Consider the following 71,250-nt stretch of genomic DNA (forward strand, 5'->3'; position numbering starts at 1 on the left):
GCGGGTTAATGACATCTTAGTCAAAATCAACAGGAAGAATTGGTCGTAGACAGGGCATGTAAAACAAAGGCAACATAACCGCTGGTCCTTAAGGGTAACGAACTGGATTACAAGAGAAGGCAAACGTAGCAGGGGCGGCAGTAAGTTAGGTGGGCGGATGAGATAAAGAAGTTCGTGGGCATACGGTGAACGCAGCTGGTAAAGGACAGGGTTGATTGGAGAGACATGGGAGAGGCCTTTTCCCTGCAGTGGGCGTAGTCAGGCTGATGATGACGATGACGATGATGATAAGACGATCTCAATCAAATCTGCACGATAAGAACTTTGATTCGTTTAACAAATCACTTTTTACCCGTCGTCATCTTTCCATAGCAGCTGTTTCTTTTCCAACATCATTCAAGGAAACATTCTTTTCACAGATGCGCAGGGTTCGAGCTTGGCTTGTATGGTTTTAGTTAAGAGCAATACATATGACGTCTCACAGGACCAAATCTTCGGAAATGCCGATAACAATCAAAGTAGAGTTTTTTAGGCTCGCACGACCGATGTCTTTCTCCGCAACCTGGTAGGTCTTCTGGCGTGTGTTTGGCGAGGATCGAAAATTCATACCTCCTCTAAACCTATAACGCTTCAAAATTTGTGAAGGCATGGACTGCGCTACATTGAGATCTAGTGAAAGCTGATGTTGTTTTATCCTATATTTTTGTCCGTAGATAAATGCCGTTTAGTAAACCTTGATGACTTTCCCTTAAACTCACACTCATCCACTGAATACAAAAATATAGAAGTGAAATTCTCGGGTTAAATATTCAGTGGTTACATGTATCCTGAAAATGTCATGTCTTTCTTTTATTTTTCTACCTAAAGAGATAACACAACGTTATTTCAACTGCTGTCGAAGATTTGCGATTTAAATGAAAACCGACGCCACGGTGCAGTGGCGCCTAAAACTAGTTCAATCAGGATCGGCGCGCGAGGGAGCACGTAGTGTGCTCCACTGCTTGAGTGTTTGCGTTTGTGTAAGATATGCTGGTGTAAAAACATAGCTTAGTGACACTTTTACATGGATGATTTACCGCTAACTTGATTGGATTGGAAAACATTTAATTCGTCATAAAAGCAGAATGCAGACGATCCGTGCTAGGTGGCTATCAGTCCACGGCTGACAGCGACCTGGGTAGCCCATTCAATGACCCTGGTTCGAACTCCCAAGTCTGAGCTGACCAACACGGCCTCCCACTGCTCGAGAGTAGGAACCTGTATTAGAGATTTCGGGGCGGCTCCTCTTTACAATTCCACAGTAGGTGATCACAAGTGGCTAAATAACCACATAATGTACATGCAGGGTCGTATTCAGCGGGGTAGAATTTTAACAACAGGTAAGGTGTCATGAAGGATCGCGTCTGGAGTCGCCTCCAAGTGGTCTCCTGCTCCTTATTAAAGGCTTTGTCTGGAGGAGGGAATATCCTTTTTTCAAGTTTGAAATGATTAGTAATATCGTGAAAAGATCATAGGCCGTCCTTCGAAAAACTCTCAGCAACGGCAGCGTCCCCTGCTCGGCTGACGAATCCTCGAGCTGTTATGTGTGCCGCTTCGTTACCACGGTTCCCCGAGTGAGCCGGCACCCATATCAATTCAATAATTCTGTCTAACTCTTTGGTTTGACCCAATATGCTCATTGCTGCCTGAGAAATTCTGCCCCTCGCATAATTGCGTATGGCAAATTTAGAGTCGCTGAGTATGGTAGTAGCTTCTGTGTTAATGATAGCAAGGGCGATTGTCGCCTCTTCTGCCGTTTCCGAGGATTTCGTTACGGTAGTGCTGGAGACTAAGTTTGCCTTGCGTATCCACCGCCGTTAGTGCGAACGCTTGTTTCTGGGGATATTCTGCGGCATCTACATATACTGCATGTTCATCTTGGTTGTATATGTTGTGTAGAGCTTTTGCCCTAGCCCTTCTTCTCCCCTCGTGGTGAGCAGGATGCGTATTCTTAGCTAGTGGCTTAACTCTTATTACCTTAGCGATGCGTTTAGGTATCTGTGTTTTGGTGCGGTTTCCCATTCTCCGGACGCCAGCTCCGCGGGCGAAATGTCATCCCCCACGACGGTGTAGTTCATAGTTGAGGTCGTGTGAGCGGCCGGCTGGATCGAACAAGCGAGCGCAGGGCCCAGGGCCCTGAGGGCACGGCAGCGTGTAGAGAAGTCCTTGAGGCACACAGAAAAGGGTGTTGACTTGCCAGAACTGCTGCGCGCGGGTACGGGGCAATGCTCCGAAGATTTCCCAAAAACGGCAGCTCAGAGAATGCAGTATCTCCGCCAAAAGTTGGCTGTGAAGCGAGAGCCCATGTAGAATACGTCCACACAGCTCGGTGTATTCGTCTTCCTCCGCTAACTTGATAGTGGAGTTTCTAAGTGTTATGCCGGGGAATTTCTTCGAACTTCTTGCTTACCTCATAGATCGGACGTTGGTCTATAATTAACATTCCTCTGTTGCCGTGACAATACGCGATCAAGCTATGTCATGCAGGATCTCGCTGAGTGTTTAAAATGAACGGAATAACGTGACCTGTGCCGTTGCAAAACTAACAAGTCCTCTAGAGCCCCTTCTGCTCCTTCAGCATTGCGAGTCACGTGATCCCACCTGCGGCACACGATAGAAACCAGCGCCCTTCGCTCCAGTGAGAAGCTAGCGGCCACTACAACCTAATATTTCAAACTGCACCCACTTTCCATCAACACAATATTTCACTAGCATCGACACCGCATGCTTGTTTTAAGAAAACTATAACATCTACTTATAGACTTTTTAATCATTTTATTCGAGTAGCGGCCTGCGATAATTGCGCCCCGTTGGACAAGTGCTATGTACACTTACACATTGGAGCTTAGTTGAATGAACAGGTCTGCATTTCGCAACTTTGGCGCCATAATAGTTAACTTCGCGATGCTATACGTGCCAAATGGCATAAGCTGATTGGACGCCGTGAGTAGGAAGTCGCCGCTGCGGCTGTCGTGTAGTGCGTTTCTTTATTATTTTATGTTTTGCATCACAAATAAGCCGCCAAAACCCGCGAACTATATTTAATCATTGCCACATAGGCACTTGTTGTCCTCACCACTAGTAACCAATGGGCTAATACTCCATACTGAAGTGCAAAAGTATCTGATTAGTGAGAAGCGATTGCTCTAGTTTCTCTGCATCTAAAGGTTCGTTATCTCACTATCCGTATATTTAGCATCTTTCAGAGATTAAGCACGGAGCTTCATATTTCTGCTTGGTGCATACAGACCCAAAAAGCGATTACTTGAGTGGCACCAGCGAGCAGATTGCGATGCAATGAAAAATATCGAAGGCAACAAATTTTGTGGCTAGCGATAGGTGTGCATGATCAAGTCATAAATGACCTTGCGCTGAAGGACAACAAAACAACGATTAGCGGTTATTAAGCAAGTGGTGTTTAAATGCGCCTTTGAGTCTCATCCGAACCTGGCACCGCACCACACAAATCAGCGATGATGTGCTCCCACATTAAGGAGGACACATAGGCTTCAAAAAATAAAACAAAGGCGCGCACTCTTCATTGAGAATGAGGTACTGGTTATAATTCTTTGCTGTGAACATTTTCCTGAACAGGTGGCACTCCTCGTGGCCAATTACGGACGAAATTTTTGTCACATGAGCAGGCTTTGAAGAAAAGGGCCAATCTATGGGCCTTCGTTTCTTTTAATTTGATGCCTTAAGAAGCCAAGCTTACCACACTGGTGCCTTTTCGCACAGGCTGTCATAACCAGTCATACTGACAGCCTCACCTTATGTGCGAAGGTCTTATCACGATCCTGTTATGAAAGAATGTTTAGACAGTGCAGAGTTTCTACTACATTGTGTGACTTTTTTACGCGTTTTTCGGGACCAAGACGTTCTACCATTACCAAATTTTAGACGCAGTAGTGTTTGTCTCCGTCAGGTCAAGAACAGCCGTCGAATGTTCAGTCGAAATAATTCACTTGAGTACCATTGCCCCAGAAGCCTCCTTTGCATAACGTTACTACGTGTATGAGATGATAAAGTTCATTTGTCGTTTAAGAAATGTGCTCCACCTAGATTGGTGGAGGGCACGAGTGAGTAAATATTCTGTCGACGGCCTTTGACCGTTTGTGGCATTGGTCCCGCTTAGAGTCTAGGGGTATAAGCTGCTATATGAAGAATCTGGTGAAAAACGCCGCCACCGTCTGGAAGACTGAAATAACGAGCGTTAGCTGTTTGGCTTGCTAGATGAAGAAAGCGAATAAGAACGCGCCGCTCGTCTCGAGAAACGAATTGTAATAAATACCATTTGACACGGGGCGGATTGCGACCAGGCTCGGCTACGCGTCCACGCACGCCGGCTAGCGGAACGATCGTCGCCTAGCACCATCTATCAGAAAAGTTACGATGCACGTCTACCCATTGTCGAGTTGCTCCCCCTCATGATACGTCCCAAACGGAATTTGCTTCGTGTGAGGGGCCAAGGTGGGCCCAGAATTCCACTTGCGGTGCGATACGGTAACGATTCAATTAGTAATTGCATGTTAAATGTTTACCTATTATTTAATTGGGGTTTTATTTCCATACCACAACCCACAGGGTTTTATTTGCCTTCCAAATTTGGTACACAACTGACCCCGGATGGGTGCCACTTGCAGTATATATAGCGGAACGAATGTATAAATGTATAGGTGTCCTGGAACGGGACAGTTTTCCTACCCGTTTTATACTTATACTCCATAAACTTTATACTTACCTAGTTTCATCTCTATCCACCATATTGGACCGTGACGTCATCATTAGCACGTGGCATTTGTTTTTTCAATGCTATTGTAGATGGAGCTACAAGTCTCAATGCGAGATGCGCGATTTTCTACCTTTAGTCATAAATAGCGCTTTGATCTCAGTGTGGTAGGAGACCTCACAAAATCTCGAAACGCGATGAGTATTTGCTGCCACAGACGGCGCTGTGATCAAGGGTGTAGCATACCCCACGAAACCTGGCAATTGGGTTCATGTGACACGGTTACCTGGAGCACTGCCACGTTCCCTACTATGACATCCTGGCCGCCATCTTTGTTGCCGAGGGCTGTTATGTATTCACCCATGATTTGGGTAAGTTGATGAAAGAAGCAGGAAATTTATTCTTAGTGAGTTGCTCTGGTCCATCGTGACAGCTTCGCTCCTTACAGTGTTGCTTGAAAGCGCTGTGAACCAGACGATAAATCACGGTGTGTTTCAATCATAATTCACCACCTTCTTCAAAATACGAAGAAAGAACCACCCAACAAATACCCAACAGCAGTCTTTAACAACGCATTTCGATCTTTAAAATAGTGGTGGTGTTCTGAAATGTGTATATACCGATGTAAAAGTGGCTGAGTGCGATATAAACATCTCTCTAAATTCACCAAAACAAGGATGCAGACGGTATAGAGTTGCTTTCGTCCGTGCGCAGACTGATGGACCAGTTATAAAATAATCATTGCAGAGAAAATTTTAGCGAAATACAAGCGGTACTTACGGGTTTGCGTTTATTTGTGTTTCTTTTCGAAGTCTGGGATGTTTCACTCTCAATCTTTCTTTGTTAACATATTGTCACGCTGACCTTAAGAAGTGTGACCGGACAAAGAGCCCGGATTCCAAAACCACAAGATGCAAAATTTCTCCTGCGAATGCCTTTGGCCAAGCCCGGTGCTGCGCCGCAAGGCAACAGCGCCTTAACGCTCCCTTGACACGCTAAGATGCTACGCGCCAGGCAGCGGCACCCTATCGAGAAGCATCGGCGAGCGACATGTCCAAACGTGTAGCAAATTGCTAGCCGGCTCCCTTTGCCCCCTGGAAGTCACCGCGCGCGGCAGACTTGAAGTGCTGGCCAGCGCGGTCAGTGGTTGGACCGCTCGGACGGCCGTCAAGTGCTGGCTTTCTATAGACGCTTTACAGCGCGGAAGCATGGGCGCCGCCATATTTGGTCACGTGACCACTCTTCCATTGCTGGCCTTCTGACTCCGCTGCCTGCCTGTGCGGAAGCCTCATCTGCAAGCGCGTTTTACTGCGATAGTACTTACTTTTGCTCGCAAAATGGATGCAGGATGGGTGGATGACACCAAGCTTTGGCCGAAGCTTCAGCGGCCGTGTAAGTGCGCTGTTTTTTTGTATCTTAGGACTCTTTGCTCTTGTTTTTGTGTGAGCCTTCACGCCACATCGCTTTGCTTGGTGACGATGGTATGCTCGCTGTCTGTCTTTTCCCGCTTTTCTAAAGCCAAAAACACTGCTTGGATTTCTGTCCTGGTGTGCTTATGACTGTTTTCGTGCGTGAGTTTGAAGCGAGAACTTCCCAGATTTGATTGCAGCACAAGTTAGTTGCGCAAAGTTGTACTTTTTGTGCAGCTGGCTCGTAACGGCCTCATTCTGCAAAAAATCCCCAACACCTGCGTACCAGTTGCTGACAAATAATGAAAACTAATTATTTGTGTCTGATCGGCCGCGTCAGTCATGCTGCGACCCGCCGCATATGTTTACGATGGCTGAACGGCTGGTATTAGCTCCTGATGTTCGACTTTGCATGAAATCGAACTTTTACTCGTTTGCGGAAAGGGTTTCCGAATTTATGCTTTTTGTAGCCTGCCGCAAGGAGCGCGAGATTCAACGTGCACTCGTTTGCAAACAAGTTAGCACTTGAGAAAAGCTCTTTTGCGTTTAACCTACAGCTGCTGCATGACATCGCGCGATCTACTGCGGTAGCCTTGCGTACGATAAGCGAAGTTTCCAGCGTGGACAGTAAGCCAAAACTGGCAGCCGCTAGTAAAATGCGACGTAAACTATCAGCACAAGTGACAATATTCCTCACTGCATGCTTCTGCGCCAGTCATGTTAGATCAAAAAAGGTTGAAACTGTGGAGACATTTAATAAGCAGTCCTTTTATTTTGGTTTTGCAAAGTCGAACATCAGGAGCTAATACCAGCCGTTCAACCATCGTAAACATATGCGGCGGGTCGCAGCATGACTGACGCGGCCGATCAGGCACATATAATTAGTTTTCATTATTTGTCAGCAACTGAAAGCATAAGTGTATTATGCAGAACCTTACTAGATTTCTTGGCATCCAACTTTCAGCATGGGGACAAAGTTTTATTACCACAAAACTAGCTACATAAATAGCACACATGATGACATACTGTACTGATATCATTCTTTATTTCAGTTGTCTACAACTACATGGTTGAAATGCCTGACACAGATGGCAAACCATCCCTCAACTACAGAGGATTTGCTGAAGGCAGCAACCTGCTTGACAGGGGCCATGTTGGCGTGGCACTGTACCAGCAGAAAAATGGCGTGAAGTGCATCAAGGCAAACATCAGGTCGTCGCAAACAGTGAGCAGGACGTACCAAACACAAATAAATTTTGGACAACCTTTGTCAGCAAGTTGCACATGCAAAGCGGGGCTAAGTGAGCGGTGCAGCCATATTTGTGCACTGCTCATGAAGGTTGTCGAGGCAACATCCAAGGGGCTCACCGGACAGCCATCAACTGACAAAGCGTGTGCATGGAATGCGGCAACAGCGAAGAATGTCACCCCAGCAACAATGGAGGTAGTTTATTGCCATAAGAAAACACAATCGAAGATGCAGCAGTTTTTATCTGAAAATGAGATGCTCCTTCACTTCGAAAAATGCCCTCTCGACGTCAGCAAGCTTCAGAACACCATGCTACACACTGTTCTGAAGCCACGCAGGAAACTACTCGCAGGTGGTGATGAAGATGGCCGTGCATGTAAGAACATTATTTCCTGATGTTGCGCATGGCTGAATCAACTAAGTGAGTCGAGCAGGCATAGAGGCTATCATTACGTGCAAGTAAGATTGCCATCTGGGTTTTGTTGTTGCATAAGTGTACATTTTGTTCATTTAAATGTAGTCAGTTTATATAAAGACATTATGCATAAAGATTTGCTCTTGCAATGTTCAAAACTGCAGAAATGCAAGTGACATGTGCTTGTGGTTGAACCATCCCAATATACTGGCAGTAATGCTTAACTAGTCATTAGCACTACAGCAGAGCGTGCATCTTGACATTGGAACGTGGTATAGCATCAACAAGACCTCTTTCATACTCATTTATGCAATCTCAGCTGTTCACCATGCACTGCTGAATATGATAGTGCATGAACTACAGGACCTCCTATCAAGTTGTGACAGTTTTTTGTGCGATGATCTCACGAGGTTATTCTTAGCACCTGTGCATAGTTCCTAAGTTCTAGGTGCACCGAGAAACAGCTATTGCTGATGCTGCAGCAGACTTGATTTTTTGCAACGGCTTTTGATTGTAAATTACACCTACACATGGCCCTACATTGCATACTGACTGAGTGATTTTCAGGTTTTAGCCACCATAAGCCTGTTTCGAGTATGCACAAGAAGTCGTTAAATTAAGCAGACCCTTCTTGTACTCCACAGTTCTCCAGCAAGAGCATGGCCAGCATGACTGCAAGCGGCTGTGCCAGTTATGCCAAGATTTCTTCGTCGCCAATGTGCTGCTGTCTCCTGAGCAGGCTGCAACACTGGCAAACCACCCTCAGGGAAGTGCAGCATGGCACAAAGAACGTTTCTTGAGGATAACTGCCAGTGAGGCCCGTAGCATTCCCATCAAAGCTGCCCCTGAGAAGTGGGTATCAAAGCACATACACCCAAGCTTCTATGGTAATGCCAGCACACGGTAAGGAGCCAAATATCTCACTGACTACAGCCTTTGGTGTTGTGCCTCAGTTGCTCTGCATGGCATGCTGAAGTTTACACCTTGGATTCGAAAATGCTATGGCAAGTTTTATAGTACAAGAACTATTGCTAAATACTGTTTTGCATGTTTGGTTTGGTTTATTGGGGTTTAACGTCCCAAAGCGACTCAGGCTATGAGGGACGCCGCAGTGAAGGTCTCCGGAAATTTCGACCACCTGGGGTTCTTTAACGTGCACTGACATCGCACAGTACACGGGCCTCTAGAATTTTGCCTCCATCGAAATTTTGCATGTGATGCTGACAATAGAGCGGTTGCAACACTATGCTTTGATTTTGTACAGCAGCACTTTTGCGTATTTGCAGTATGAACTCTCTATTACTGCATTATGCAAGGTGGCAATTTGCAGGCCGAATTTGCCTGCAAAGAATGGAAGTACCACTGTGTGGTTGTAATTTGTGATGTAAATTTCTATTCATTGCTTCCAACAGCAAAGCACAGCCTGACTGCTTGTTCATCGCAAATCGCATGCAAGTTACAAGCCTGAAAGCATGAAATTGGAGGCTGATATTTGTTACGTTGTGAATGCTTGGTTTGTGTATTGCAATATACTAGTCACTGTTGAAGTTACTTTAAGATGAGGGACACTAATTCATTACAACATGAATGTGATTTTTACATGAAGGTATGGAAGAGAGTCAGAAGCAAAAGCCCGTGCCTGGTACAAGAAAACAAAGACCACGGACGTTGTGGAATGTGGCCTTATCATCCGGCCTGCCACTTCATGGCTTGGAGCCAGCCCTGATGGCATAATTCCAGACTCGGACACAGTGCTGGAAATAAAGTGCCCGACACCACTGACTGTGCAAAAGCATGGTAGCCTTGATGCCCTGTTTAAGAGCGGAAAATATGATGTGATTAAGAAGGAGAACAAACTCACACTCAGCAAGGCCGGGAAGAACAGATATTACCTGCAAGTACAGTTGCAGCTGTTCTGCTGTAATTTGGGCACCGAACGAGGCATATATTATCGAGGTGCCCTATGACAAGGAGTTCATAAGTAAGCAAGTGGCACATCTTGAGGACTTCTATTTTTCACACCTGCTGCCAGCAGTTGTTGACAGCAAGCAATGAACACATTTCTATTGGAATAAATTTACAAGATTTGACTAATTGTCTTGTCATTAAGACAATTTGACCCGGTTTATTTGTGCATGCAACATCAGAATTATCAAATACATCTCTGAACATACAACAAAACAAAAGCAGGCATAGAACAAAAACCAACAGGCTCGTACCCTCACCTGGTACTGAACATTTCTCATCATCCCAAAGTGAACACAGGGAGTACAAGCAGTAAATCTTCAAAGAATGACATCTCCAATATGGTATAAACAAAGGTTTCCATCGGGCAAGCCAATGCAGAAACTCCCCAACATAACTTTCCCTTGAATTTAAAAATCCACAATCCACATAAACGTCGCACCTACACTGTACACACAGCCGCAAAGCAAGTGCCCCTAAGTGCACCAGCAAGACAATGAAATAGGCTCAGAACATCAACCTTGGCAGCTCGAACGTGCTTTGCAAGATATTCCAACTTCAGTTCCTCAAGGAGGAAGAGTGCTTTAGAGTTTGCTCTTCCTGGACAAAAGGTAGCGGACCTGAAATTGCTGACAAACACTTTGGTAATCAGACGGCATGAAAAAAAGGCTCCAACGCGAGTTGTTTGTAGCAGCTAAGATAGCTCAGAGCCATCAGTGAAATAGCTAGCAAAATACCTGAATAGCATATCTGACAGATATTCTTAGGGTCATCAACAGCAGCCTGCCAGTACACCAGCATGCTTGAGTTAATTGCATAAGAGTTGTATCTTGGAAGTATTCACCTATGGGGCAGAAACTCTGAAGCTAATGAAAATGCTTAAAATTAAATTGCGAGCAATGTGAGCTATAGATAGAGACAGCAAACAAGTGGGTTGGGTCAGGGAATAAATGCAAGCTAATGATATCCTAGCTGAAACAGAAATTGCCATCAGCAAAGCATGTAATATGGAGAGCTGATAACCAATGGCATCAAGGGTGGCAGAGTCAGATGGGCAGTTACAATCGGCAAGTTTGCTGGGGTAAGGTAGCTACAGCTAGCCCAGGAGATTTAACGATTTAACTGAATGCAATTTTGAGGAGCCTTTCTCTTGCAGTGAACATGGTTACGTTAATCAGTGAACAGAGAACGTGGCAGGTGCATAAAAACAAGAGACGACTAGATGATGTGGCTACTCCACATAAATCTCCATGCCTCATTCAGGTGTGTTGTCTACCACTTCCCGCTGCTTGCCTGGATGCGATGGTGACTGAGCACCAGGTTCTGACGCATCACCATGATCTCTAATCAAATTCGGTTGCAGGTTGCAGAGCCCAGCGATGGCAACAAGTACATCATTTGCGAGGGGTTTTTTTGTGAATATACCAGCAGGGAATTGCTTCAAAATCCTGAAGCATTTGAGACGCCTTATTGATCGCTCAACCTGAATCCGAAGCCTTGCCAGGCGACGCGAACTTACTACATCTGAACGACAAATCTGCGGCCGGCCTTTGGAAAAGCTTGGGAGTGAAACTTTAACAGATGGTGGGAGCAGGTCATCTATGTTAAAGCCACGGTCAGCGAGGACTTCGTCGCCTTGCGTCAGGTGGTCTAAAAAACCACTGTCCAAAGTGATGAAACGATCGCTTGCACGGCCACCATACGGTTTTGACAAAAACATAGTAAACACACTTGGTACAATGACGTGAAGAATTTTGGCCGTATTGTGCGATTTGTAGGAACTGTAAGTTGTATTTCTTCGGTGCAGTTGCCCAGGTCTGTCAATGAAAATTTCGAAACAGTCCACAATGCAAGTTACGGAGTAATTCTCCTCAAAAACATAAGGCAATGTCCTCCTGATTGCTGTTCTTGGCAGCCAGAACACTAAGAACTCTCTGGCAAACTTGGCAAGTTTTGTTACAATGAAGCAGAAAATCCTGCTAATGGCTGCAGTGGATGCACCAAAACGTAAGCTAAGGTCATTAAGCAATAGGCCAAGACGCAGCCGCATCAGTGTAAGTAGGATTTGGTCCTCAAAGGGCATAGTGAAAGGGTTCTTCACAATAGTGGAAAGAGTCCGAACCAGTTCGTCAAATACTACTTTTGACAGACCTGTAAAGAAGCAGAAGTGACTTGGTGCAAGAGTTGAGTATGCACTGAATATAGTCTGGCAAGCACTGTCTGCAGTGACCGGGGCCTGCGAGTGGTTGCATACAAATGGTCATGAGCAGCCGCTGGCTCCACTTGAGTTCCTTTTTCGGTTGTTTCGGTAATCTTGCATCTGCAGCCACAGGCCAAGCAGCCATCAACGAGACTCTCAGCTCCTTCTCTCCTGTACAACGAAGGATGTGGAGGAAAGTGAGACACAATATTTAGCATAGTAGTATGAGCTAACAAGCACACAGAATAAAATTACCATGCCGTGCAACGGTTATACTACAGGGAAATAAATAGAGTGTTCTGGCTGTATAATTGTGGTCTGCATCGTACTCCTGTAACAACTTGCAGAGGTATTGAAAGCTTTAAAGGGACACTGAAAGAAAATTGAAACTGGCCTCTATAGATAAGGTACTGTGTTCTAATCACAAATGCTAAGCGAACACTGAGCTTTTATGAATGGGAAAAAAACTAAATACAGGGATTCCCATCATTGGCTGACAATATTCAGAGTTTTCCTCAGTAGCCCGTGAAACAGTGCTAATGCAGCAAACTGTCAAGCTTACAGCAGACGACGAACCTGTGCAGTGGAATGGCTGAGAAATGTATGTACATGCACTGACTGAAATCAAGTCTGCTCTCATGTGCATTGATTGCTTTTTGTTCAGAATTGCACAGCAGTAAACACCAAGCAACGTGAAAAAGTCTAGTTCCAAACATACATAGCAGTGTGTGGCAACCACCATCTCATGGGAAAAAGAATGCCTATATGAGTGGTTGCAAGAAATTTTACTGTCAACTGAACATGACAATGCTAAAGATGGCAAAACTAGTAAGCAAGCTTACAATCACCATTTCATGATATCAGCAACTTAATTTGTGAACAGATTCTGCTGTTCTTAACCCTTTCACACGCCATTTCTTTTTTTCTACTCAAAAGGAGCACTCCCACCAAAAAGGCATCTTCAAGCATTGACAAAGACAGTTTGTTAGTTCTCAAGGGCAAAATACTAGTAGAGGTGCCATTATGGAAATAGCAACAATAAAAATTATGCGACTTATGAACGATTGTGGGGCTAATTTCTATTTCGGAGGTGCACATTACGCTTGAAATCCAAAAAAAAATTGTCACTAATGGTGGCAAACTATATTTGCACAAAAATGGTAGATGGCATGCTACCCCGCTGACGAAATTGCTGAATATTGTTTACTTCAGTCACTGTATGACATAAAAACATCTTATTTGCGACGTGAAGGATGCAAAATTCACTTGGAACGAAGAAAGCACTGCTAAGTGCAGCACACTCTCAGCTAAAGGTAATATCCATAGCGTACCAAAGGTTTAAACTCTTCATATAACTAGTGAAAGCAAACGTGCATATAAAAGCATGCAAATGAGAACCCATGAAGGATAATTCACACCACTTTACCGTACCTATGTGATACATCCTCTGTTGCAATGTTGATAGGCAGGTGATCATCAGCTGCAGCACTCTCTTCATCTTGCTCGTCTGATAAATGGCGTGACAAAGGTTCAGCTGTTGAACAGGTCTCAGGCTCCAAAGTTGACATCGTGCCGCACCAGCTTCCTTCTTCCCTTGTGGTGAGCAGTCTAAAATATTGCAGAGTATGAAAATACAAAAGAATAAATAAACTGCAGTTTAGAACAAACCTCCGAAAGCCATACCGGTGTTCCAAGGTGCAGTGTTGGGTACGGGTTGTCTTTAGAGGGACGCCCATCAATGAAATGAACTGAGCATACCTGCAAGAAATGTGTATGAAGGCCACTTAAGTTCTGACAACCAGCGCAAGCGGACTACGTCAAACACCACAAATACAAGGAAATATGTGATATGGTCATTCTAACTAAACATGTAATATGGTCATTTCATGCAACTGTCCAGGCATTGCACTTCTCCTTTGTGCTCTTCAAAAATATTGCACCATAATATTTTTACAATGCATATTTGAGAAGTTTTGTTTTCCATAAACCGGGGCACACAACCAAGAAAAAATTTTTCAACCGGCGTTTGCACTCACTCAAAGATAGCCCAACAGCATTCCTCGGATGTGCGATGCCAATATTCATAAACGAAAAAAAGTCCAGCACAATGCCTGGAAAGCTTCTGGCCGTATTATGAAATCGCCTATCTCACGTGCGCAAACACACGTACGTAGTACCTCCCCGTTGTGGCGAAAATGAAATGCAGCCAGCACCGCACGTGCGCGTAAGTATTTCGAAACGAGATGGTAGAGATAAGGTACTTACCATGCAGAGGATCTACGCTTCAAGCGCGAATGCACAGCCGACTCGAAAGGCACCGACTAAACGCGGACATGTATGTACGTACATCATGTACATACATCAGCCCATTTAGCTCGGTCCTAGGTTAGATCATTTTTACAATTAAAACAGCAGGCTCTAAGCCGTACTACCCTACTCTCAGATGAACACTGAATGCAAGGTGACTGAAACGGTACTGGCAAACCAAAACCTTCCGCCAGACCATGCACAGAAATTCATTTGAACAGCGGCTCGAGCTCGCAGGTGACTGCCGGCGTTACAGGTATACCGTCAGCAAACCCGAGCAACCGGTGTTTTCACTTTTATTATGTGTACTCACCCTAGCCGATGAGCCGGGGTTGAAGTCTTTCCTCTGTAGATTCGCAATCCAGTGCTGTCGTACCAACTTGTTCTTCTCTCCTTGCGGAAATCTATGCATTGCAAAAGGCCTAGTGCACGGACAATCTTCGTGAAGTTGAGGCCCGTGCGTTTCGCAAACAGATATATTCCAAACCTTCAAATCTGCGTCGCAGTTCTTACAATCGAACACTGAACACGTTTTGCCTCTGCTTTTCCACATTTTGGCCGCAGAGCATAGCGGATACAGCAGCGAAGTCAGCAGCCCGTAGGCACCACCTGCAGTCGCCTGCTATCCAGAAGGCCACTGATGTCGCGACGGCGGTGGCGCCGCGAGTGTCGACTAGGCGAACTGCGCTCTGTAAACGGTCTATAGACCGTTTGAGTGACAACCGTTTCTTGCGGCTTTACAAGCCCCAACGCTGCCGCCTGAAGAGCACCTCCGATCCGCCGAGCCCGATCTACAGAGACCGACCCACCGTGAGCCGACTGCCGCTCACGAGGGGAGTGAGATGTGTGACGCGTTGGAGTCTCACCGGACGTCGCCATGCGAGAACAGTCGCGTTTGCTGTTAGATCTCGGCCCCCGTGCCGATCTTGTCCTGTATAATGAATTGTACATAGTGTATAAAATCCATTTTGTTATTCTCACCGACGCCTGACTCGAAGTCTTCGCTGCCGACTATAGAAAGCTGGCAACGCTCTGTCACAAAGCGGCTGGCAAGCGCAATGGGACGACCTCGAAGTCACAACATTGGTGGCAGCGGTGGAATTGACCGGCATAAGCTACCTCGGCGCGCTGAGTGTCTGAAGTTTACCTCAAACAGCAGACTTTCTCTGACACAGGTTATAGTAGCTTAGCGAAATATTTGGTGTTGCATTGTGTTTACCTTGTGTGTTGAGAAAGAAAACTGCGCAATTAGTGCCACTTGTATCGCCGCGAATACCGGCTGGCTATGCACCATAGAGGTAGACATCATCATCGCTGGAGTGGATTATTGAAGCTTTGTAAAACTTCATGGGAATGCATTGCAGTTATTCGTAATGAACGAACTGTTACAAAGTGATGCATGTCAGGAAAAAGTAGCAGCTTATGATTTAGCAGGTGGAATATAACAGAGGAGCTAAACTAATAATAATAGTAATTGGTTTTTTGGGGAAAGGAAATAGCGCAATATCTGTCTCATATATAGCGGTAGAACCTGAACCACGCCATAAGGGAAGGAATAAAAGAGGGAGTGAAAGAAAAAAGGAAGAGGTGCCGCAGTCGAGGGATCCGGAATATTTTCGACCGGCTGGGGATCTTTAACGTGCCCTGACATCGCACAGCACACGGGCGCCTTAGCGTTTTGCCTCCATAAAAGCGCATCCGCCGCGGCCGGGTTCGAATCCGGGAACTGCGGTTAAGTAAAGTAACGAAACGTAGTGTTGGGCTTTTCTCGCACAAATTGCGCGTAGGCTTAAGCGTCATGACTGCTGGTGCTCTCATCCTTTCTTCCATTTAAATTGTATATAAGGCACTGCAAATTAATCGCTCTGGTGCTATAAGTACACGGCTGTAGAAAGTGTAATGTCATTCATCTATATTCTGCATCCCTTCTTTAATGAATCAGCTCCAAACACAAGGCAAGCCTTACGTGCTACCCAAAGCAACGTATGGCTGTTGATGACATATTTGTTTCAATGTAGCTAACAATCCCTATCTGTCCCTTTCCCCGTTGTACGCCGTCAAAAGCTGCCACACCACGGTACACTTGGGATGTCACTTAGAATAGTGCTGCAGTGATCAGCCGCGCGTGTATGCACTAAACAAGGTAACGAAGGGCAGGCCCACCGGGAAGGCCAGGAGGCAGTATACCACCATGAAGTGGCGCCGGTTACGCTGCACGAGACGGAAGCTCTCGCTCCAGTGAGTTAGCGCCACGTCCACCAGGCAGATGTGCCATACACGGAAAGGAAGAAAGTGCCAGGGTTAACTTGAAGCCAGAAATGAAGTCTGGGAAGGAACAGAGCCTTTTTAAGAATCCACAGCGTCAGAAACATCGCCGGGACTACTGTGATGTGACACCAACTCTTAAATGTTAGCTAAGAGTAAGGAGGCACATTTCATCATCATCATCACCAGCCTCACCACGCCCACTCTAGGGCAGAGGCCTCTCCCATGTCTCTCCAATTAACCCTCTCCTTTGCCAGCTGCGGCCACTGTATCCCACCAAACTTCTTAGTCTCATCCGCCCGCCCAACTTTCTGCCACCCCTGCTGCGCTTGCCTTCTCTTGGAATCCACTCCAATAAGAAGGAGCGGTTACCTTGCCTGCGCATCACATGCCCTGCCCAAGCAAATTTCTTCCTCTTGGTTTCGACTAGAATGTGATTAACCCGCGTTTGTTCCTTCGCACATTCTACCCGCTTCTGGTCACTTAACGTTACGCCTATTAGTTTTTTTTCCATTGGTCTCTGCGTGGTCCTTAACTTAAGCTTAACCCTTTTCGTTAGCCTCAACGTTTCTGCCCCATAGGTGAGTACCGGTAAGATACAGCCATTGTGTACTCTTAAATTGAGAGATATTGGTAAATATCGTTCACGGATGCACATATCATTCATTTTGTAATTCGATCTTGCCAAACACTGAGTAACTGTGACCATGATGAGGTCATGGGTTCTTTGCAAAATTAAAGCTGCCACTTAAATAACGTTGAAAATTACAGCTTAACAGTAAAGCCTTCAAATTCCTCGCCGTCGTACGCAGAAACACTGGCAATTTTCCCCAAGTAACCAGGAAAATTCTACACGTCAAACGTGCTCTCCGTTTTAGAAAATGCCTGCGCAGAATGGGATCCTCCGCCTGCAGTCAATAAAGATAAGCTCGAAAGAATGCAAATCATCATCTCTGCCTGTTACTTTTTAGGTAAGTCAGCCAAAGACATATTATAGAGTGCTGCATTTTCTAAACAAGTATTAGGCTGGGTATCATTAGAACATATCAGAGCCGTGTTTAGTTTAATACGCTGTCATGGCATTTACTATTCCCGAACTGAAATCCCACGGAAAAAATAGGGTAGGGCGGGGTGAAAGGAGAAAAAAATTTGCAAACTCATCTTGTTCTTGCTCTTTTATTTCAAAACCTGAAAACGTTGTACAGGAGCCTTCCTTGGCATCTTTGTTAATGGTCAGCAAAACTAAGAAGCCTTGAAACATCACAACTATTAATATTGATCAATTATAAAAAAGTCCCATTAGTCTCATTTTGCCCCACCCACGGGGCAAAACGAGACATAACGTGGGGCAAAACGTGACATTTTGTCAAAATCAAACAAAACCAGATCTTGCGCTCGGAGCACTTGAATTACAATGGGGCCCTGCGCACTCTTCGTGAGCCCACTCGTGACACATCGTGCATTGGATCCACACAGAACGAGGCGCTGTGTTGCTCCATAATTCTTTGCGCACGAGGCACTTACAGTGAGATTGGTTGCTTGTTAATCGCTTCGCAGAACGTTTTCCTTCAGTGCGATATCCTGCGATTGAACACTGCCACCAACAGCCCTTTCGTTCGATTCCCCGCTTCGTTTTCTTGAGGCCATACCCGACTCCTTGGGAGGTTTTGCTGCAACTAGCTTTGCCTTGTAAGGCGATGGGGTCAAAACGGCGCTTGTCCCCGACTTCCCTTTCTTTGCTTTTTCTATAGCAGGAACAGGAGAAGGAACTTGAAAGGTCGTGTCACTATTACTGGGCTCTTCATTGTCTTCGGTCGAAGTAGGCGGGGTGCAGTTAGCGCGTGATTCTTGGTGTTGACCGCAAGTCTGATGTCCCGCTGTGCTTGCCAATGGTGCTTCACCGAACATAGGATCATACAGCGGCGCGCGGGAAAGTGGCCAAATTTCACACTTCCGCAATCTATTGGTTATGTTACAGATGTTTCCTGATAGTTCAAAGGCTTTGCTTACCAGCCCACCTACATTCTCCATCGTGATGCGACTCCCAAAGTTGCTCAGCAGCCATTCCTGGCATGCGTTGTTGTAGGCAGCTTGAAGGCTTTCAAAAAGCTTACGTCAAGTGGCTGTGGCTTATGTGTTTGATCCAAGCTGCTTCTTGCAAAGCGCGTATGAACCATGCGTCTCCAGTCGCTTTGCTCGCTGTTGAAGGGCATCCTTAGTCACAGAGAAGGCTTTCGGTGCAGCACGAATAGAATGTTTTCGCTGGAGCACGGTTTTTAGAGCCTTCTTCATATTGGTTGTTGTTATCCTACAATTGGCCTAGCTCCATGCAGCCCTTGTCGTCTTTCGTTTGTACGTGTGGGCAATTCTAGAAAACGATACAAAATAAATCAGAGCTAAAGAATGGACTTTGTGCGAGCAAGACTGCAATTGCTCGCTCTAAGCGACGAACTGTCCCGCTTTGCCCCTTCCATAGACTCTTACTCAATCAATTTTATAGTTATGAAGATTACCACATGACGAACTGCAATTGTTCCCACAGCTAGCCAAGGAGATTCAACAACAACACAAAAACGTACCTTGTCGCAGCAATTCACGGCTACGCTGTTGCACATGTCCAAAGAAACGGGATGTCAGAATTTCGTACCTTCTTGGCGGGACAGCCACGCCACGAAAGTCGCTCCAGAATTTTTTTCCGGAAGTGAGCAAGGCAAGATTGCCGCTGTTTTTAACATACATTTATTTGACACTTAGCGGCACCTAAAGGTAGGTTAAGAAACCTGTTTAGTCTAAAAGATTTCGCGTTAGATATCGCTAGACGAGACATGTCTCATTTTGCCCCAAGTCTCATTTTATTCCGCCCTACCCTACATCTTTTCACCTCCTCATGTGTCTTTATGTATTGATCATGAGAAAAAAGGGTGCGAGTAGAAGTGAAAAACTGAATATTTCAGTTCTTTTTTCCTCAATAAAGTTCGCCAATAGAACCGCTTGCTCTCATCTGTCGTTGCTTGCACAACTACGTAAAAAGAAGTTTATTACTCTAAAACATACAATAAAACAGCACTTTCAACCAGAACAAAAAAATTCCAAGAGCTCACTTGAATACAATATTACACTGACAGCCCAGTTTGGCTCTTCATTAAAAAAAATCATGAATATAGGGGAGAGCCCTCACAACTTAAAATTCAGTATCACAAAAAAAATTACGTTGCTGTCACATGTGCAACAGAGACAATATGAAAACAAAAGGGGGGCAGGCTAGTAGAGTAAAGCACTCATTTCCAGCCTGCCGTTGGTGATTACAAAGAATGGTGTTGAGTTTTGCCCTTCATTAAAGAGTTTGGCGCACTTCTTTTGCTCGTTTTAATCTTTTATGGCTCCATTTCACTGCAGACAAGGGTTTTTGGCTGCGATTAGATGTGATAACATTTTTCTTTTTATTATCAATTCTCGAGCACGTGTGGGTTCCCTCTTGTTAGAATTTTTTTTTTCTCTTTTCATGTCGGTTTTCGTATCACTGCTGGCATAGGTCTCTGCAGGCACCTCATGACAGCCTTGTCCCACTTATTCTGCAGTGCATGCGTATGTTCGCGTCTTGTGTTAGATCCAATGCCATACCAGTGCAGTGATTAGAAGGTGGCCATGTCTCTTTTCGCTAATCTCGAAACTGTTCATCCGAAGCATTGTTTCTTTTTTTTTACGTGTATGTGTCCGCGTTCTGTAGTTTGTATAGTGCTCTTTACTTTTATGTTTGTAATCCCCGTACTGTAATGCCGAATGACGCTGTGGGTGTCAGATAGGCAAATAAATAAATACTCGTTGACGGACGTATGGGTATCATCATCATCAGCCTGACTAGGCACACTACAGCGCAAAGGCCTCTCCCAAATTTCTTCAATCGTGCCGCCGCGGTGGATCAGTGGTTATGGTGCACGGCTGCTGACCCGAAAGACGCGGGTCCGATCCCGTGCGCGGCGGTCGAATTTCGATGCAGGCGAAGTTCTAGAGGTCCGTGTGCTATGCGATGCCCGTGCACGTTAATGAACTCCAGGTGGTCGAAATTTTTACAGCCCTTCACTAGAGCGTCCCTCAGCATGTCTCGATTTGGAATGTTAAATTCGCATTTACAAAACCAAACCAAATCTCTCCAATGAGCCCTCTCCTCTCCCAGCTGCGCCCACTCTATGCTTGCAGACTTCTGAACCTCAAGCGCCCGCATAACATTCTGCTGCCCCTTGCTATGCTTGCTTTCTCTTGGAATTCACTCCTATACCCTTAAGGACCATCGGTTATCTTGCCTTCGATTTATAACTGGCGGTCCTTAAAAGTAACACATATACTGAGCGAGCTTTCGATACTGAGTTTTTTTGATGAAAATCGTGTTTCAAAAATTCCGATCGGCGCAGTCTTATCAGCTTTTTGACTTCGGAAGTTGCATTTCAATTCCCTCAATCAACGCAGCTCACTTTTAACTCACCCCATTCGTACACCACGTCATCCGTTTAAGCCGAATATCGTTCAATGTCGTCGTGCTTGTGTTAACGCTTTAATAAGCCTTCCTTCCGGATTGCGAATGAAAAACGGAATCTGCTGCCCCAAGCATTTACTAATGAACGCAATGCACTCAGGCTTAGGCAATTTTGATGAGCCATATTTTACGGCTGGCAAGTTCTCGGCTCCCTTTAGCGTTTTTTTTCTCCGCATTACACTTGGATAAAAACATTTCGATTATTGATATTTCAAAAATTGCGTTGCGTTGTACTCTATTGAATTTTGCTTTACTTCCATTTCGTGTTAGCTAACCCCTCATCTAGCACCCCGACAAGGGCACTTAAAGGTGCCACAGCTGTCTGTTTTCGTGTATACCGTGATTATTGCATTGAATTCCCAACATGTCAAATTATATTTCGCCGATGTGCTATGGTAAGTATGTTTAAAAAAACATTTTTCGTTTCCTTTGCGAGCAGCTTGCTGCCCTGACAACCGCTGATTGCTGACGTCACAAGGGCATACTCGCCTCGCGTCGTCTGCTCTACGCTGTTCGCTGCGTTATGCGCTTCCACGCACATTAGGCAGTTTTAGTATAGCGTACGCAAAACCTTTGCGTACGCAATAAAATAGCGTATGTAGAATGCGCATGCGCAGAACGCTAAAGGAAGCTTAGCGTTTAGCGTACGCACGCAATTTTCTGGAAATAGCGTATCGTCTTTGCGGGGCTTTGCGGAGGCAACATGGCGGCACCCTGCTTGCCCACTTCGGTTCTAAAATACCTCGTCGTTGCGCAATTCGGCGCTCAACTGGCTGTAAATTGGTTGCATTCGCTTCCGCTTCTTGTTATCTCACTCGCACACAATGTTATATATGATTAGTTGTCGGTAATTTTGAGATAGCAGTCTATTTTCAAGCCTGTAAGCCTAACAACACTCTGTTTACACTGTCGTCATGGCAACGGCCATTTGTGTCAATTTTGTGTGGGTAGAAGTTTCGGTTTCACACACGTGTTGGGACCATGGCCGCCAGCCGCGCGCGTTTTTCGGTGGCGGATGACATAGAGCTCCTGCGCGAGGTTCGCGAATGCAACCCATTCGCGAACCCGCTCAAGTGGGCCGAAATCGCAAGAACTCTGAGCGAGTATTCTGCGAAGGCGTTCACAGCTCGCGCTGTGCGCGAACGAGCTGAGCTGCTGCTGAGCCAGTACGCGGCCAACGATCGTGTGAACCTGCGCAAGTAAGTTATCTCGATTGCATGAAAAGATAGTCGAAAAGTGTAGAGTGCAAAGTTTCAAAGCGTTCTCTTGGTTGACACACAGGTCTGGAACTGAAGAACAGTACAGGGAAAGGGAACAGTTGTTGCAAGAGTTAATATACGTAGCAAGGGAGGGCGGGCATAAAATTAGAGCCCCTCGTCGTGCAAGCTGCTGCTCGACAGCAAGATCCGAACCCTCAGCGTGAGCAAAGCGCATCTCGGGTGTACGGGCTCGGGATTCTGCCGCGGACAGCCTGGTATTGGATGTCACTGATGACAGCATATTGCAATCGTGTAAGTATGCCCCAGTCAAAAAAAAAAACCAATGGGTCCAATTGGAAAATTTCCAGTTGAAACCAATTGGTCGCAAACCAATTGTGTTTTCGCCACCTATTGGGCTCGACCAATTGAGCCCAACTGGTTCTTCCAATTAGAAATAATTGGTCTCCCAACCAGACCAAATAGCCCACCAATTGAATTCAATTGGCATACCTATTCGGCTCATGATTTGAACGGGTCAGCAAAAAAAAGAAAATTAGAGTAGCTTTGGAATCAATTGGTCTTTCTTTTATGACTGCTGCGAGACTGCTGCCAAAATTTTTGAAATTATGAATACACGTCGTTATGAAAATTGAGCGAGACCAACAAGCATATGCATTACACGCATAGTCAAACACTGTATACCAACACTAGTTCTCAACGTATGTCGACAGAACACACTTTTGCAGTCAATTATATACCCCACTCATGAGACTGTCTAGCTGGAGCCAGTGGCGCGTGAAGATTAAGCAAAGTTATCTAATTTAAGAACGCCCGCGGTGATGGTGGAAATGATGCAAATAATTCACGATTAAACAGCTAATATCTATTTTACAAGAACCTATAGGTTCTTGTAAAATAGATATTAGCCTGGTGTTCTGTTTTATAGCCAGTTAAATATACATACAGAATGAAGGACATCATTGACTTACACTTAGATTTTCCAATTGGATCGCCCAGTTGGAACCAATTGGAGCTTCCAGTTGGGAGATCAGCTTCCAATTGGTTTTCTTCGATCCAAGTGGGAGCCCAATTGGTTTCAAATGGTACCAGTTGGGCGATCCAACTGAATGTGCCAAAACCAATTGGAACCTCACAAACCAGTTGGGTAATCCAGTTGGAAACACAGAACCAATTAAAATGCCCAACTGGGACTAGGGAAACCAAATGGAATACCCAGTTGGATTTATGAGCCCAACTGGCTGACCAATTGGGTCTAACTGGTTCCAACTGGACCCATTGGTTTTTTTGACTGGGGCGGTCACCCGCAGAGTCGTTAAATTTACATGACGGCGCTGATTAATGTGTTTGAATTTTTGTTCACCGCTTCAGGCAGCCAAGATGACTCAGCGTCACAGGTTCAGCTGTTTATTTATTTATTTATTTATTTATTTATTTATTTATTTAAAAATACTGCAGCCCCATTCCAGGGGCTATATCAGGAGTGGTTACATATATCATGCGGTACAGTTGCGCGCATAACTGGGTACATGGCAAAATGTGAAACAAACGCTGCATAAAACATCATATAATGCTACGTCTCAGTTTCGGACGCAAAATCAGACACAGAAAAGGCACGTATATTTCCATTTAAAGAGTTCTAACTCTCCACGGTACGCGGAAAAAAACTGTATTTGAAAGCGTTAGTACGGGCAAAAAAGGGTTGGATATTAAGATCGTGATGGCTCCTGGTTAGAGATGGCTTTGAAAACGTGATATGCTTACTCTCTGAGAGGCAATTAGCAGAATGCACTATTGAGTGAAGAAGTTTTAAGGACTCAGTTTTTCCGGCGGGATGCGAGCGGACTTAAGTTTAAGGAAGATATCGCAGATGAGGGTGAAAAATGAAAGTCGTAGCGGCGAAAAATAAATCTTACAGCTTTTCGTTGTACAGATTCTATTTGATCAATTTCACATTGCTTATATGGATTCCAAACATTGGAAGCGTATTCAAGAATAGGGCAAATTAGAGTTTTATACATGACCAATTTCGTCTCTTTAGGAGCATCCCGTACTGTGCGCCTCATGTAACCTACCTTTTTAAGAGCTTTAGCTGTGATATGATCGATGTGTTTTGACCATGACATATTGTGTGAAAAAACAACGCCAAGATATTTATATTCATGTACCCTCTGCAGGGATGAATAATCGTAATTAGAAGGGCATGAATAATTGTAATTAGAAGGGCATAGGCGGTTGGTGAAAGACATGACAACTGTTTTGCTGAAGTTGATTTTCATCTGCCACGTATTGCACCAATCACAGAATATACCAAAAGACTCATTCAGAAGGAAGTGATCACTGACAGAGTTAATAGTGTGGTACAATACACAATCATCGGCGTATAGACGGATCTTTGAGGTTATACTGTCAGGCAAATCATTAATATAAAGTAAAAACAACAAAGGGCCAAGGACAGAGCCTTGGGGAACACCTGAGGTTACGTCAGCTTTCGAAGAATCGACGGAATTGAAGCGAACAGACTGGGAGCGGTGCTAGAGGAAATCGGCAATCCAGTCAACGAGTTGAGAGTTATTGAGAATGACTTTTAGTTTCCATAACAGTTTAGAGTGAAGAACCGTGTCCAAAGCTTTTGAGAAATCGATGAATATGGCATCGATTTGGTTACCGGCATCTATGCTGAGAAAAATGTCATGCGCAAATTCTGTTAACTGAGTCACTGTACTAAATCCCTTGCGAAACCCGTGTTGAGCCCTAGACAGAAGTTTAGTTGCTTCAAGAAATTCCATGATGTGTTTATAAATAATGTGCTCTAGGATCTTACATGAATGTGCAGTTAAAGAGATCGGCCTATAGTTAGAAAGAAGTTGTTTGTTGCCGGATTTATAGAGCGGGAGTACATTGGCGAGTTTCCATGAGGAAGGGACAATGCCAGTAGAAAGAGATTGTTGAAAAATAATTGAGAGATATCGACACGACCAAAGAGAATAACATGCAAGGAAGGTATTTGGGATACTGTCCGGTCCAGCGCATTTTTTTGAGTCAAGGTGCAAGATAAGATTTAAAGCGCCCTGAGTGCTAACCGTGATATCAGAGATAGAACGGTCATGATTAGGAAGACTGAAAGATGGAATGATGTTATTATCACGTGCAAAGACAGAATGAAAGTAAGCATTAAATGCATCAGATATTTCAGCGGGGTCAGAGACAATTTCTCCATTAATAACGAATGAGGTAGATGAAGTGCCTGAGGGTAGGACAGATCGCCAAAATTTACGGCGGTTATTGCTAAGCAGCCCTTGAAGCTGAACGCGGAAATAGAAATCTTTAGCAGAGTGCATTTTATTACGAAGTTCATTTTTCGCAGCATGAAATCGAGCAATGGAATCAGGGTTATTGTTACGTGTCATGCGCCTCAGCCGAGACACACGACGTGACATCTGCAAAACATCTCGATTAATCCAAGGGAGAGTAGGATTTCTTTTCTTCGTTTTGACGGGAACAAACAACTTAATGCACAGACTAACAATCTTTTCAAAATATTCAACAAGGTCATTAACATCGCCGTCACGGCTGAGCGCGCAAAAGGAGTCGAAGCAATCGGCCAGTTTGTCGATTATGGAGTTGTCGTCAGCGTGATGGAAATCCATAAATGACGTGAACGTGCACTGTGGGTTACTATTAAATCGGGATAGAGTAAGGAGAACTGCTTCATGGTCGGAAATACCATCGACAACCGTGCACTGAAATCCGGTCTCTATTAGGTTGTGGCTTAGGAAGATTAGGTCTAGCAATGAATTTAGTCTGGTAGGAAACGAAACTATTTGAGTGAGTCCAAGAGAGAGCGAAAGATCTATCAATTCTTTTGCCAGAGAAGCATCACGGCCAGAATAAGACATCGATGGCCAGTGAATACCAGGCACGTTAAAATCACCCATGAAGATGATGTTTGGTACTGAAAGACTATGCATGAACTGGCCAACAGAGTGCAAAACATCAACAGAAGTTCCGGGGGGTCGGTAAAAAACGCCAATAATAATAGTCTTTTTTTCTAAATAAATCTTGCACCAAATTGACTCAGTGTTGCAAGGAGCGGGTAGTATAGAAAACCTAAGATATGAACGAAGAAGTAAAGCTACACCCCCGCCTTTGCCCTCATGTCTGTCGGCACGGATAGCAAGGTAACCAGGTGGGGTAAATTCCGAGTCATATATGTCAGGGTGTAGCCAGGTTTCAGTGATGCCAATAATGTGAGGGTCATGGGAGGACACAAGCGCGAGAAGATCGGGGAGTTTGAGATGCTTCTAGCGTTAAGATTTAAGACAACGAGACTGGATGGAGAGCTAGGTAACTGTCAATGGGGTGACGAATCAAGTGCAGTAGATTCGCCAGCCTCGTGACGTGGTAACGAAGAAAACTCAGTATAATCTGTGGCTTCGTGACGTGATAACAAAGGAAGCACAGAAGATTCGGACACATCGTGATGGGGGTCCCGTTTCAAGCCACTCGAGGCTTCATCCCATGTGTACCTGACACCATCAATGAAAGCATGATCGTACCGAAGCTTCACCTTAGAACCACCGTCACGAAGCGAGGAAGATGCATTCCAAATTTTCATACGAAGGGCTCGAACATTCGCAGAAAAATCCTCAGTGACGTAAAATTTTTCCCCATTGAGTTTCGATAGGCTCTTCATGACAAGAATCTTCTCACTGAAATCAAGGATCCTTAATATGACAGGACGTGTCCGTCCATTACTGGGTCTGCCGATGCGATGACAACGCTCGATGCGTGGACATTCTATGCGAAGCTTGTCAGTAAATATTTTGCAGATTTGGGACAATAAACTGTTGCCATCTTCATCAGGACTATCTAGTAGACCATGCACAACAAGATTGTTTCGCCTTGACCGGTTTTCCATGTCTTCATTCTTTACAACCAGGTTAGATATTGTTTTCTTTAAGGATATAATGTCCGAACGGAGGTTAGGGCTCAAAGACTCGGGGGCTGAAGGAGTTGCAGATGATTCCAGTGATGAGACACGAGCTTCAAGATCATTGAGACGAGCGGAAAAAGATTTCTTAATATCTGTAATGTCACTAGCGATTCGTTTTTGACCAGCAAGCAGTTGCGAGAGCTGAGAAAGCACGTCTGCCGCCTCTAAAGTAGAAGACAAGTCAGTATTGGCACGCGTTGCCCGTTTCCCACTAAGATGTTTAGATGAATTAGCTGAGAGTGATCGTTTGGGGGGGCCTGGATTTTGTTCAACATCCCCGCTCTGTAGAAGGCGAGATAAGCAAAATACAGCATTTGAACAGACACTAACAAAACTCTGTGGGCAGGAAAACAGCAGCAAACAACGATCATCAGATCGAACGCAGTGAGCGTTCTTGAGGTAACATACCTGCACGAAGAACATGCAACGGTTAGGCATCTTGTAAAGGCTGCTGCCGTCCTGCCCACTCGTAATTGACCAGATGGAAACGTAAATCTGCAGCAGGAGGGGTCCTTGGAGCAGTTTGTCTCTTGCACCAGCTTAACGGACGCTAACGGGAGCAGTGATCGGCAGCCTGCTGATGCATCTTATGAAAGCCAGCATTCGTGTGAAGCCAGTACTTCCTCACGGCCAGCTTCCCGAAGTGAGCTGCAGCGAGGTAAGCGAGGTCTACACATTTGATACTTTTGCAAGACGTGTACTTACAGAAATGAACAACGCGAGACATTTTTGGCACATTAGTAGCACAGAAGTGATTGGGACAAGCTGGTTCCTAGCATAAACATTCCCAGAAACCAAAACTCCAAAGGGTTACATTACAACTACAACTACATACTACAAGTATAAACAACCACCTCACAATAAAATTCACAACAAGAATACATTTTTAAATCACCAAAGTCTTGGCTGTCATTCATTACTTCTGGTTTGCAGCACTTGCTATTGCTATACCGGAATTAAATTAAGATTAAGTGTTATTTATATCTATTAGACGAGAGGGTGCATTGTAGGTACGCGTTCACATAACTGCAGTGAAATATAGAGAAGCTTGGATTTCTGTGCGGTGGGCTGTGAGGCGTAGCTTTATGAATGACTGAGTTATCTTTCACTGCCTGCATTTCTCTACTGTGCGAAGTGAAAGTGCCAATAAAAATGTAGCATCTCCTGATCCTCCAGAATCAAATCATCAATAGCTGAATACGGATGGACTGCACAAAAGTGATTGGCACAAGCTGGTCCCCCCCCCCCCCCCCCGTGCGGCCCTTAATACTGATTGAAATAAGCACTCGTGCATGCTCCTCAGGTGTATAGCAATACACTGTTGACTGTAATCAATGCGAGGATTATATGCTACATAACATAGAGGTGTGCCACTCAAGAGCTTTATTTTATCATCTCCACTATCAATATTATTATTTTGGTCACATACATGTATACTTGCGCCCTCAATCTTGCTCGACAACAAGAATGTTGTTTGCCTTTTCGAGACAGAAACTGCATCACTCAGACAGTATAATATATAGCCTCTGCTTCTGCAGAACGTTATTGATTGTCGAAAAGAAACACTGAAATTTGTAAGGATTTCGGATCAGTTTCTCTCAGTTCACGTTTCTGAAAGCCCTGGAAGCAAAACTGCAACACAAATCAAGGGGAAGAGAAAGCGCAGCTTGTTTAATAACATACATTATATTGAGGGGTAACAACGTAAATGCTTCTTTGTTCAAAAACAATAACACCATTACACCAGGGACGTGAAGGTGAAAGACAGTGAGGCATGCAGACATCACCACTATGACCTGAAAAGCATTTGCATCGTTACTTTTAAAGTAACAGTGATATCAGCAAACGAGCTGTACTCTTTGCTGTCTTTTGTCCGCATTCTTCTGACCTTTCCGTGAGAGTGGTGCTGATTCGTGAGGCATTCCATTTCACATCAGCCTCACATGCGAAGGGTTACTCGTGTACTAGCTATGTTAATCACAGTGGTTTCACCTTCCTTTGTTAATGTTAGGTTTTGTGCATGAAGTTCCTGTGATGCAATTTGCATTAGTTGCATGCTTAACTGGTTTTGTGAATTGTCCTCTGCAGGTAAAAGAAAGAAAGACGATATAGATTATGAGTTTCTGGAAAAGAGGATGAGGCATGATATTCTGATGAAAGAAAATGACAATAAGACCGAATCGCGACGCTTGGCTTTAGAGGAGAGCCGGCTGGCATGGGAGAGAGAGCGCACCCTCACTGAGCTGCGTTTGAAGGAGACAGAGTCAAGCAGAAAAGCAGACAAGCATGCAGCACAGCTGAGGGTGCAAGAGGAACTGCTCCAACAGCTTGCAGAAGAACGGCGCCAATCTGCAGCCCAACATCAGGCAGTATTAAACATTGTGGACCGCCTGCTTACTAAACTAGACAAACTGTAGTCAACAATGACAACCATGTAAAACCGCAATGTCCTGCACAAGCAGGCTCTTCTGTATTATCTTGGTATGCTTCCTTAAAAAGAAAATAAACTTCACAAAGACAATCATGGAAGATGAATGTTTTTATTCTATACCACTCTTCATTTCACGAGCAGGATGTGTACTTTCATTACCTTCATTTATGGCTGCGGATGAGGAAAAGACACATTCACTTAGCCTCTTCAAGCACTGTGTCCAGGTTATGCGGATGCAAGGTAAACCTTATTACAGTCGTGCCTCTTTAATATGAACACTTCGGTTCCCGAGCAAAACAGTCCCTTGATGTAATAATGAATTGCAAATAAAAAAACGTGCTATGGTTAAAGTATGCTTCTGTGCATCATGGTGGTCATTGAAGCTGAAATTAGACACAGTTTTGGGATTTCCAAGTGTAATATCCTGGTTGCCATTATACTCGAAATAATGTGCCACTTCACACGCCTAGGGGTTTGTGTATGCTCTTGATGGCATCTCGTGGCCAGATGAAAACATGAAACCAGAAAATAAAAAGGCCATAAGTCAGCCATTTCCACTTTTCCTTTATGTTCCTGTGATGTGCTGTGCTCAGAACGCCAAAAGTGAAACGTTGGGTTGGTTACTGGAGATTCTGTACCAATGCCGTGCATATTAACATGACAAGAATGTGCTCTGTGCAATTTCCCCCAATCATTTACCACACACCGAGTTTCCATATTAATTAGGGATAAACACAAAAAAGTGTGGTCCCCAGAAAAATTGTCCATAATCCATGTCGTTCATATTAACGGGGGCTGTATTAACGAGACATGACTGTATGTTCTCTCAGCAGGTTTAATTGGTGCTTGAAGGGGTTAAAGTGGAATTTTATGTAGCAGATGGTGTCAAGTAAGTCTTAAGCGATGGAGGGCACAGGCCAAAGTATGAAGGCACCTGACTGCCATACAGGCAGGTGTGGCAGTTCTTGAGAATAGTCCCAGCTTCATACATCTGTGCCACCTGTTGCCTCAGAAGCTTTTGGTTTGTTTTGAAATCTAAGAACGCGAAATCTGCGGCGACCTTCCAAAATCCCCATTCAACAGCTAGCCGAACTTGGCTCATTCTATGGTTAAAGGCCTGCTGACGGGGTGTCAGGAAGGCCCCCCCGTAGGGCTTCAGCAACAGTGGTTTCAGCGGATATGCCGGGTCTCCGTAGATCACAAAGTTCTTCTTGCTGGCAAGCTTTTCAATTTTGCAGTAGGCACCACATGCGTCCAGTATTCCTGCAACACAAATACGCACATAAAAGCACGTGCACAGAAACTTAAAACTGGGGCCATTCATGCAGTCAAAGCACATAGCACCCTTGCAATACCTTAGCTCTCAACACTAGACGAGAGATGCGAGGCCAGAATAACTAGGTATATAAATAAAAGATACTCCCCCAATATGCCTCTAGCTTTGGTAGAATATTGTCACATGACGCTGAAGAGACGACGTAGAGGTGAAGAGACGTGGAAGAAGCTCGCCATTTTGCGCTAACGAATCAAGCTCAGGTCGACTCACTCCTGTAAATAAACTTGTAACAATATGTATAGTGCATGTGTGTGTGTACATGCTTCATTTTTTTTTTAATTCGGATGCCTGTACCAACGTTTATGGATACTTTTTTAGTTCCATAACTCCTCGCAGCGCCCGTAGGGAGCGGGCGGCCTGTCGCCGTCCCCGCCACCGCGGCGCTGCAATCGCGGGTTGAGTAAAGCCCCTTGATAATAGGAAAGTAGCGACACTCTCCCCCGCGCCGCGCTTTCCTCCTCGATTCTCCTCACGCGGCGGCTGCGAGCTCTGCGCACGACACGCTTTTTCTCCTTGGCGCTCGCCGGTCGGCCGCAGCAGTGAGTGAAGCGCGTGTTTTTGGGCCAGGTCTGCTCTCCAGGAGTGCGCAAAATATTTGAAAAATTGCGAGAAAAGCATTGAGAATGCCCAAAGTAACGTTCATCAAGAGATCGGTTTCTTCTTAGGACTGTTTGAATGGGGAATACTGATGTAAACAAAGCTTTCAGGCGAGTTCGGCACTGCAGACGCTTTTTAAGTAACATGATAAGGTGTTTTACTTTGTGCACTTTATCTAGTACTGCCTCTGACTTTGTCTGTGTTTGTTTTTTAGGGCGTGAACTCTGTCACCGCGGTAAAACTTCGGAAAACGACCCAGGCTGGTGTTTTGAACTTCAAGATCAGAGGTCAAAGCGGGACATGGTCTATTTCGCTACTGCCAAGCTATCTGTCTAAGCATAGTATATGTCACGTGATCAACCGTTAGTTTGGATAAGTGGTTAATTATACACTTATTTACCAATTATCAAGCCAAATTAATTGATATTTAGTAAATTACAATTAAAACCCAAATTGGCCCTGCAGCATCGAGTCATATATCGTTGGAAACCTTAGGCCAAGTGTAGTGGCACTGTGCTGGTTAGCGATCCGCATTAATCTGCGTTAATTAGTTTATTTTGTATTAAACCAAACCTTAAGCTATACGATCAAGTCATATATCGTTGAAAAGCTTAAAATGAATGCAAATGCTCTGAATCAGTTAGCGATCCCTATTAATTAGCGTTACTGAGCTATATGCAATCAAAACTACCCTTGGCATTATAGCATCGAGTCATATACCTTTCGAAAGCTTAGGTTGAATGCAAATGAGCTGCGCAAGTTAACGACCCGAATTAATTTCCGAAATTTCGTTCCAGTATGTAGTAGGGGATATAAAGCTGGTATTTTGATTAGGCATCACAAAAAATGTATCATTAAAGAAAATGAGACCATGGTCAGCAGGATGATTTATTTTCGCGCACGCACAAGGACATCGATTGACAAGATACACGTAACAGACGGGAGTATCACATAATATTAAGCATCTACTCTAGTACAAAAATGTGCTATGCAGTATTGATGACAGTTGAGAAAAAACACGCTCATGTAAATACAACAGTGGTGTATGTCATAGCTCAAATCAACATCACTTTGTACATGTTTACAGCAATTTCATGCAACTGAAAGTTGACGGACAATGGGATCTTACGCTAAAAGCTTGTCTGTTAAAAACTGCGGAATTGTTTTTACAAAGGCGACGCTGCAGGAGCAAGAACTAGCACGCTTTTAGTCCAGACGCTATTTGCAGAGAAGATGCAATGCGCGGATGCTTTGGTGATTCGTTGCGTTCTGTCCTCGCTTGCAAAATAACCTAAAAACGAAGCAGCAAACAACCCTCGAAGGATGCCTTCCAACGAACGGCGTCAACCGTTTGTTATGACGTCGTGGTTAATCCCCTAACATGACATCGCATGTGGCTGGTAGGTTTCTGTGTGAAATAGGATTAACCGCGCCGTCATGGTGATTGGTCGATGTCATTTGCCGAAGGGTCTCCTTCTGGTTTCTTTTTTGAGCTGTACCTGACTGTAGCAGATAAAACGCGCAAGTGATACTTAGAAAATAGCAGTATATCTGCAGTGAATATTGGTAACCTTGGCTTCATACACCACGCAAAAGTCTGCCTTAACCAATATCAGTGGGTAGCGACTGTGGCGTTTGACTTTTACGCCCTCTCCTAAAACTTAGGTTACGTACAAAACTTTACAGATGCAGTTTCATCCAATTTACGTCTTGCGCAACTGCTTACTGCCACCTCACCTGATGGTTGACACTGCGGCACGCATGCCAATGCTCTTGCTGGCGCATCTCGCACTTTCAGCCGCAGAAAATCTTTTTGACGCTTCAGTTTTCACAAGAATCTGCATTCGCAGATTGCAGAATATCTGAACAATATTAGGAATCACGTTGTGACAAGAAGGAAAGCATGTTTGCCCTCAAATGTTTCGAGTAACGCTTTGCTGCACCTCAGCCACATTTACAGAATTATGTATCAGTGCTTCTTTATTGTTGCGGAAGAAGTTTTCAGCAACTTTGATGACCTCAATCACGCCTTGAGACGGAGTAGCCAGAGACTAACGGTGCTCAGAAAAATTTTTGAATTCTATCAACTTTGAAGGTATGCCATTATCAACCAGTGAATTATGACAATATTCACACTGTATCCGCTTTGTCAGCCTGGAGACAACGTAACCCACGAGGCAGGCAATCGATTCCTCAACTTCAGGACTTAAATCTACAAGGTCTTCTGGGGCTTGAATGTTGCTTGTGATTTTTTTCTCACTTGCATCCCGCAAATTCATCAACAAATAGCCCTCCTCTTCAGCAGAATAGCTACCATGCTTGCAGGGCTTGAGGAATTGCGCTAGAGTTGCGCTCCTCAAGCTGCATTTAAATTCATACAGTCGCGGGACAGGATTTTTCGCACGCAGGGTGGAAAACAAATTTTCGAGACCATCATGGCTTAATCTGCTTAGGAAGACGTATTGAAAGTTGTATTTGTTGAGAAGAACATCTTGGACTTCCAGAGATGTTCTTGTAGCTAAAATGATGCCTGTTTGTACAGGCTTCCAAACCGCTTTGTTTTGGATGCCAATAACAATTTTAGATAACATTTCGGCTGTCGCATGCAAAAATGCTACGCTGTCATGATAAGCCTCCTCAACCGCATGGCTGAAAGCGAGGTTTGTCGTTCGTGATGTCATCAGGCGAAACCACCTAAATATTGTTTCAATGAACCACGCGGTAGTACGCACATTTCTGAGAATTTTTGTCTTTTCCTCAAGCAGACGCAAACCAGAAGCCGTGTCGTTATGAAAAAGAGAAAAAGCCGGGCCTACTTTCATTTTATCATAATGATTCGGGTCAAGAACAGACGCGTTCAAGTGCGGCGCGAGCTTGAGGTCATCCTTTTCGTCATGCCTCACTACGGCCTTTACAAACTCGACGTTCACGCAGTTTGTCGGCAAATCGTGTTTCTTCACAATTTCGTCGGGAAGGCAAATGAGCTAGCCTTTCGTCAAATGATTTCTTAGGTTTTTCTACAAGTGTGGTATGTCAGTCATAAACCAAAGCTTTCTCTGTGGATCACAGGGGTGAGGGCAACTGGTTCGCGGCCTGCTGTGCTTTCCTACGGGGATTCCAAAGAACTTCCAAAGTGCCTGATTCGCACTGCCCATGTCAGAAACAACAACATGAATATTGATTCAGGTGGACTCGCAGGCGTTAATTAGGTCAACTACATGAGCTTTAAAGCTGGCAGTGTGGATAGAGTTGCCGGTTAGTTGATATCCGATGGTTTGCTTCCATCTGGTAGAAAGACCTCCCAGCATAAATATCAAAGCATGTGTGGCTAAGCAGTCATCAGGAAGCGAACTATCGGACAAAGGCAGTGTGGGTGCGCCCAAAACTTCACAGCATGAATGATCATATACGAGACCCGACGTGATCTGCATCTCGTCTACCATCAAAATGGCGTGGCGTTCCTCCGGCTTCATGAGATTCACCTGCAGAATGCAAATCGGTGTTAGGAATGACTGAAAGCTCGCGATAGTAGTAATGTGTTAAGTAAACATACAGACTTAAGACGCGCAGGAGACACCACTAAAAAAAAGCAGAAACGCAGCCAAACATATAGGTATAACTGTTCAGCATATTAGTTTCGTAACAATAAAAAGAAAGGTAAAACCGTCAAAATCAACTACGCAAAGCGACCTGACACTAGGCAATTGAGCTCACAGTATAACAGGCTTGGCATATGGTAACTATTTACCTTGATCTTAAGGGGTTCCAAATATCAGTAAGAAGTCCGGGTCGAAACTTTGCATGTTCGATGTGCCTTTGCAGGGTTCGTTCTGAGGGCAAAGTGTAACTATATTCTCTTGTGACACTGTATCCCCGCGTTCCACATGCCAGCCGCAACCTCAGTGACTTCAGAAGTGTGTCAGCTTCCCACCGCGATCCCTGATTTGACAGCCGCTCCAGTGACGACATCTGATCAACATTGAAAAGATGTTTGAGCTTTTTCTTCAGCTGTTCCTTTTGCGCCTCGCTCTTCAAGTATCTTTTTCTTGCAGCTTGTAATTTCCTATTTCTGTCCTCTTGATTGTGCTCCAATTCTGCTATTCGTTCCAAGAGTGCCTGGTGCGATGCTGAAAAAAAAAATTGTATCTGCAATGTACGTGTAGTTCAAGCGTGCACTGAAGAACGAGAAACATCGCGTGCGAATTTACTAACAGACGCGGAAAGCCCCCCTTTTGTGACTAAGTATGAAAGAAAGGTCTGGTGGCAGCAGAAACTGCGTTAGAGAGCACTGTATCGTTGGCTGCCGCAACATAATGCATAAAAGGGGCCATTTACCATTGGGCAAAACCGCTTCGGGGCAAGGAACAGGTTCGTCACGGCAGTCTTGAGATGGTGCTGAAAGAGGAATTAAATAATTGTATGAGTACACGGCCACTCACTGAGTTCGTGTGTGCTTAAAGAGACAGCAGCTTACAGGAGGGTGCACTGGGAGAAGTGGTGGACCCTATTGTCGACGCACTGCAACGCTGGGGCAAGCATGCGGTGGCCTCCTCCACTGCGTAAAAGACCACAGGGTCAAAAATTCAATAACGAAATAAATAAAATGCATAATTTACCATTGATGACAGCTGGTTCGTGGCTCGCACCAGGTTCGCCACGGCAGTCTTTAGATGGTGCTGATGGAGAAATTAAACAACTGTATGAGTACGCGGCCACTCACTGACTTCGTGTGTGCTTAAGGAGACAGCAGCTTACAGCAAGGTACACTAGGAGAAGTGGCGGGCCCTATTGCCGACGCACTGCAGTGATGGGTCAAGCATGCGGTGGCCTCCTCCGCTGTGTAAAAGACCGCAGTGTCAAAAATTCAACAACGAAATAAATAAAATGTATAATTTACCTTTGATGAAAGCTGGTTCGTGGGTCGCACCAGGTTCGCCACGGCAGTCTTTAGATGGTGCTGATGGAGAAATTAAACAGCTGCATGAGCTTAAGGAGAAAGCAGCTTACAGCAAGGTACACTAGGAGAAGTGGCGGGCCCTATTGCCGACGCACTGCAGTGATGGGTCAAGCATGCGGGGGCCTCCTCCGCTGTGTAAAAGACCGCAGTGTCAAAAATTCAACAACGAAATAAATAAAATGTATAATTTACCTTTGATGAAAGCTGGTTCGTGGGTCGCACCAGGTTCGCCACGGCAGTCTTTAGATGGTGCTGATGGAGAAATTAAACAGCTGCATGAGCTTAAGGAGAAAGCAGCTTACAGCAAGGTACACTAGGAGAAGTGGCGGGCCCTATTGCCGGCGCACTGCAGTAATGGGGCAAGCATGCGGTGGCCCCATGCGCTATGCAAAAGAGAGTAATTTCATTGAACGCAACAATAAAAAAAATTACAGGGTGCACTTAAGTCTCCAACGTGTGGAAATGCGAGAGCATACCTGCCACATCATTAACTATCGCTATCTCTATCTATCACTATCTACTGTAATTCCGTCAAGTGATCTATCATAACCGTCACTATCACATCACTATCCGGGCCTATTACTATCATTTACTATTAATATCCGTAACAGTCACCATGATTAGCTATCACAATTCATAACCATTACTATATAATCTGATGCCGTCACGTGACCCACTGATATACCTCAATTTTCATTGGGTTACATTGTCAGTCTTGTCTCTATTATAACATCTGACGAGTCATCTGTACATTTACTTTAATTTCTTATACTTTCTTGTTTTTTATTTCAGAAATGCAGATTGGAAAACAGCAAGCCACAAAAATAACTTACTGCTGTCAGCGGGAGGTTCATGTCTCCGTCGAAGAGGCTTCCTTTGCTTCGGGACAGGTCGGTGAGAGAAAATTGTCGGAACTGCGTTGAGCCTCAGCTTTTTTTTCCCAAGTTCGTGTAATATTCGTGGCTCAAACTTGTCTTCAGTGAAATGTAGCTAGAACATAGCGCGACGAGTTAACCACTCAGCCAAGATGAAAAAAAAAATCTTGCATGCCATTGAAATAACTCGCAAAGTTGCTCGCAAAATGTTCCCCTATTTTTACGCCATAACCACAATCATTATTGATTGTTTAAGTTTTGTAAATACAGCAAATTGGCGCGATGATTCCAGCTGATTTTACATCGACGGGAAAAGGTTTCCCGCAGAAAAAGAAAACGCGGAATTGCGGTTTTAGAGCTCCAGCTTTCAAAGAGAAGGTTCCTGGCCAACGTTTAGTAGTCACGATCAAAGTGAAGCGTGTGTGATCATGTGAACACCCCCTGCACATTGGCCGTATCCCTGATAAAACCAAGCAATACCTGTTAACCCCCTCATGCGTGGAAACATGGCAAGACACATTAAAGAATTCAAAAAGAAAAACGCAGTGCGAACTCGCTAGCGCTCATTACCCGTAATACCGCAGGTTTACTTGCCAATGAGTTTTTCAGGGCCAGTATTAATTGTTCCCAAGTAACCTACGAACACTAGTACAAGCTGGAAAGACTAGCTCATCTGCAAGCCACAATTTCGATATTTAGTAAAGGAGGACAGGGATCCTAGCAAAATCGCGACAAATGCAATCAGGAGGCTGTACCTTCCCACATATCATTGACAGCAGAAAGCAGACTATAGTGCCGTATTTCTGACTGTACAGAAGTCGACAACGAATGAAATGGAGCCTCACAGAATATTCAGCATGCTGCAGAGGACAGCCTCTTTTTCATGGAACGAACAAGTTTCCGCAGAAAAAAATATTAAGGAGCAAGGAGGGAGAATAGAAAACGCAGCGTCAGGTGACGCGTTATTACGGGCAGTGAGAAAGGCGCCTTACCTCGCAAACAACGCTGTTCTTGGTAGGAATAAAGTTCTTTCGGCCAATATTGTGAAGCCATTGCTTCTTGCGCAAGCCGTCACGCTTGCCTTGAGGTATCATGAATACCACATAACCATATTCGGGCCGCTTGCTGCAGTTGTACGCGCAACAGCACGGCATAGCGCTTGCACGTTGCAATATTCGCGTAATATTCGCTCGCCGAGCCTAGGAGAAAAATGGCGCGAAGGAAAAAGAAAAACAAGCAAAACGCCGGACCAAGGCGTTTCCAAGGGCAACGGCAGGGAGAGCAATCGTCGCGCAGGAAATCGGGCGGAGAGCCGGCCCTCAGGGAACGGGAACAAAAGGGGCAAGGAGAAGGCGAGGAGGTCACGCGGTGGCGGCATAGTTCAATGGATGGCGGTACTTTCCTATTATCAAGGGCTTTAGGGTTTAGGGTTGAGCGGGGAGAGCGAGAGTCGTCTGCTAGCGTGCAGCGTGCTAGCACGAGCACTCGCATTCGAATCATCGCTGCGCGACGGCTGTTTTTTGTTTCCGGCTCTTGCCCGGAGGTATTTCGTGACATATGTGTGCTTAGCGCGTATGCGAACTTAAGAGCGGTATTCTGAGCAGTGTCGCAAGCGGCCGTTTTGTACAGGCAATGACGAAATGCATGCTTCGATTCTGCATCCCGTGAGATGAACCTAACCTTGCTACTTCAATAGATTCGGATTATCCGCCGAACCACATTTTCGCGACTGGCTGTTGTGTCATGCATTTCGAGCAAAATTACTTTTAAGTTTTATTACAGCAATACTGGTGCAACTAAAACCCGCTGCTAGCTGTCTCAGTGGCTACGGCCCGCGGCTGCTTTCCCGAAAGCCGCGAGTTCGATACCGGTGTGGGCGAAATGCAAGAGTAACTCAAGGCCATTGGCATTTAAATAAAAAATTTTATTCACAAATCCACTAAACATCGTTGCTGACAAATTTGCTGTCCATTAATTTGTCAGACAAGCTTCGCCTTCTTTCGCTCTCTTTGAGCTCTAACGGCGCTACTATTTTCCAAGCACTTTGCTCGCGCAAGGAAGTGCATGCGCGTCACTAAATAAAAGTAAATTAATTGAGCTGTGAACACCTCAGCATGCTGTGGACAACCAACACCATTCGTGCCTTTTTTTACAAGAGAATCCAGCACGTTCCAAAACAGGTCGCCAAACAACTCGCCCTTTCTAGCCTGTTTTATAGTGCCCTCTACCGTGCTTACACAGGCAAACAGCTTTTCGGAAGGGTACGCGAGACTGCCACTGACATATTCACGCTCAATAATGAGCATAGCCTCACGCGGCAGAGAATCCTGCGTGCCAAGTGCGTCCGCTTTGCAGAGTTCACATTGCGTTTTCTTTTTCATTTTGAAAGCCACATAGCCTGCCAAATAGTACAAGGCTGTTTCTTCTGGTGATGGAACACTGCATCTTTTGTCGTTGGAAGCATTGGAGAGGTCCCTGAAAGGTATCGTCATCAGCTCCTGCCAGACCTGTTCTTTCATAGCCCTTTTCTGGATAAGGGCGTCGCGACGCTTTTCTCCGAGGCTCTTGAAGGCACTAAGTAATACACGATCAGTTCCCATCTCACAGTTCCCTTTCACAGCTACTTCAACAGGTGTGTAAAGAGAAAGCAGCCTAAATAATTGGCTAAACTTGGTCACTGTAGGGTGGTCTTCGTCACCTCCAAATGACCTCACTAGGCCAAAGAATCTCTGGAATAAAAAAAAACATTATATATGAGCATTTCTAGGCTTATTCAATGTGCCAGTCTAATTACCTCAAGCGGGTCTTGGTTTAACTTCGCCGTGAGAATATAGCTGACGCCCTTGTTGTGTAGGAGGTCTATAATGGATAGCACTGACATCAATGTCACCCGCAGGGACTCAACGGTTTGATTTGATGCAATGAGTTTGATATTTCCTCTTGCTTCCGTCCGGTTCATCATGTCGAGGAATTCCTCCAAAAACTGAAAAAAAAAATGTGTGTAGATGAAAAAAATAAATATTGTTACAGGTTCTATTTACAAATAATATTTACAAGGCAGGACGAGAGGAGCCTGGTGCGCCGGCGGCAGGATACTTGACTTTTTCTTCTACTTCCAGCCGCCGCACGTCTTCTTTACTCCTCAGAGCCCATGCGCAGCACGTGACATTTCCCCGTTCGCAGACGAAGCCCTCTGGGCCAGTCAATCAATCGGGGTCCCGAGAGTGGAATGGCTTCAGCCGTGCGACATGCACGACCTGGGTTGTCCTTGAGCGGCGTCCTTGCGTTGATTGGGGAGAGATGACATAGTTGAGGTCATTGAGGCGAGCAACAACGATGAACAGGCCTGTGTAGTGGGATAGCAGCTTTTCTGATAAGCCACGCTTGCGTAGGGGCGTCCACAACCATACAACGTCACCGGGCAGGTAGAAGACATCCTTGCGCCGGCGGTCATAACGCTGCTTAGAGCGATGCTGTGATGCCAAGGTGCGTATCCGGGCAATCCGACGGGCTTCTTCAGCGCGACATAGAGTGTTGGCAATAGAAGGCTCGGTGTCGAGAGAGAAAGGTAAGATGCTGTCGAGGGAGCTTCGAGGCGGACGGGCATAAAGAAGGAAGAATGGGCTGTAACCAGTTATTTCATGCCTCGACGTGTTATAGGCGTATGTAATGAAGGGAAGCACGTCGTCCCAGTTCTTATGGCGGGAATCGACATACATGGCCAGCATGGTCGTGAGTGTCCGATTGGTACGTTCAACCAGTCCATTAGTCTGGGGGTGGTACGGCGTCGAGTGGCAAAAATGGCATGAACTAAGACGCAGAAGCTCTTCCACAACGTCTGCCGTAAACTGGCGACCGCGGTCACTGATAACAACTCGAGGAGGTCCATGCCGGAGGATGACAGCACGAAGAAGGAAGAGCGAGACCTCAGCAGCGGTGGCGCAAGGTAGGGCGGCGGTCTCACAGTAACGGGTGTGGTGATCAACGCACACTATAATCCAGCGGTTACCGTTGGACGAGCGGGGAAACGGGCCGAGCAGATCGAGTCCAACTTGTTCATATGGCGTGCTTGGAGGTGGCAAAGGATGCAGGCGTCCAGGCGGAGAAGTCGTGGGAAGCTTGAACCGCTGACACTGCACGCAGGTGGCCACGTAGCGCTGAACCATGTGACGCATTTTTGGCCAGTAAAAACGTTCTTTGATGCGGTTAAGGGTCCTGGCAAACCCCAAGTGCCCAGCCGTGACGTCATCGTGCATTGCCTGCAGAACAGAGGAGTACAGAGTAGCCGGAACGACGAGGAGAAAGCGCGCACCTCCAGGCGAGTAATTCGTTCTGTAGAGTAAACCGTCGCGAACGCAGAAAGGGCTTGCGGATGTCGGGTCACGGGCTTCGGCAAAAAGCGGCGCCAAGTGCTGATCCTTGCGTTGTTCCATCTGGAAAGTGCCAAGATCTGGAAACTCTTGGGAAACGGCAGCGAAATAGTCATCGAAGTTTTCATCATCGGAAGTAGTAACCGTGAGCGGCAGCCGCGAGAGGCAATCTGCGTCGGCGTGTTGGCGGCCACTTTTGTAAGACACTTTGAAGTTAAACTCTTGGAGGCGTAACGCCCAGCGGGCCAACCGACCGCAGGGGTCGCGTAGATTGACCAGCCAGCACAGAGAGTGATGGTCTGTGACGACTGTAAAAGCACGTCCATAAAGGTACGAACGAAACCGTTGTACGCCGAAAACAACGGCGAGACACTCTTGCTCTGTTACAGTTTAATTGCGTTCCGACTTGCTGAGGGTGCGACTTGCATAAGCGACAACGTGTTGATTGCCCTCATGGCGTTGGATAAGCACAGCACCCACGCCGATGCCGCTGGCGTCAGTGTGGAGTTCAGTCGGTGCTGTCGGGCAGAAACGACGCAATATTGGCAGCGAAGTGAGGAAAAACTTGAGCTGCCGAAACGCGGAGTCGCATTCGGGAGTCCAGTGGAAAGGGGTGTCTTTCTGCAGGAGACTTGTAAGCGGGTAGGCTAAATCAGAAAACTTGGGAACGAAACGCCGAAAATATGAGCAAAGTCCTAGGAAACTCCTGAGCTCTTTCACTGATTTGGGTTCTTTGACACTGCTTACAGCTTCAACCTTCTGCGGGTCGGGTCTAAGGCCATCCTTGTCAACGAGATGACCAAGCACAGTAATTTGGCGTTCACCGAAGCGACACTTCTTCGAGTTCAGCACGAGGCCCGCTCTCTCTATGCAGTCTAGGACAATGGCTAAGCGGCTGTTATGTTCGGCGAAGGTCCTACCAAAAATAACAACATCGTCCTGATAACACATGCAAACTTGCCACTTCAGGCCACGTAAAAGCGTATCCATAAATCGTTCTTAAGTGGCAGGAGCGTTGCAAAGGCCGAAAGGCATAACATTAAATTCATGCAACCCGTCAGGTGTCACGAATGCTGTCTTCTCTTTGTCTTGCGGGTGCATCGGGATCTGCCAGTACCCGGACCGTAGATCCACCGAGGAAAAGTAGGAGGCTGAGTGGAGGCAGTCAATGGCATCATCAACGCGCGGGAGCGGGTAAACATCCTTCTTTGTGACAGTGTTAAGCCGGCGGTAGTCGACACAAAATCGCCAAGTGCCATCTTTCTTTTTGACAAGGATCACTGGAGCAGCCCACGGGCTTGAAGATTCCTGAATGATGCCGCGGTGCAACATGTCACGGACTTGTTCATCGATTATCTGACGTTCGGAAGGCGAGACGCGGTATGGCTTCTGGCGAATCGGCTGTGCAGATCCAGTATTGATCATGTGATGGGTACGGGAAGCTGGAATCGGCGGTGGTTGGTCGCGACCAAAGTCAAACACGTCCGCATGCTTCATAAGAACGGCCACTAGTATACCTGGCGGTCGCTAGTGGGTAGGGATTTGTTGACCATGGCTAGGAATTGAGAGTCGCTCAGATCGCGGCGTCTAGTTGGACGAGACACGTTGTCAGTGATCGCGGCAACTGGTACAGAAAAACGTTCTTCAAAGCCAGCAAGTTTTAAACCACATGGCAATACTGCAGGTTCGTTGGAATGATTGACAGTCGAAAGAGTGGCATGGCCCTTGGTCACATGGACGACGCTGCGGGGTACTAGCACACTTTTCTTTGCACAGTTAAGGGAACAAGGTTCCACCACAGCATCGAAGGCATCAGAAATCGTGCTCGAGGACACAACGGGAACGAATATGGCAGACATTGCTGGAACGACGGCATCTTCGGAGACAGAAAACACTTGGGCAACCACTGGCGAGTCTTCTATGAGAGCTGACCGAAGGCCAGGACTTAACGATATGCCACCACTGCGGAAGTCGAGAGTAGCGCCGCACTGGTGCAAAAAGTCAATACCGAGGATGATGTCATGCGTAGAACGAGGGAGCACCGTGAATTCAGTTCGGAACATGTGGCCAGCGATCACTACATTCACAAAACAAATACCAATCGGAACCAATGATTCTCCCCCTACACCCCGGAATATAACAGCACGATCCCAAGCGAACATTATTTTACGACCCAGACGGTTCTTGAAAGTTGAACTCATCACTGACACCGTGGCACCAGTGTCCACTAAGGCCATGACGCAAATACCGTCCACTAAAACTTCAAGGCGGCTCCTTAACATAACAATGGGCAGAGGAATTGGCACTATCGATGATCCGGCGACCGCACCTCCATCGGCCGCACACGCTAGTTTCCCGGGGACGGTGGTGTTGCAAATGGGTTGCAAGCCCCAAGGGTAGCGTTGGCCTGGCGGCCTGGGGCACAGCTGGAAACATTCGAAGGTCCCGGCAAAGGATGAGTCGACTGGCAACAGAACAACTTGTTTATTCTGGCATCGCAAAAGAGCAGCCGGTCAGGGCGACCACGTTACTCGAAGGAAGAAATCGAAGTCTCCCTTTGGCGTCCGGGGCAGCTGCTTTTTATACCCTCGGAGTCGAGGGCAAGAAGGAACGGCTAGGGATGAGTCGCACGAGACGGCGACGCACGGACATGTTGAGACGTGAAGTGACGCGTCCGCCGGGCCGGCGCCGGTCAGACCTCCTCGCCTCCCAGTTGGGGAGCTCCTCTCCCCGGCTGCCGCGCTTTGACAAGCGTGGGCACCAACATGCACACACACACACACGCACACACGACGACACGTGGCATCGAAACCTGCCTGGACGCGCTTGGCGGGAGGCGTTACGGCAGCACTGAACGGGCCCAAAATGACCGCCACTTTGAACGAAGCCCCGGCGTCCGTTGCATCCGCGCCGGCTATACCGCGCGTCGTAGGCGAAACGTAACAGACCGCCCCGCCGGGAGAAGGAGATCCCGATGGTCAGGGGAGTGCATCCGCTGTCCGGAGGGATGTCGCTCGATGATGCTCGTAATCGAAACCGGTCGTCCCTCGACGTTGCTTGAGCGCAGCGCACAGAGAAGGCCTCGTTCTCAGGTTCAGGTTCACACAGGTCACTGCAAAGTGACTTCGGGAGAGTTGCCATTTTTGTTCTCGTTCCCAGCAAGCGTTAGAACTACGCCGAAACGCAACCGCTCAGTCAGCAAGCACGAGACAACCCTCACTAAGCTCTGCCAGGCTCTTTCCCCTTTTATACTACTGCCTAGTTCCTTACAGTAGTCAAGCAGCACTCAGAACGCGTCCACAAATTGAAAAATTGCACTAGAAAGCACATAATCACTTTGAAACACTAAACAAAAGCAATATGTTAAAAATCCTGCCTCAGGAAGAAAACATCAGTAACAAACAACTTTGAGGCGGATTCCTACGTTAAGGGCTTCGACTTCAGCCATCGGCGTTACCGTTGAGACTCCCCTTTTTGTAACGCACCTCAAAGGAATATTGTTGCAAAGCGAGGCTCCAGCGCAGGAGGCGGCCATTTTTGGGAGAGATGGTCTGCAGCCATTGGAGAGGGCAGTGATCCGTCTCAATGATAAACCTCGAGCCGGCTAGGTAGCATGACAATTTCTGAACGGCCCACACGAGACACGCACACTCTTTCTCGGTGGCGCTGTACGCCTGCTCACGACAGGTCAGCTTACGACTAGCATACAGGACGGTGTGTTCCACTTCTCCATTGTCCCTTTGGCACAGTACAACGCCCATGCCTCGCTCACTAGCATCGCACTGAACAACGAACCCTTTTGTGTAGTCTGGCGATCGTAGCACAGGCTGGCTTGTTAGGGCGCTCTTTAGGGCGCTAAAAGCTCTTTCCTTTGTCTCGCCCCAGACGACTGTTTGGGGCTCTGTTTTTCTTAGAGCATCCGTCAGGGGAGCCACGATATCGGAGTACCTGGGGATGTACCTCTGATAGTAGCCGGCGACACCTAAGAACGACCGAATATCGGTCTTCGTGCGCGGTTGCGGGAAGTCTCGCACAGCGGCCACCTTTATTTCAGAGGGGCGGCGACGACCCTGTCCAATCACGTGACCGAGGTAGACAACCTCGGCCTGTGCTAATTGGCACTTGGGAGCCTTGACTGTCAAGCCCGCTTCGCGCAGGCGGGTTAGCACTGCCCGCAAGTGTGCCATATGCTCAGACCAGGATGCGGAGAATAGCGCTACGTCGTCTAAATACGGTAAAGCGAATTCTTCCTGTCCCCGCAACACTTTGTCCATGAGGCTTGAAAAGCAGTATGGCGCGTTCTTCAAACCAAAACTCAAAACTTTAGGACGGAATGTTCCCATTGGTGAAATGAACGCCGCATACCTACTAGCCTCTTCTGTAAGTGGAACCTGCCAATTACCCCTGACAAGATCTAAGGTGGAAATAAACTGAGCGCTACTAACTTTCTCAAGGCGCTCCTCGATGTTAGGGATCGGATAAATTTGATCCTTAGTGATGGAATTAAGCCTGCGGTAGTCGACGCAAGGACGAGGTTCCTTGCCCGGTACCTCAACTAAAATCAAAGGGGAGGTATAATCACTCTCACCCGCCTCAATAACACCGAGCTGTAGCATTTTCTTTACCTCAGCCTCCATAATATCGCGCTGGCGGGGTGACACCCGGTACGCCTTGGATCGTACTGGCTCTGGGGAGGTAAGTTCTATATCATGAGTAAGGACAGAAGTCCTAACAGGCCTCTCAGAGAACTGACCTTGAAACTCTTGTAAGAGTTGGTGTAGTTCGGTTTTGTGCTCAGGCGACAGCGGTGCTTTACCGATTAAGTCACTAATGACCTGATCAGTGTCTTCCCTGTTCGTCACTGAGCTTAGTCCCGGAAGCTCTTCTAACTTTCCCGTGTCGGGCATTTCCTCTCCAGTACCTGGTGCCTTCAACGCTACAGGCTCAATTTTATCCAGTTCTGACGTGCTCGGAATATCAGCTTGCTGCGCCTCCGACCCTTTTTCATTGTTCGACAACGTCGGCCCCGCAACTACCGCCTTTGCAGCGAGCTCCCGAACTCTCGATCTGGTTAAGGCCTGAACGCTAGCCTCACCAAACAAAAGCCCCATCTCGCGAAGGAGGTGATCGGACCTGTTCGAAAATAGGTACGGGCACTGGGGGGGCAGCATAGATGACACCGCGGCCTCCGTCTCAAGTGCTCCGAAAGGTCCTCCAATAAGCACTTTTGCTACGGGCAGACACACGCTATGAGCTTCCACGGCTTGCTTGATCCATGCGCAATCGCCCGTGAACATATCGGGTTCTACGTATGAGGGGTGAACTACATCCAATGTAGCTGCGGAATCACGAAGCACTCGGCACTCTTTCCCGTTCACGAGGAAGTCTCGCATGTAAGGCTCGAGAAGCTTCATGTTCTCGTCAGTGCTACATAATGACAAACACACGACTTCTCTTTTTGTTTCTGGACACTGCGCCGAAAAGTGACCCGGCTTCTGGCACGTATAACACACGCGCGCTTGCCTCCTCTCGAACCGCTTTCTGCGTTCGGCTTCGGCTGCCGCCGTCTCCTTACGTTCGGACTGCTTTCACTCGCATCCGCACTACGTGTGTCCCCCCTTGCTCTCATGGGTGTGAACTTCGGCCTCTCAGACTTGGAGCCAAATTCACCCTTTTGACCGTCCTTAGCTCCGCGAGCCCGACGCGTCACAAACTCCTCGGCTAGCTCGGCGGCTTTAGCCACTGTACTAACGTCTGGCCTATCCAAGACCCAGTACCGCACGTTCTCAGGTAACCGACTATAAAACTGTTCCAGCCCGAAACACTGCAGAATTTTCTCGTGGTCACCAAACGCTTTCTCTTCTTTGAGCCACTCCTGCATGTTTGACATAAGCCTGTAGGCAAACTCTGTATATGACTCACTTCTGCCTTTTTCATTTTCTCGAAACTTCCGACGGAACGCCTCCGCTGACAGCCTGTACTTTTTTAGCAGACTCGATTTCACTTGGTCGAAATCCTCTGCCTCCTCTCTCTTCAAGCGAGCGACTACGTCGGCCGCCTCGCCGGGTAACAAAGTGAGCAAGCGCTGTGGCCACGTTTCCCGAGAGAACCCCTGCTTCTCGCACGTTCGCTCAAAGTTAACCAGGAACAAACCAATGTCCTCTCCAAGCTTAAACGGCCGCATCAGGTCAGTCATTTTGAACGATACCCGTTCTCCTGCACCGTGTGCCTGACTTCCATTACGAGCGCGTTCCATCTCTACCTCGAGACGCTTCATTTCCAAAGCGTGTTGACGGTCGCGCTCTTCTTTCTCTTTCTCTTTTTGTTCTTTACGTTCGCGCTCGTCTTTCTCTTTTTGCTCCCTCTCCTCAATGGTCTCAAGGCATTCCGACAGCTTGTCATCCTCAGCCTCCAACTCAAGAATAGCCCTTAGCAGTTCTGGTTTTCTGAGTTTGTCTGAGACATCCAGACCCAACTCTCTTGCAAGCTCCAGCAATTTCGGTTTGCGCAACGACTTCAAATCCATGGCTGCTCCGAATGCTGCTTTCTCTACTGCCTACTATTGTCTTGCCGCAAACTAACCCGGCAGCAACGACAACACAATTACCAGCTCTGTTTCTGACACTAACAAAAGCCTGGCAAAACTCAGAAGAAGAAAGTCCCGCACTCACCAAACCTCGCAGCCAAGAATTCAGCGCAGTCGTTCCGCTGCAGGCAACCAGTCATCACACAGGGCTCGTTGCACTGCTCCCGGATGGTCGTTGTGCTGCTCAGCATACAGTTGACCGCATATCTTCGCTGCTGGCCTCCGTTGTCGGGATCCCACCGCTGGCAACCAGTTGTTGCAAATGGGTTGCAAGCCCCAAGGGTAGTGTTGGCCTGGCGGCCTGGGGCACAGCTGGAAACATTCGAAGGTCCCGGCAAAGGATGAGTCGACTGGCAACAGAACAACTTGTTTATTCTGGCATCGCAAAAGAGCAGCCGGTCAGGGTGACCACGTTACTCGAAGGAAGAAATCGAAGTCTCCCTTTGGCGTCCGGGGCAGCTGCTTTTTATACCCTCGGAGTCGAGGGCAAGAAGGAACGGCTAGGGATGAGTCGCACGAGACGGCGACGCACGGACATGTTGAGACGTGAAGTGACGCGTCCGCCGGGCCGGCGCCGGTCAGACCTCCTCGCCTCCCAGTTGGGGAGCTCCTCTCCCCGGCTGCCGCGCTTTGACAAGCGTGGGCACCAACATGCACACACACACACACACGCACACACGACGACACGTGGCATCGAAACCTGCCTGGACGCGCTTGGCGGGAGGCGTTACGGCAGCACTGAACGGGCCCAAAATGACCGCCACTTTGAACGAAGCCCCGGCGTCCGTTGCATCCGCGCCGGCTATACCGCGCGTCGTAGGCGAAACGTAACAGTGGGGAACGACGTTGGGGGGAAGGCGTGCGGCGAGAGCGGTGCGGAGGTGGAGTCAGACTTCGGTCAGAGGCAGGGGAGTCGTTCCATGGTGGCGCGTAACTGGATGGGCGCTGAGACGATGTGAAGACACGGTCATGAACAGGCGCATCGAAACTCAGGCGAGGGTTCGACCATTGGCGCTGGGAGCGGGAAAACTGGCCCCGGCGGCGGCAGAATCTAGAGATGTGACCGATCATACCACAGCGGTAACAAAGTGGTGGGTCGGGGGGGCACTCGGGATAACACTCCTCGTAGCCAGTGTCGAAACGACCATCGTACTCCGGCTGCCGCAGGTGGCGTTGCGGATGAGCTGGCGCCCTGGGGCCGGGGCGGGTGATCCGGGGAGCGTCGCTGTAATCAATGCGAGTAGCACTGGTAGGGGCCTGGGCAGACAAACTCCAAGGGGAGGAGCGGTAGGCGGGAGCCGCCTGCAGAGAACAGCTCCCATACGGGACCTCACTGCGGCGCGCAAGATCTTGATGCCGGGAGAGTTCGCCACGCACGATTTGACGAATGACGTCAGGGAGAGTCGCCGCATTCACAGGCTCGTGGAAATCCACGCTGGCGACGGTGGTGACGTTAGGCAGGCGACCGAACTTGGGAGTAATTCGACGCAGTTTTAGAGCTTGAAAGGTGCGGCAGTGCTTGATGATATCCGTGGGCGAGTCTAAATTTTCTTTACTAATAAGAAAGCTGTAGACGTCCTCTGCGATGCCCTTGAGGAGATGACCAACGCGATCTTCGTCGGACATACTGGGATTAACGACTTTGCACAGCTTCTAGACCTCTTCTATGTAAGTCGTGCAGGTCTCTCCAGGCACTTGCGCTCTCTGAAGCAAAGACTGCTCAGCGCATTTTCGTTTGGCAACAGTATCCCCGAAGCAGCTGCGGAGCTCTTCCATGAAGCGGTCCCAACTTGTTATTGATGCCTCATGGTTTTCGAGCCAAGTTAGCGCGGTGCCATCGAGAAAGAAGACGACATTGGCCAGCTGAAGTGTGGCATCCCAGCCGTTGTATTTGCTCACCCGCTTGTAATTGGTGAGCCAATCATCCACGTCTTCGCCAGCCTTCCCGGAAAACGTCCGCGGCTCACGGTAGTGCTGCCAAGCGGGCGTTGCGGCGCCGGTCGGACGTGCGTCGGCTTCCTTGGGCATTTGCACGGGCAACGGTGGCAATCCGGCGATTCTTCGGCTGCAGCGGTTGCGAGAGGGGTCCGTGGTGATCGATACCCAGCACCTCCACCACACTGTTACAGGTTCTATTTACAAATAATATTTACAAGGCAGGACGAGAGGAGCCTGGTGCGCCGGCGGCAGGATACTTCACTTTTTCTTCTACTTCCAGCCGCCGCACGTCGTCTTTATTCCTCAGAGCCCATGCGCAGCACGTGACAATATATTAAACTACAACAGAAATGGTGCATTATACTATAAAAAAAATTTTTTTTCTCACATTAAGAGATTTCTGATTGATTCTTTTAAACTGAGTACACAGAAACTGATTACCTTAATTTTAGGAGAGCCTTTTCTTATTCCAGCTTGAGGAATCTTGGAATTCAGGATGTCAAAAAGATAATTTAGCAGCAAAGTAACTTTTTCAGTCTCTGCGCTGTCGGCAAAGCCAGGTACTTTTAGCTGCCGGTAGACCTTTAACCCCGTCGCCACACTGCGGCTGAAAAGCTGAAAAACAGTTTCCTGATTTTACTACAGCTACAAGTCAGCAAGCTTCAGAATATAGAAGCTTAACATATTGTTTGCCAATCAATAAACGTTGCCCACACTGGAAATATGAACTGTCTGCGGTAGGAGCGTGCATACGCAGTATTTAATCTGGAAAGAGTAATAACATGTTGGCAGGGAAAGGCATCTGAAATATCGTACTTGTGTTGCCAGGCGAACATTCATGGTCTGAAGCCTCTGCGGCTTGACGTGATACTCAGTCAGTTTTGGCACCACTTTAATCTCAGCCTTTTTTTCCTCCTCATAAAGCCGCTCGTAGTGATGGTAGTTCACTCGATGGTCCCCGATCTGCAATAAAATTGCCACGTTTGAAGGGAATAAAAGCAAGGCGCACATGCTCATTCAAAAGAAACAATTCTCCACATAATAAGAAGGCGCTGTTATAATAACTTACCTCTCCATACTTGTGCTTCATCAAATGATTTCGGACACACTTGATTATGTGCGGCATGTCGCATATGAAATGCAAAAATGCACCGTCAGGGAGGCATGGGTGTTCCATTCTGCATTGGGCCTCGCCAAGCTTTCCGCTGACCCCAAGGTGCTTCCACATTGACTTATTGTTTCCAGCACCATCACTGATTACAGCCAAGACTTGGGCGCCATGCTGGTGAAGCTGCAGAACAGAGTTTACTACTATTTTTGCCAGCACCCAGCCTGGTGCGGCTCCCTTTGTGGCATAGCTTGCAATGGGCTGATCCCACGAATCGAACATGGGATTGAACGTTATAACTAAAGCATGGTCTGCTAGTTGTTCAGAATTCGCTTTGGCAACATCACCATAGTCGATAAATCCATCAAATTTGCAAGATGTTTTGTTAAATTCCGTTGTTTCCCGCAACTTCACCTCATCAATTATTATACAGCCATAGGTTTGATGTTCTGGCTTTCCTGTCATTTGAAGCTGAATGCTTTCGAGGGCAAATTTGTTTAAACCGTACTCACACGGCAGACCCCTCAGCAGCTGCACGAGGCGACACGTACTTGGAAGGGGAGGAACTTTCATACTAGAAAGGGCCCTGTAGCCCTTCGGGCTTGTTAGCCGCAAAAGTAAGCAGACCATAAGCCAGTCGGCTGTGTATCTATGACCACGGGGCGATTTTGCTGCCTGCTGCATTACAGCTGCTCGGAGGGCCATTTTTTGTACCTCAGGCAAATCTTGGGTGATTTCATCCAGAGTTCTTGTCAACGCATTCTTCAGCTTCTCACTGAGCCGCTTCACTTGTTGCTTTTTCCGTTCTCGTGCTGCAGTGGCACGGATTAGCCGCTTTCTCAGCACACTTGCTGCCACAGGCACCTTTTTCTTCGGTCGTGTCGATGTTGCCCACCGCTTCAAACATTTTGCCAAGCTGGTGCACATAGCACACACTTCTTTGTCTGCACTTGTCAAAACAGTGCAGTCTTTATGGTAGAGCGTACTTCTAGCACCTTGGGCCACTCTCCTGCAGCTGGCGACATCGAAGTCAGAGCAACCACGGCAAAATTGCTTTGTGTGCACGATCTGCAAAATTGCCTCTATATCTTTCAAAGAAAAAACCTGAATGCCCGCATCCCACTTGTACAACAACCTTCCATTTGCTTGGACAACGTAGGTCAGGTCCTCACGAAATACGACACTTTTCAGGATGGTATAAACGCCTTCCTTCATCCCGGCGTCATAAAAGACAACCTCTTTGTATTTTCCCGCCTCCTCCTCAAGGGCCGCCATTCTCCAGTTTCTCGGAAGCTGTATCAACGAGCTCTTTTCCATAATCTGTGCGAAATCAATGCCTTGCACGGGATCAGACAATGCTTCAGGAATTTCTAGGTGGGACTCCGCAAATGTGGCATTAGCAGGGGCCGCATTGATAGGTACGCTGGGTCTTTTTTTTGGCGACCGCCGTCTCTTGCGATTTCTCGATAAATAGCTCGGAACATTCGGGAATTGGCACGGAACTGCATCAGGCTTCAGCGCCCAACACCCCATCTCGACAATCTGACCGTAAATGACATGCTTGTAAGTCTTCACAATGTCATCTGCCACAAAATGTACGTCACACACCTTGCAAGTCTTGCTGAGCACTTTGTCTGCACGCGGAATAGCTCGATTCCGAGAAGCTCCGGATCGGATGGCGGGGCAAAAAAGTGCCGTTTCTCCGGGTTGCTCTTGTACCCGCTAGTACAGCCGGGCACGAAGCAAGTTGGCATCGTCGCGCTCGAAAGCTGCTTCACGGCCAGCAGCGTTTGTTGTTCTGAGTGGGCACCACGTGTTCGCAGAGCGCACAGGAACACAAATGAACAAAAAAAAGGCAACGACAAACGCGTGCACGGGCTAAGTAGTAACGGCGGGAGAGGGGCCGCGCGCGCGCCGGCGACCGCGCAAACCTCGACTGTAGCGCCCTCTCACCGCCCGGGTACAAGCAGCGCCCGCTTTCAGCGGAGGAGTTTGGGAACTAAAAAAAGTATCTATAAACGTTGGCCTGTACCTCCCCCTCGAAGCACACACGCACACACGTGTGTGTGTGTTTGGAGGGGGAGGTACAGTGAACGTTCCATCCTTTTATATCTTTACTTTGTTACTCTGTGCCTGAGATATCAAACCCCTACCTAGGGATATTTGAGGAATAATAAATAAATAAATATTGAACCTGTGTCCAACTGATGCACAAAATCAGATATATGATCAAGTTCACAACCTGCTAGTGTTTCCTGTGTCCTGAAAGCAAAACATAAAAAGCAGACTTATGAAGGGTAGAAAGCTGGCACATTCACTTGTGGGTATAAGTGATGTTTAATTATTGAAATTTAAGAGTATTACAAATGAAGCTAACACTTTTCAGGTGCTTCTGCAAAGCGTGAAATGACATTTTTTTCACTGAGTCATGGCTTCATTCAATGATTGCCGATACAGTTTGTCACCATTCAAGTTCCTTCAGACATACCAGTCGTAGAAAGATGCTTTTAGTCTTCCTGAAATCATAGTCTGGCTTTGGAACATGGTTCACCCCTGTCGCTAAGTGCAACTTCCAGGATGATAGTTTCCATGTTTTTGTTCTCAAGGTCATGTGTTTCAAGGCTGTGACACTCGTTGCAGCAGCTAGATTACACACCCATAATTGCGTAATCTAGCCCAGTGCCTTACCTGCATCATGCCGTCTTCCTGGATAAGGCCCATCTAGTTGACACACGATACCATTTGGGCACATCAAAGATTGGTATTTTACGCAGTGCATTCTTTTGTGCCCAGAAAAGTAATCTTGCTGGTTCCTTTTGGGACGGCATATAGCACGGGCAGTGCCATCAATGAATCCAATGCAGTTTGATAGTGGTGCGCCTTTGTTTTTGACAGCCTGTAGCAACAAAAAGGATTAACCAATAACTGTGTGCATACATGAAGCTTCAGACCATAAGAAACCATAAATGTGAGCTTTTACAATTTTAGCACAGCACACCGCGGTATCGAAACCTACATGATGAAATCAGAAATTGTGTTATAAACTATTTTCTGGGCTCAGGTAGATTGCATGCACCGATTCATACTGACTGATCTTATGCTTCATCCCAAAGACAGAGCACACCAGTGCATTGATGCACAACCCCCACACCATAGTGACACACCTCACACTGCTAAGGTGTAAGGTTTCTATTTCATGATGTGATGTGCTCGCTGTACGACCTCACATCATGGAGTGGGACTATTGACACGTTTTCAATATTTATAATTTTTGGAGTGATAAAACTGACTTACATTAGCGAATTCCCTGAGAGTGGGAGGGGAAAGCCATTCATGTTTGTTTTATGTCCTTCAAAAGGTGCCCGAAGTTGGCCGTGATGTGGTTGAGCATTTTCGACGTTATGCTCGACATGACCGAAGTGTGCCTCCCGAAGATGCGCTCTAGGTCGCACCATCGATTTGGGTACGCCAGCCGACGAAGGGTGAGGCAGAGTGCTTCGCGGCCGGGCGCCTTGACATTCTGGGCACTGGTAACGGTGTTCGGCACCATGAGAGCACATAGCAGTTCGGTGATGTCTATTTCAAATCGAAACTGCTGCTTGAATAACGACTTCTCAATGTTATTTATGTCCAGCAGTCCGTGGCGGGAACGGTATCGTAGTAGCTCCGACTCCCGTTGGAGCCGAATTTCATACTCCAAGTAGTCTACTGAAATGTCACCTTTCAGGAGCCATGGCTCCGCATGCGGCAACATGAGATCGTCGATTTCCGCCCATGTGAGCACAGAAAGGAGGCGATGATCGCACAGGATGCTTGAGGGCGTGGAAGCTTGAGGAACCATCCGCCAAAGAAACAGCAGACAGCAAAAAGCGCGCGCTTTGCCGTGGCTTGGTTTGGATCAAATCGACCTCAGAGTTTTTTTTTTTTTTCTGACGTGTGGTGGCGCTAGGTACTTACCCGAGCGGGGCTGAACCTGGGGGTTGTTTGTCCACGGAGCGCCTGTTGCGGAACGGTCCGCAAACGCTAATCTAAATGTGTCGTTCGCGCTTTGGATTTAGCGTCCGCAACCATCTAGCGTGTTGCGTACGCAAAAAACGCAAACGCTATACTAAAACTGCCTATTTACACTTAGAAGCCTATTATTCGTATATTATTGGTGTGTTCTCTTTAGCAGCCAACTGCTCATGTGAAAAGTGGCACGTGCAGTGCATGCCTTTTCCTGTATGCGCGGTGAAGTAAGTAACGATGGCATTCCATCGCTGGTTACCAAGTCCTTGCCCGGTATTACTCGGTTCGTTAAATAAACTTAGATTATCAGAAGGTGGCACTATAGTGTAAAGCTTGAGCACGAAAGCAGCACAGAAAAGTCCCGAATGCGACGGCTTCACAGCTGCATGCCCGCTTAAATAGCTGCATGTGCATGTGTCAGTGGAATATACGTTATCTGCGGCTGGTAGAGCCCTTCTTCAAAATAAGGCCACTGGAAAAACTCAACGCGACTCGATCGCTTCACGGTCGGCATCGATGAATAGCCGGCGCCTTCATTTAGCCGCACAGGCGCGCGACTGCTCCGACTCTCAAGGTTATACTGCTCGCTTTTTTTTCTGCTGCTTGCACTCGGCAGGCCAACTCCTCATGCAATCGCTAAACGAATTATTCGAGACAATAGTGCACCTTCAGGATTTGCGGCGCGTGCTCGAATATCCCTTAAGAATGCAACGATTACGATAAATTCTGCAGCGCTCTGAGGTCGTTTACATGGCTGTGCACTAACAGCACTGCTCTTTTCCGTGGCAAAAACGCATGATTAGCTCTGCTTATGTTGAACATTTTCTGTGTGTTGTAGTTTTACTCGTTTAAACATAATGATAACACTGAAGTAAGCGCCAAAAATACGATCACCTTCCTAAGAAACACTTCGCATAAGACCAAGGCACTCTAATGGTTAGACCACCACTGTAGGTGTAGTGAACACGGCGACAGGCTGTGAATAATAGTGCGACTTGTCATCAGCTGCTGCATTATCCTGAGCATAATTGCAGCACTACACTGGTTCTACAGAAATTTTATGATTCATGAAGGCTTGATTTATATAGGGCCCCAGTCGGGCAAATAAAAAAATAACACTACGGGTCTTCATATCTGGTAAAAAGGGTGCTACCTTGACAAAACAGATGTGCATAACAAACATACAAGAAAACTAAAGAAGCTTTGCCACAAAACACCCCATACAGCTAACTTTTATCTGCTCTTAAAGTCTTTTAAATGGAATGGAAGATGTCATAATGCAGGCTAAATGAACCAAGCAAGAAACACTCTTTTGAAATAGTAATTAATGCTACATACATCATAAAATGAGGTCATTCATTTGAGACCAACCACAAGGAATCGTATTGCACTCTTCAGCAAAGCCAAAAAAAAATGCCCATAAAGCAGTGAACAGCTGCACATACAATAACACGTAGAATAAACCACACGATACTGATAGCACAGGTTTTGCACAGCTATAGTTTCACAAAGCCCCAACCAGAAGACAAAGCAACAGTGTGAAGTAGTGGAGTCAAGGCCATTCAGCACAAGAATCAAGATAAAGATTGAAGTGTCAAACACAGATGCACCAAACGGCGAATTATTCCAATGCATGCAATTTTCACCTTTGACGTTTAAGCTTTGAAAAATAAGAAAAAGCACAGCATCAATGAAAAAAATCTATATGCATGATTAACATAACTATCACACAGCATAAATGAAAAAAGCAATGTGCATGATTAACACAACTATCACACAAAGTCCACCATAACTGCATTTTGTTCGCCTTCATATGATGTCACATTAAGTTTTTCACAATGACCATCACCTCCGTTCCGGAGATCTTGTTTTGATCTCTGCATTACAAGATGGGTTCTTATTTGCCATATTTTGCAAAAAAAAAATAAAGGCGTCATTTTCTGCAATTTGCATTTTTAATTGAGCATAATGTTTCGGAACCAGTGATCTTCCTTTATCAAAGCTGAGCTCGAGATGCTTATTTTGTTCAATTCCCCAAGTCACAGTTACTTTACAGACAGACATGAAACATCTTAGTGACACTGGCACAGACTTTCTTTCAAAAGTATGCAACATTTCCTGAATGTAATAACTGCAATAAAATATACAACAGTTTGACCCACTGTTATCTGGAATGTCCCACAGCCATTAAACCTTCTTGCCTCTCCACCCCTTTTTCACGGAGTGCCTGGCTTGTCTAAGAAAGGTGGAAGACCAGCTGGCGCTTGTTCGTCAGGTATCACTCTCTTCCTGGTGCTTGATTCTGAGCGGCCAAATATACTTGCTCTAATACTAGTACTCCTAAGTGTACACCGCAAGAGTACACGGGTCGGAGGTTGCATTTGATTGCTGCATGTGGTCATGTGTTCTGTATGTGCAACGACTGAAATGGGAATTTCATTCAGAGCCTCATTTAAACTGCTCTACCAATGCACGCCAATGTTTTCTGCTGCACGACTCTTGAGCTCAAAAAAAAGAAGGAACCTGGTGCCCCCTCAGCATCAGTAACACCTGAAGAGGCCACAATGCAGCAATCCATTATTCCCTCCATCCCTCACCTTTTTCGAGCCAGTCGTCACTTCTGTGGAAAAAATTATACCATTTACAAAATGAGTCCACTAAACAAATCTTTTCTTTGGAGGGCGAGCCCGTGTTCCTCTAGATCCCTGTAATTAAAACAATTACTTCAAAACAATTTTCATCCCACTTTGTACACAAACACAACGCATTGAGATCACTGCACACGCAATTTTTCAGGTCATGAGCATCAAGCAATGGAGTCAAGGAAGGCTGGCAGTCGTGGTTTTTTCCTCTGGAATGTTGTACATCTTCGCTTATCTATAATGGCCTGCAAAATAACGGAGAGCAAAAGGAGGGTCGCTTTAATGTCAACAAAAATGCCACATGCACCAGCACTTGTGTGTCTTTTTGTGAATGGCGATGCACAAAGCAGTAGCAAACATTCCAAGAAACAACATCTGACAACAGATTGTCGTTGTCTTTCTTCCCTAGGCTCAATATGTGAAAGGATATGGTCAGAAAAAAAGAAGTGCAACTGACATTGTGTATTAAGGTACGAACAAGTATTTGAAACTGATGTTTTCTACCAGCTAAGACGCAATGTCAATAGTGTTATATCTAACACAGCTGGTCTGGATAGTTCTCTTGGCAAAGGCAGATGGATTTGTGTGAACCTAACTTTGCACATGCATATATGACGGTATGGCTCTGCACATGTTCTCTCGAATAGATTGCTTTCGAAGGTTCTTCCTCAGGCAGGATGTACACTTTGTTCTCGTAATACTGGTCCTCATGATTGTAAAGTCAAACAGAGCGTAGTAGCCTAAGCAGGAGTCTCTAATGCCACAAGCGAATTGTTTATTTATTTATTTCACATACTTTCAGGGCCCGAAGGCATTACAGAAAGGAGTGGTACAACAAAACAAAAAAATACAGTGCATAGTTACACAAAACAAGTTATATGATGGCAGAAAACAGTTTTCTTGAAGTTCTCAACATCGGTAATGGCAGCGATGGAGGGAGGAAGGTCGTTCCAGTCAACGCTGGTTTTAGGAATAAGAGAATCATAATACAATTTTGTTCTCGAAAATGGAACACCGACTTTAAATATATGATCGGAACGGGATGAAATGTATGAAGGGCTCGAAAAAAGATGATCCTTTAACAGAGGGTTATGGTGATACAGTCTGTGGAAAAGACACGGTCGAAAACACTTTCGGCGCAAAGAAAGGTCTGGTAAGGAGAGTGTGTTTTTCATAGAAGTAATGCTGGCGTAACGGGAATAGTTAGATAAGATAAACGCGCTGCATGATTTTGAATGGATTCTAGTGTGTTCAACAGTGTGATTATATTAGGATCCCAAACTGCAGATGCATATTCTAACTTTGGTCGTACTAATGTTTTATAAAGGGTTAGTTTTATCGGCAGAGGCGCGGTAGAGAAATTTCGGCGCAAGTACCCAAGAGTCCTGTTGGCGTTATTTGCGACATGTTCGACGTGTCTATGCCATGATAAGTTATGTGAGATATGAACGCCTAGGTATTTATAGGAGTTAACTGATTCAAGGGGAATGCCGTGAAGAACATAAGTACGCTTGTTATCAGTGATGCTAGTGCGACGTGACACATGCATCGTTTTACATTTATTAACGTTTAGTCGCATGCACCACTTATCACACCAGTTAAATACGCTCGTGAGATCATACTGAAAATAAATAGAATCAGTTTGGTTAGATATTTTGTGATAGATGACACAGTCGTCTGCGAAAAGCCTGATAGAAGAATGAGAGATGCATTCAGGAATATCGTTAATGTAAATTAGGAAGAGAAGAGGTCCCAGTACCGACCCTTGTGGTACACCGGATGTCACAGAGGTGTGAGAGGAGGAACAGCCGTTAGCAGAGAGATATTGAGTTCGATTCGATAAGAAGCTTTTTATCCAGTTCAGTACGTTAGGGTCAATGTTAAGCATGCTAAGCTTAAGAATTAGGAGATCGTGGGGAGCAGTATCAAAAGCTTTCGCGAAGTCCAAAAACACGCAGTCTACATCTATGTTCAAGTCAGTGTAAGCAAAAAGGTCATTAGTAAAACATACAAGCTGTGTTTCACATGAAAATGTCTTCCTGAAACTGTGTTGTTCTGCTGAAAAGAAGGAATTAGACTCAAGGAAATCAATCAGATGAGAGTATATGATATGCTCCAAAATTTTACATGGTATACTTGTGAGTGATATAGGACGATAGTTATCGGGAGAATAAGTGTTGCCTGATTTTGGTACTGGAACAACCTTGCCAACCCTCCAATCGCCTGGAAGTACTGAGGAACAGAGTGACTAGAAAAAAAGCATTGAAAGCATAATAGAAGAGTAGGGTTCAGTGAGTTTTAGCATTTTAGAGCTGATTGCATCGTCACCGGGTGAAGAAGACATTTCAAGTTTCCAACCAACTTTTGCACGCCGACGCAGTCAATACTGATAGGGTCCATTGGCAAATAAGAGAAAGTAGTTACAGACGGTACAATATTAGCACTTTTCTGGAAAACAGAAGCAAACGCATCATTTAAAACGGAACAACACTGGTTTGGAGGAATGGAAATATTGTCAGAACGGGTTAGTTGAATTACCTTATCTTCTTTGCCCCCAACAATATTCCAGAATTTACGCGGATTAGATTGCAGAAGTGATGGGAGGGTGTTGTCAAAAAAGTTCTGTTTTGTAGCTTTAACAGCTATTAAATATTCAGCATGAATGCGATGATATGCTGTCCAGCGTTCAGGAAGGTTAGATGCTTTAGCGCGACGAAAAATACGGTTCTTTTTGTTGCATAAGCGGTGTAGGGTTTTGGTAAACCACGGAGAGGTAGTATTTGAGACAATCCTAATTTTAGGTACGTATCTATCAATTAATTATATCAGTTTATTTTTGTACAATGACCAGTTTTATTCAATTGTAAGTTCGGAAAACTTTTGAGTGTAGTCGGCAAAGAATGCTTCTAGTTCAGATGTGATGGACGTGGTATCGGCGGCATTGTAATCACATATGGTCTTAATTATTTTCTTAGGACGAACATTCTTCCTAATTGTGAAGTGAAGTGAAGTGGTCACTCAGTCCTTCCAGGTACGTTGGCGGAGAGACCAAATCTGGAGCTGTAGTAAAACAGAGGTCTAAAATATTGGACGATGTGCTGGTGGTACGTGTGGGTTTGTTAATTAGCTGGGTTAGATTAAAATCAGCGCAGGTGTCTAAAAAATTAGTGCACTCGGAGGATGGCTGCTGAAGGGAGGGAATACAGTTTCGCCACACTATGTTTGGGAAGTTAAAATCACCCAGTAGGAATAAGTGTGATTTCGGGTGTCGAACAATTAATTTATTCAGGGCATCATGAAGGTCGACGCAAAAAGTAGTAGGTGAGGATGGGGATCTATAAAAAGCGCAAAAGATAAGGTCACTCGTTGGAAAGCTAACATGGATGCAAGCGATTTCTAGTGGGGAATCAATAGAGATAGCAAAGGAATTGATAGCAGAGCTCACGGCAATCAGTACACCTCCGCCTGACCGGAAATCGCGGTCGTATCTGTAAAACTTATGTTTTTTCGCAGTCTAGTATTTCGCTGTTCTTTATTTTTGCTGAGAGCCAAGTTTCGGTGAGCACAACAATATCAGCCGAGCATGCATCGATATGTGACGATAGTGATGTACGTTTGTTGATGACACTTCGGATATTAGTGAAAAGAAGCGATATGCAGTCTGTTTGCGTTTGATCATGACATAGCTATGCTGAGCTTGAATGTGTGGTGGGTGAACCTGGTGGTGTGATGTCTCTTTTTGGGGTAATTGCACTCCTGGCTGGTCCGATTTCGCATACTTCGTCAGTAGCTGCACAATAAGCGTAGCATTTTTTACCTATGATCAATTTGTTGTGGCGTAAGGAATAGAATTGGCCGCTAGCCTTGCCGAAATGATTAAGGGCTTTCCGCGATTTATGGTTAGCTTTACAAAAATCTTCGCCGATAGAAACGCCTTCTTCCTTAAACTTTGATTTTTGTGAAAGTATATATTCTCGAGTTTTATAGGACGCAAACTTAGCAATAACAGGTCGTTTTGCCATTTCCAAAGCTGCCTAACCTATGAGCTCTGTGAATCGCGACTTCCGAGGAATTCAGATTGAGACATTTGGAAAGAAAGTGTTGGATCTGGGCTTCCGATTGTGCCCACGTTTCTGACGAATTGTCTGAGATGCCATAGAATATTAAGTTGTCGCGTCTTGACTGGTCCTCCAGCTCGTCCAGTCTGGATGCGAGCGCAACGCTCTCATTTGAAACAGCCTCTTGGACTGCTGCAGTAAGATCGATACTAGAAGGCATGTTTTCGAGACACTCAACCGCGGCTTCCATAGTAGTCATCCTATTAGAAAGGTCTGAAACAGTGTCGGACAGCGCTTCTTGGTTAACCTTGAGTTCAGCAATGGCATTCATCATTTCTTCATGTCGTGTATCAAACTTGGACGGTAAAGCAGCCATCGCGGCCATAACTTCACCATGCTGACGGTCCACATCCTTGCTAGGACCAGGATTTAGTTCTACATCGCCGGAAAGTAACAGCAACATTGCAGTGGATACACAATCATTCAAGGTGGCAGCAAGCACTTGTGGGCAAGGGAAGAGCAGCAAACATACATTGCTTGTACGTTTGCAAAATAGCGATTCATGTTGACTAACCTGCACAAGAAAGCAGAATGGAGAACTTAGCGACCGCATGGTAGCCGCTCTCCCATGCCCACTGGAAGCGCCTCGTAGATGCCAGCTGCCTAAATAGGGGCGGCGCAGTGCTGCCGCTGACGGATGCGTCGATGTTCCACGAGACTCGGACGTGAAGGTGACGACGTCTACTGTGCTCAGATAAGGCCCGTTGTCAGCTGTTGGTAGTCGCAGATCCAGGCCAAATTCCCAAGCAGATATCGATGCATAACACGTGTCAGTTGGTGAGAAAGGGAAGCCGTAGACAGCAAGCTGCACAAGAAAGCAGAATGGAGAACTTAGCGACCGCATGGTAGCCGCTCTCCCATGCATTGTGAGTACAGCACGTAAAATGGAGTAGGCAGTCGTGTGTTTGAAAGTTATCTGGTTTTGTTTACGGCTTAATGCAAGTACAAAGCCAGATACTACTACTGGGGATGTGAATTTACATGTTTTCAATAGTAAGACACCTCTGAAGTAAGGGTTGGAAGCATTTTGAAAGGTTAATGCTTGGTAGCTTGTAGTACCAGGACTCCATTTGTCTGCGATATCAAGCAGAGCAAGACAGAATAAGTGCAATAACAAGATGCTAACACTGGAGATGCCTACGCGTTCTATACATCCAATAATCACAGATTGACGCAAGTGCTGAGAATTAGGCTTGTTGGCTACCGACTATATTCAAAACAGAGCAAGGACGGGGCACAGCGAGGAGACACGAGTGCTGAGCATCAACTGGTTTTATTCCAAGAAGCTCAGCAACACAGGTTACATAGGTTTGGTAAGCTAAGAGCAACAAAAAAATAATTCCAAAAATTGCATCATGAATGAGGGAACGGCACGTGCCCAGCTCGGCTACTGACAAGATCCTAAAAGGGAAGACACAAAGAGCTAAAAAACAAGTGTAAATAAGAAACAACAAAAATTCATGACAAGTGTATATAAGAAAGCTAAACTCTAATGACAATGCATGCATCAGAAACACGATGATGATATCAGAGGGAACCACAAAACATGTGTAAACAAGTCACAACAAAATATTTATAACAATGTACAAGGCAGCTAAAATTTTGCGGCAGGGCGTGCGTCATAAATCCAAGGGTCTAGAAATGCGACTTCCTTGGGAAACAGGGCGACAGACAGTCGGCTAATAAATGTTCTTCCTTCTTAATCATGAATGCTTCCCATATATATATGCCAAACTTATGTATGTTCTTGAGCTTTCTGGAATAAAACTAGTTAACAGTCAGCGCTCACGGTGCCTCCTTACTGTGTCCCGTCCTTGCGCTGTTTCAAATATGATAGACTGGCATCCCATAGTTGATTGCAATGGCAGATTACCTAGCTTCAAAAGCCACATGTAATAACAGTTATTTGAACGGGAGCAGCGGTTTTAAGAGAGAGAGAAGTGCACTGGGTACCAGATAGGATTTTTGTTACTGTGGCCAGGATACATTTTATCATACTATGAAAAGGGTTACAGGTGACAGGGAAGATTTCCATGCTTGAAAGTTTGTTTTACTGCCTGTACCAAGTTCCAAGAGCAGACCCGAATGGTGTTGCACATAGTTCAGTAGGCATTTCCTGCTTGTCATATAAACACCACACCTGGTTGTATCGAACACCGCAGCAAACTCACTTCTTCATTGGGTGTGGAATTAGGCTGCCACAAAAATGCATATACATAAGAATTAAGTAAGCGCACCGTCTGTTTTGCCAACACCTAGGAAACACAACTGATTGAGTACTTTGGAGAATGGGCGAACAATTTGCTTGTCTCAGCCCTACAGTTTTGCAACCCTTGTTTATTGCAAAAGCAACAGGTGATCTTGGTTGCAAAAAAACTGTCAATCCATACAGCTCAACACAGCCAAAAGCGAAAGCAATGAATGGAACAGAAATGCCACAAAAGGTCGTAAACCTACGCTCCAAAATGGCCTGCACCCCGTACATAAATGCTGCCAAGTCAAGACCCACCGTATTCGTCACAAATTACCCAGAAGGATTCTGATGTTCCTAACTTGGCACGTAGTCACAGAAATTCAGAGCAACAGATACACAGTTTGAAAAAAACATGAGCCAGAGGATATCATCTGCATAGTTTGCCAGCAGTTGTCCATAGAGGTTGTTCCTCCAGCATCCAGCACTCCACCTGCGAATGCGCTTGATTTGCCTGCAAAATGACACACAAAAAAGCATAACATGCACAAGAGAAAGCCTCAATTACACAAAAGCAGAGTTCAGAACAGCAGCCACTTGTACATGGGGAACGTGTGGAAGGCAATTCACATTTACTGGATGTCCCAGTAGCCGCGGCCGATGAGCCGACGGAGCGGGCTGTCGACGTTGCTGGCTAGGTTGGTCGCCGAAAGCGTTTTGTGTTGCACGAGCGAGAGCTTCTTATTCATCAGCGCCGTTAAAGATGCTCCCCCCCCCCCCCCCCACTAGCACGATGCGCGATAAAAGAAAAAGCGGTATGTACAAGTTTCATGTCACGGGAGGTCAGGTCAGAAGTCGGGAAGGCTGTCTGGCGGAAGAAATGACCTCGGGCAGTCGAGCCTGGCTGCTTCGCAGAGGGCGAGGGGAGACAAAAAATGATGGTGACGGGAGGAACAGGCGGGAAAAGTCATCGAGGAATAGGAAGCGAGCTAGGTGTGCTGCAGTCGTATCGTGAACTGGTGGGGCCGGCAGTGGGGTTGAAGCTGGCCAGGAAATGCGAGTGCCGAGAATGTACCCGCGTCATTATTTACGGGCGATATGTGCTGTGCGCTGGCCCCGTGGGTGCAGGCGAACGTAATCGTGTGCGGAAACTGCCGCCATAGGAGGGGATGCCTCAGCCGCTGGCGACGATCAAACGACGGCGCACGGCACTGGGCTGGAGATCTGCTGCGTGGGACTTGGGCTGCCGCGCAGGAAAGTGGTTGACGAGGAGCAGCGGCTTTATGAAAAAATGAGCTCACTATGGCAGTGGAACGGGTCGCTGTCGGTGATGGCCCAAGGGCAGGCGCCACAGCTGGGAAGCAGGGCTGGGTAGGAGGTGCTGGGTAGGAGGTAGGAGCCGTTGCAGCAAATTTGGGAGAGAGACCGGGGTGTAGTACGGGGCAGCGGGGTGTGAAGGTGGGCAAGAGACCGATGCGTGCTCACGGGGCGCTTGCAGAACCGCGGGTGGGGCACATACGGTGGCGGCGATAGTGGAGAGACCGGTGTAGGGAGGAGCGCCGATGTAGCAGCGGGCGGCGGGGAATGCGGAACAGCTCTAGTAGGGAATTCGGCCACGGGTGGTGGGTCGAGTGGGGCCGCAGCTTCTGAGTTGGTAACAGGAGCACAGAGAGTCAGCAGGAGCTCCAAGCCAAAATATGACGTCAGGCCCTTCTTGAAGTCAGCGCACATGTCTGGGCCAGAAGGCGGAAACTGCAGCTTTGCCAGGAGACCGGGTGGGAGTTCGCAGCTGGCGTGCTGATAGCGCATCTGGCTGGTTGGACGCATGGTGGACATGAAAGTGCAAGTCCAGCAGCGCCAGCCACAAAACGGGGTCCTTGGCATAAAACGTGGACAGGCCGGGTAGCCGAGGAAGGAAGGATCGGATACGGCTGAAGGAGCTCACCGGATGTGATGGTAGGCGTGAACATGGCGGCGAGAACCTGCCGAAAAACGGGTGTGAACAGCGGGCGAGCAGCGGCAAGGCCAAGTGGAGGCACAGGACGGGCAGGAGCGCAGAGCCAATGGGGGTGGCGTTGCGTGCGCCGAAGCTGTGGTCCGGGGTCAGCAGATGTGGAAAGTGATCCACACTTATTGCATGATCCGGTAGCCGTGGCCAATGAGCTGGCGGAGCGGGCTGTCGACGTTCCTAGCCAGGCCGGTTGCCGAAAGCGCTCTGCGTTGCACAAGCGAGAGCTTCTTTTTCATCAGCGCCGCTGGCGATGCCTGCGCCGCTGCAAAGAGAGAATATTTAGTGTGATGAAGGGGCATCATGGCCCATTAATGCCTCAGAAGCAACCATTAAAATGCATGAATACATTTCAGCTTGCCAAGAAACCATGGCGTGAGAGACAATACCCATACATAGGAGAGTGCTGGTGTGATGCATCTAGGCAACGCTGATGCAACTTTAGATGAAGACTTCTGGCTGAGGTGAAACACAGATCCACTGCATCAAGCAAGTGCCAGCAGAGTGCACCCTAAAATGCAGATCACACATGTTGCGGCAGCTGCCCATTTTATCAGCGCACGCGGCATTGTGCATCGCAAAGCAAAGGTAACCTTGTGGATGTGATCTCAGAGATAAATCCAAAGCGACAGTTGATATTATGCAGTCAGGGGAGCAAGGAAGTTCTGACGTGAAAAACTAAACTAGAGAGCGCATTCTCTACGCTGTGGGCACTCAGGCCGCTCTGCGCTCTTGGGTTTACTTCCCTGCGATGTCGTCCTCCCTAGTTACCTTAATTGACAAGGGAGGGCACCTTCACTGCAGCGACCCTAGCGCCGACAGACGGAGCGACTTTTACGGGCATTGGGGACACAGTATCCTCTCTCCTTTCTCCTCAACGACTCGTCGCATGCGGACATGGGATGCCAGAACAGCTCTAAGCAATGGTAGAGCCGAAGTCCACCCTAATCAGTCCTGTAGCGTTAACAAGACTGATAATCAAGTCGTCAGTAGAGCAGCTCCCCATGGATACTGCATTACGTATGACACGTACAAGCTTAAAGGGACACTGAGGAGAAATTAAAGTTGGCTTGTATCGATAGAATACAAGCTTCTGATCACAAAAACGCCGCTCTTACTGAAAACAAAGCTCTTGTAAGGTACAAAATAGCAAGAACCGAAATACAGGAATCGCCACCACAGGCCAATGTCGCATGTACAAGCGTGGCGATGTCATAGGACAAGAGACGCCACCTTAGAGGAATTTTCCTTCCTACATGATGTCGCGAATCCCTGAGGCTGACAAAGGAAGGTTGCGTGGTTCAATATTGAAGTAAGTTTTTTTTTAACCGATAAGAGAGAGATAAAACATTTATTATTTCATTAAAGTGTTCTACGAGTCAGGTAGGCGGACTCAGTTCAGGACTCCGGTGGCTTGGGCGGATCCCTGGACCAGTCTGATGATGCCACACTGGTCCTCCAGACCATTGCTGGTCAGGGCTGCCTCCCACTGCTCGTATGATGTCTGTAATGTTTTTAGATGAGGTGGTTTTTGGGGACAATTCCAGGAAATGTGAAACAGCGTAGGCTTTTCGCCGCACCATGGACAGAAGGGGCGGTATTTGGAAGGATGAATCAAGCTGTACAAGTACAGGTTAGGGAAGGTATTCGTTTGTATTCGCCTCCAAAATGTGGCTTCTTCTGTGGTGAGTTTAATATGGGGAGGGGGATATATTCTACGATCTAATCTAAGCATCTCCAGCCGTTCCCCATAGTTGGATGGCAGAGGGGTGAGGTACTGGCAAGGATCCGCTCGGTTTGTTAGCTCACGAGCTAGATCGTTTGCCGCCTCGTTGCCTTCAAGACCTGAATGCCCGGGGTCCAAATAATGTTATGGGGGCGTTGAAGTGTAGGTGAGAGGCCCGACGGTATGAGTAGAGCCGCTGTCATTTTTGGGACTCTCCCTGTAATGTAATATTGACAGGCTCGCTTCGAGTCAGTTATGTGAGCTGATTTGTCCGCCAGATCACAAAGCCTTATGGCAAGAGCGATGGCAGAGGTTTCAGCCGCGGCAGGATCCTCAGTCCGGAGTGAAACACTCGTCAGTAGTTGAAAATTGTGGTCAAGGGCGACTGGAACAAAGATGCTCGGTTCAGTGTACGCCGCCACGTCTACATAGACTGCTTTGTGATCTGACTCTAGACGCCGGCGTAGCCTCCCGTCTGCCTTTGTGGATTTCTGGATGCATATGTTTTGGGAGCAGAGCCACCGAGATCTGTCTTCTTATGTTTGCAGGTAGGGAAGTGTGTCGCCAGAGCTCTTGTAGATCTCGTGGTGTACTAATGCGCTGAAGAATGGCTCTTCCGGTGGTCGTCTGTTGGAGTCGGGCTCTCTTCGATGCTAAGACCGCATCTCTGATCTCCTCAAAGGTGTTGTGGACTCCAAGCTTGATTAGACGTTCGGTCGAGGTGCTTGGAGGAAGGCCTAGAGCTATGCCGTATGCTATTCTGCAGATAACCAAGGACTGTACAAGATGAAGAGTGTCTTCCTCGCGCATGCCTTTCTTCTGGCGTGTTATACGACGAATCACGTGTAATTTGGTGGGTGGTTGTTTTGAGAGTTTTTATGGTATGCCCAGCGCGTAGGTTACTTTGAATGCAAAGCCCGAGAATTCTAATGATCGAGACCTCTCGAATCAGTTGGCCTTCTACATAGAGACCTATTGGTCCAGAGTTTTTGTAATTTTGACCGTGCACCCTGATTACTTCTGACTTCTCCGGTGCACAGTGAAGGCCACTACTAGCGGCAAATGTTTCGACAATCAATGCCGCTTCCTGTAGGGCTTGTTCCTTCTGTGCAAGGGATCCCTTAGTCGTCCAGATAGTTATATCGTCTGCATAAAGTGTAAATCCTATATCGGGTAATTCCTGCAGCCGACGAGCCAATCCTGTCATGGCAATATTTAATAAGAGGGGAGAGATGATTGATCCCTGCGGAGTGCCATTGTTTGGCATTGATATGGTATCTGATCTGGTATTTACAATTCCAATTGTTGCAGTGCGGTCCGTGAGGAAAGCTATAATGTAGTTAAAGATCTTCTGTCCACATCCCAGGGAGTTCAGTTCGCGGAGGATAGCTTTGTGTGAGACATTGTCAAAAGCTCCCTTAAGGTCAAGCGCCAGGATCAGATGCACGCTTCCTCTTGGGATGCCTGTAAGAACTTCCTCCTTAAGCAAGAGAAAGGCGTCCTGGGTTGAGAGACCGCACCTGAAGCCAATCATGGACTGTGGAAAGAGGTCCCTGTCCTCAATGAAATTCACGAGGCGATTTTGGATAACTCGCTCATAGAGCTTCCCGAGACAGGATGTAAGGGACATCGGCCTTAATGTTTCAAGGGTGGACCGCTTTCCGGCCTTAGGAATTGTGATAATCTCTGCATGTCGCCACTCGTTTGGGACTCGTCCTTCCTCCCACAGGCCATTAAGGTAGTCGGTCATTTGCTCAATATGTTTGAGCTAAGGTTTCTTATCATTGCGTTGGTCACTTTGTCTGCTCATGCGGCTGTATTGCGTTTGGCGGCTCTTGCTGCCGCATATACTTCAGCCACCGTGATGGGCTCGTCTAGATCAGTGCTCAGAGCTCCTGTGTATTGAAGATTGCATGGCGGGATTCTTTGAGTGCCGATGTACTGGTGTTGTAGGGCTTGTTTCAATTACTGATCTGTTCCTTAAAATTGGTAAGCAATTTCTGGCAACGTGCGATTGACTGCGGTTTTGGTTTTGCTCGGATCAACTAAGCTTCTTAGTATGGTCCAAGTTTGAGAGGTGCTGAGTGTGCCTTTGAGGGAGGCACAAAAATCTATCCAGTTTTGCTGAGCGAGTTGCGTTGCGTACTCTTGGGCTTGTACGGAAAGTGCTGATATCCTAAATCGGAGTCTGCAGTTTAACTTTTGCTTCTTCCATCTGCGGACGAGACTACGACGAGCCTCCCACAAGTGTAGGAGGTGACGATCTACTTCCGGGTTTTTCGTTGTGCGCGGTATACTCTGTGTGCTAGCTTAGTGAGCTTCCCTGATGTGTTCACTCCATGTTGCTATGTCTTGGATGCCTTCCTCGGGTGCGGGACGCCTGCGATAAGCTTCCCAATCCGTAATATTTACTTCACCGAGCGTTCGGCGAAGTTTAGAAGTTGGCACTGACGTACTAATGATGTAGTGGTCACTGCCTAGTTGTTCCTCCAGGTTTGTCCAAGTAGCTGCTGCAATGTTTTTCGAGAACGTTAGATCTGGGCAGGTGTCCCTACTGACGCTGTTTCCAATTATCGTTGGGATTGTAGCGTCGGTAAGGAGGTCTAATCCTTCTTGATCCACCGCTTCCAGGAGAAGTTCGACCTTTTGGGAGTCTACCGCATATCCCCAAGTACTGTGGGGAGCGTTCAGATCTCCGAGTATGACCAGTTGGTTTGAGCCTGCTATATGAATAGTTTCATGTATAATTGGCCTGAAGTCTTCTCTTGTGTTGCGAGGTGGGCTGTACAGATATAGTATAGAAGTGCTTGGCCTGCAAAGTTTTTGAGGGATGATCTCAACCAGGACGTGATGTAGATTGGGATAGTGCATAGTGTGCTGCAAAGCCGTGATCGTCTTTGAGACCAAGGTGGCGACCCTAGGAGATGCGTCATTTATAACCGTGCAATATCCTGTAAGGGTAGGCTGTGTGCCTGTTTCTTGTAGACAGATCACGTCCGGAGTTATTATAGCGTTTTGAATGAAGAATTTTAGGGAG

General features: G+C 46.6%; 3 protein-coding genes, 2 long non-coding RNA genes and 1 pseudogene across 5 annotated transcripts; 1 reads left to right on the plus strand and 5 right to left on the minus strand.

Annotated features, from left to right (window-relative positions):
• Nucleotides 1–11,061: 11,061 nt before the first annotated feature.
• LOC144108665 (uncharacterized) lies at nucleotides 11,062–11,933 on the minus strand. The gene has a single exon (XM_077641844.1). The coding sequence runs from the start codon at nucleotides 11,887–11,889 to the stop codon at nucleotides 11,062–11,064; it is 828 nt and encodes a 275-aa protein (XP_077497970.1). The 5' UTR covers nucleotides 11,890–11,933.
• Nucleotides 11,934–11,935: 2 nt separating this feature from the next.
• Nucleotides 11,936–14,779, minus strand: LOC144108666 (uncharacterized). The gene is made up of 5 exons (XM_077641845.1): nucleotides 14,627–14,779; nucleotides 13,690–13,764; nucleotides 13,438–13,614; nucleotides 12,061–12,177; nucleotides 11,936–11,957 (listed from the first exon to the last, which is right to left on the minus strand). Exons 2-5 carry the CDS (start codon nucleotides 13,740–13,742, stop codon nucleotides 11,936–11,938), a joined length of 369 nt encoding a protein of 122 aa, XP_077497971.1. The 5' UTR covers nucleotides 13,743–13,764; nucleotides 14,627–14,779.
• A 1,725-nt stretch (nucleotides 14,780–16,504) lies between these two features.
• On the plus strand, nucleotides 16,505–22,532 carry LOC144108667 (uncharacterized). The gene is made up of 5 exons (XM_077641846.1): nucleotides 16,505–16,551; nucleotides 20,111–20,163; nucleotides 20,753–20,764; nucleotides 22,098–22,308; nucleotides 22,391–22,532. The coding sequence occupies exons 1-5, from the start codon at nucleotides 16,505–16,507 to the stop codon at nucleotides 22,530–22,532; spliced, it is 465 nt and encodes a 154-aa protein (XP_077497972.1).
• Nucleotides 22,533–30,621: 8,089 nt separating this feature from the next.
• Nucleotides 30,622–55,361, minus strand: LOC144108668 (uncharacterized; annotated as a pseudogene).
• LOC144106876 (uncharacterized) lies at nucleotides 35,584–36,242 on the minus strand. Its single transcript, XR_013309146.1, has 3 exons — nucleotides 36,161–36,242; nucleotides 36,022–36,081; nucleotides 35,584–35,813 (listed from the first exon to the last, which is right to left on the minus strand). It is a non-coding gene; the product is annotated as an uncharacterized LOC144106876 (long non-coding RNA).
• LOC144106875 (uncharacterized) lies at nucleotides 36,396–38,682 on the minus strand. The gene is made up of 5 exons (XR_013309145.1): nucleotides 38,511–38,682; nucleotides 37,477–37,633; nucleotides 36,836–36,895; nucleotides 36,584–36,643; nucleotides 36,396–36,522 (listed from the first exon to the last, which is right to left on the minus strand). It is a non-coding gene; the product is annotated as an uncharacterized LOC144106875 (long non-coding RNA).
• Nucleotides 55,362–71,250: the final 15,889 nt, after the last annotated feature.

The sequence above is a fragment of the Amblyomma americanum genome, chromosome 10 (assembly GCF_052857255.1).
Source record: "Amblyomma americanum isolate KBUSLIRL-KWMA chromosome 10, ASM5285725v1, whole genome shotgun sequence".
NCBI lineage: Eukaryota > Metazoa > Arthropoda > Arachnida > Ixodida > Ixodidae > Amblyomma > Amblyomma americanum.

Excerpts from the sequence above, each read along its gene's own strand:
- LOC144108666 (XM_077641845.1), bottom strand. The coding sequence starts at position 13,742 with ATGGGCGTCCCTCTAAAGACAACCCGTACCCAACACTGCACCTTGGAA. Across the intron at positions 13,615-13,689 it reads CACTGCACCTTGGAACACCG|ACTGCTCACCACAAGGGAAG; the intron begins GTATGGCTTTCG and ends GCAATATTTTAG. Across the intron at positions 11,958-12,060 it reads GCGGCTGCTCATGACCATTT|GTCTGTCAAAAGTAGTATTT; the intron begins GTATGCAACCAC and ends GCTTCTTTACAG.
- LOC144108667 (XM_077641846.1), top strand. The coding sequence starts at position 16,505 with ATGAAGTGGCGCCGGTTACGCTGCACGAGACGGAAGCTCTCGCTCCA. Across the intron at positions 16,552-20,110 it reads AGACGGAAGCTCTCGCTCCA|GTCTCTGCAGGCACCTCATG; the intron begins GTGAGTTAGCGC and ends CTGCTGGCATAG. Across the intron at positions 22,309-22,390 it reads GATCGTGTGAACCTGCGCAA|GTCTGGAACTGAAGAACAGT; the intron begins GTAAGTTATCTC and ends GTTGACACACAG.
- LOC144108665 (XM_077641844.1), bottom strand. The coding sequence starts at position 11,889 with ATGCCCTTTGAGGACCAAATCCTACTTACACTGATGCGGCTGCGTCTT.